This window comes from Oryctolagus cuniculus, chromosome X (genome assembly GCF_964237555.1).
Source record: "Oryctolagus cuniculus chromosome X, mOryCun1.1, whole genome shotgun sequence".
In the NCBI taxonomy this organism is placed as follows: domain Eukaryota; kingdom Metazoa; phylum Chordata; class Mammalia; order Lagomorpha; family Leporidae; genus Oryctolagus; species Oryctolagus cuniculus.
Window position 1 is genome coordinate 7,878,198 of NC_091453.1, and position 71,835 is coordinate 7,950,032.

Below are 71,835 nucleotides of genomic sequence, written 5' to 3' on the forward strand. Positions count from 1 at the left end.
GACATGCAAGTCTTGGGCAGAGGTAATGACTGTAAAAGCTTTCAAAGATCTGGATATTAGTATAGAGAATGCTGTGTGTTGATTAACTTTAGACTCTGCTTGCCTAAATAACAGTGATGTACTGAAATTTAGCTGAGGCCTTGGAATCTTAGATTTAGCTTTCCCATGAGTCTTGTCTTCAGCATTCCAAGTGGACAAATGCCTGCTTCAGCATCACTTCTGGCATCCCTGAAGTCATGTGACCAGTCACCATATGACTGAATATGTGGCTCCCAATTACAGCTTCCTGCTAATTCAGACCCTGGGAGGGTGCAGGTGATGGATCAAGGCATTTGCTTCCTACTACCCACTTGGGAGACCTAGACTGAGTTCCTAGTTCCTAGCTTTGGACTGGCACAGCCCTGGCCATTGCAGGCACTTGGGGGAGTGAACCAATGGATGGATTCTCATCCTCTCTTTCTCTCCCTGACTCTCAAACCATTTTTAGAAGCCATAAAAATATTTGATGTAAAAATGAACATAGGCCGGCGCCACAGCTCACTAGGCTAATCCTCTGCCTGCGGTGCCGGCACACCGGGTTCTAGTCCCAGTCGGGGCACCGGATTCTGTCCCGGTTGCCCCTCTTCCAGGCCAGCTCTCTGCTGTGGCCAGGGAGGGCAGTGGAGGATGGCCCAAGTGCTTGGGTCCTGCACCCATATGGGAGACCAGGAGAAGCACCTGGCTCCTGGCTTCGGATCAGCGCCGTGTGCTGGCCGCAGTGCACCGGCCTTAGCGGCCACTTCGGGGATGAACCAATGGAAAAGGAAGACCTTTCTCTCTGTCTCTGTCTCTCTCTCTCACTGCCCACTCTGTCAAAAAAAAAAAAAAAAGAGCATAAAAGATCAATTTATTTTGGTGCAAAGAAATATTGAAATTCATGTATAACTTTTTCATAATATGCATTTTCTAAGAACTTTTTGAAACTTCCCTCATGTAATTAGTAAGATATCAATAATATGAATAAGGTATATCATTTGAATGTATTGAACCTATTTTCATATTTACTTTCTCATAAACATTTTAAAAATAACTTGGAGTGAAAATTTTTAGTATGAGCTTTCAGAGTCTAAATTCATCATTGAATAACAAATGTGTAACTTAAGAGTCAAAGGCTGCACTATGATTTTTTTTAACTTTTCAAATTTAAGTATAAAATCAATTATTAAAAATATGCTTTGTTAAGCTGTTGCCAGGATATGCTGCAGTAATAAACTCTAAAATTAACAGCTGTATTTAAATTTTTGTTATTTCATTTCACTTAGGCTATAAGTCTTAGAAGAAAAAACATTTCTAAGGAATTCTTCACATCTTGCAAGGGTACATATAAAGCAGATTTTAGCCTGCTACCTCAAAATTTCACAAGCAGAAAAATTCCAAAATTCTGTTGAGCAACATCTTGGATAAATCATCTTTAATTTAGACATGATAAAGAATGTAAATATGAGAAGATTAAAGAAAATTGTTGGAGCAAAATGAGGTATCAAAAACATTTTATTCTCACCTATCAAACCTTAAAATAATGGACTTTGGGGTAGGTAGTTGGCATAGAGATTAAGACACTGCTTGGGATACGCACATCCCAAATCAGAACGCTTAGGTTCTAGGCCTGGCTCTGCTTTCAACTCCAGCTTCTTGCTAGTGTGCACCCTGGAATGTAGCAGGTAATGGCTCAAGTAGTGAAGTCCCTGCCACCTACTTGGGAGACCTGAATTGAGTTCCTGACTCCTGGCTTCAGCCTGACTCAGCACTCGCTGTTGTGGGCATTTGGGGAGTAAACCAACAACCAGTGAATGGGAGATTCTCGCTCTCTCTCTCTCCCCCTACCTTTCAAATAAATACATAAATAAAATTTTCTAAAATAAGTAATAGACGTTAGAAGAAGGCTTTGAGAATTCCTTATAGTTGTGATTCTAGGGAAGCTAAAAACAGAAAGGTTATTGCTAGTACTGCTATAGACCAGGGGTCAGCAAATTTTTTTCTGTTAAAGTCCAGATAGAAAATATCTTAGGTGTTGTGTATCTTATGGTGTCCATCAAAGCCACTCAATTCTGTTCTAGCACGAAGCTCCCATAGATAAAATGAAACTAATGAGCATTGCTGTGTTCCAACAAAACTCAGTAAAGACACAACACATGATGTTCAAATATTTTGGAACTTCTTTATTATACATTTAACAAGAAACTTAAGCAAGATAAATAGCAGCTACTACATGTTTAAAAAGTGATCTTGAGGGGCCGGTGCTGTGGCACAGCAGGTTAAAGCCCTGGCCTGAAGCACCAGCATCCCATATGGGCGCCAGTTCAAGTACCAGCTGCTCCACTTCCAATCCAGCTCTCTGCTATGGCCTGGGAAAGCAGTAGAAGATGGTTCAACTCCTTGGGCCCCTGTGCCCATGTGGGAGACCCAGAAGAAGCTCCTGGCTCCTGACTTCAGATGGGCGCAGCTCCGGCCATTGCGGCCATCTAGGGAGTGAACCAGCGGATGGAAGACCTCTCTCTCTCTCTGTCTCTACCTCTCTCTCTCTCTGTCTCTACCTCTCTCTGTAACTCTGTCTTTCAAATAAATAAAATAAATCTTTTAAAAAAAGTAATCTGGAGTGAGTCAAAAACCATATGCTTTTTACATGAAAATATATCCTAACTTAATAATACTGCATGCTTAGAAAGTAGTTGGCTTGCCACGACCTGAGAAAGAAATGAACAACTCAGTACTTCCTTACATGATAGTTGCTAAAGATGCCCCTATTCTACTCCTGGAAGATGCTAATAATGGTGTATGTGCAATGAAACATATGCATAAAGATCAAGAGGAGTAGTTTCTTAGAACTGAATTATATTGCTCCAATGCCACACTTGTGGAACCACGGTTTAAGGACACATTTCACTTAATTGACCATGTAGAGCACCAAGTGAAAAAAAAAAATGAGAAATTAGAAATGTAAGTGAAGGTCACACTTTCTGAGAAGATGCTGAAGGCATTTTCTTCAACTGGGAGACCGCTTTGGTCAAGCTACACTGTCACTGGCAATCACAGCAAGACTGCCATTTTAAATGGAGATGACTTCTTATCATATTCATCCCTAGTCAACAAAAGGAAAGCTTAATTTTGTGGCAGCATCAAGACTAACGGTATCCCAGAATGGCAGAGCTAACCAAACATTATCTATTACTCTACTTTCCTTAAATGAACCGAGCACCTACTTATGTGGTAGATAACACTAGTGTTTCTTTCCAGTAACACTAGTATACTTTCTTCTCTACTTCTGTGTATACAGGGGATTACATGCCACTTGATGTTTAACTTCAACACAGCTGCTTGACTAGTTTTAGCTACTGACGCCTAAGTAAAGTAACACATGCACATCTGGTCCATAGCATCTCACTTCTGGATGATAGACCTCCTGGTTCAGTCTTTCCCTCCCTTGTCGAATCTTAAGCCTCATCTTGAGCTGTGGCTATGATAAAAGGATGCAGTCAGTGCTGGCATTTGGCCCAGCCATTGCAGCACTGGGTAGGACAGCTATTTTCCCTATTGGAGTACCTGAGTCCAGTCTTCCCATTCTGGCTCCTGATGCCAGCTTCCTGCTAATGTGGAAGCTGGGAGGTAGTGGTGATAGCTAAAGTAGTTGGGTCGCTGCCACTCATGTGGGAGACCTGGATTGAGTTCATGGGTCCCAGTTTTGACCCTGCCCAGCCCTGGCCCCTGCAGGCATTTGGAAAGTGAACCAGCAGATGGGAGATTTCTGTCTATGTGTCTTTCTGCTTCTCAAATAAATAATTTTTTTGAAAAAAAAATGTAGTCTCCTTCTGTCTAGTCCCCTCTGCATGTACATCCTACCAACTCATGATGGATAATGTTCTTAGGGTTGTTTCCAAACACAACCTAGCTTATCTTGACCTGTACAATTTAGTGTTGTAAATATATATGCAGAATAACAACCACAGATGCAAACTATTAGTTCATATTGAGTAGAAATAATTATTCCTGAAAATAATGTCAAATCTATAATTTGATTTTTAATTGACCAATAAAAACACATAATATGTTGTTTTGAGTTATTGATACATTATGGAATAACTAATTTAACACAAATATTCTAATAATAAAATCATAATATTTAATATTTAATTTTCCTATGTAACATGTACTTTCACCTCAGAAGTACATTATATGATGGTTATAGTCTGTTTCAGTCAACTATTGATTTTTTGAAAATATTTTATTTATTTATTTGAGAGGTAGAGTTACAGACAGTGAGAGGGAGAGACAGAGAGAAAGATCTCTCATCTGCTGGTTCACTCCCCAGATGGCCATAGCCAGGAGCCAGGAGCTTCTTCAGGGTCTCTCATGTACATGCAGGGGCCCAAGGACTTCGGCCATCTTCTACTGCTTTCCCAGGCCATAGCAGAGAGCTGGATCAGAAGAGGAGCAGCCGGGACTCAAACCAGCACCCATATAGGATGCAGGCACTGCAGGGGGAGGATTAGCCTACTACACCACAGCTCCGACCCCCAATGATTGATTTTTAACATGCAGCTGTTATGCATTCAGCCAAAATATATATGGTGCCTTCTAAAATAATATACCAAAAATAAATGCTGTGAATAAAAGCTTGGTTATGTGTACTTTATTTAAAGTTACTTGATAGAAACATAAAATGATTTGTAACTTAAGTTCCAGATTTACCCAAAGAAAGAACGTCTGGATCTAGAATTCAGGCATTCTTTGTTGCCATCTTGCATCCTCTGTCTTGTTTCTTCTGCTGCCACCAGCTGGATTCCACTGCTGCTAAATTCCAGCAAGCAGCAGGATTCAATTCACCGCTTTGTTTTGACTGCTGGGTCCCTGATGAGAATATCAAGTCAGTTGAATTACTAAATTTTTAGGCTAGGAACAGAAAAGCACAATCAACTCATTTCCCACATATTTTGGTATTTGTATCAGCAAGGGGTCCAGGCAAGGCTTCAGGCTAACAAAAGTGAAGCCATTTAAATCCTGAAATTAATATTCTCCTCCCAGGGAAGAATACTGTTAAAAACTAGAGTAATTATAGAAAACAAAGGTCAGTTCAAACACAATAGTGTACCAAAAGTCTTAGTGTAGTCTTAAGTCAATGTAACTTCAGGGAGGGAGGCAGGGAAGAAGGAAGCAAGGAGGGGCCAGCGCTGTGGCGCAGTAAGTTAATCCTCCGCCTGCAGCGCCAACATCCCGTAGGGGTACCTGTTCTAGTCCCGGATGCCCCTCTTCCAATCCCACTCTCTGCTATGCCCTGGGAAAGCAGTGGAAGATGGCCCAAGTCCTTGGACCCCTGCACCCACGTGGAAGACCTGGAAGAAGCCCCTGGCTCCTGGCTTCAGATGGGCACAGCTCCAGCCATTGCAGCCATTTGGAGAGTGAACCAGCAGATGGAAGACCTTTCTCTCTGTCTCTCCCTCTCACTGTCTGTGACTCTCTCTCTCAAATAAATAAATAAAATCTTTAAAAAAAAAAAAAAGAAAGCATGGAAGGGGGGAGGAGAGAGAAGAGGAGAGGGAAGGAGAGGAGAGGAGAGGAGAGGAGAGGAGAGGAGAGGAGAGGAGAGGAGAGGAGAGGAGAGGAGAGGAGAGGAGAGGAGAGAAAAGAAGGGGGGGAGGGAGTGAAGTATCATTATATTAGAATTGTAACTATGGGCTACATTGAATCTGTTCTCTTTACATAATATCACATTAACATGAGAATTGTGTTGTAGTGATTATTCATTTGCTGTGACCCTGCGTATCTAATGTATTAATAAATTCCTTTAAAATTTTTTTAAAACTCAGACAATGGCAAAGGTTGTCAGTAGTATCAATATGGAAACCACCCATCCTTCTTAAATCTGTCTGGAATTTAAAAAACTTAAACTAGTATCCAAATCAAATTTTGCCACAAAACAACTGCTGTAGTTAAATGAACTAATTTATAAATTTTAGCACATATTTATGTTACTATTCAATGTTGACGCTGATATCATAATTCAGACTGCTTTTAATGAACAGACTAGTTTTGTAGTTCAAAAAACATAACTGCAGAAGTGTAAGTTCTATGAGCATACAAAACATCAATTGAAAGTGAAATTAGTTAAATTTCTTTTATGCTTAGTTTTATGGATTTTTGAACCATAACTGTATTTTCTTTTTTAAAAAATTATTTTATTTATTTGAAAGACAAGAGTTACAGAGGGAAGTAGAGCCTGAGAGAGACAGAGAGGTCTTCTATCCACTGGTTCACTCCCCAAATGATCCAAAGCCAGGAGCAGGTGTTTCTTCCTGGTCTCCCACGTGGGTGCAGGGGCCCAAGGGCTTGGGCCATCTTCTGCTGCTTTCCCAGGCCACAGCAGAGAGCTGGATAGGAAGAGGAGCAGACGGGACTAGAACCAGCAACCATATGGACTGCCAGCCATGAAGGCCAGGGCTTTAACCTGCTGTGCCACAGCGCCAGCCCCTATAAATGTATTTTCATTTTTTGTTTTGATGTTTGCCATTTTCTTTTAGAGGGACTAAAAATTTTTTAGTTATTCAACATTCACAAAATAAAATAAGCATAAAAGAAATTTAAATAGACTTTCAAGTGATGGTTTCTGCCATTTTATGCAGCTATATTTCAGAAATCAACCAAGCTTAAAACAGCCTAAGACTTATGGGATGCCTGCATATGGAAAATTGTGGTCACTGATGGAACAAGGACATAAGCCTCAGCCATTATAGGTTCTTGTTACCTCTGCCTTCTTTCAAGAGATCAGTGTCACCTGGCACCCTGTATTGTTCCCCACCCCACCTCCTGCATTCTTCCCCCGTTTGGAAGCCAGTGAGCCAAACTTGAAGAACCGGTATAGAGAAGCTCATATCTGCCTACTGCCCCCGCCACCTCCACTCCTAGTCCACCTGAGATATAAAAAGGCCCAGCCTGCAGGGCTCGGGGCCTTCTGCCATGTATTCGGCCTGTGTACATGCTGGCATTTGGTCAAACTCTGTGAATTTATTTTCTCTGAATACATCGTCTGGCTGCTATTTTGTATTGTCTCCTCTCTGTTCTGTACCCTTTGCCTTACATTTGGTGCCCTGTGTGAGGAGGCACCAATTTGTGTCCTTTTTCTTACAGTCATAGTGTTTGCGTATAAATTTTATACCAAAGAAAGCTGAAACCATTTACAACACATATACACACATATATACAAAAAGATGTAAAACTGAGCCCTAAGAGTGCTTGAAGCTGGAATAGCCATGCTACTACATGATTAAAATTTTATAAAAGGTATGGGAGAGTGAGGCAAACTAGTTACGATAGGTGTAACACAGGCTTCTGGTATTGTACTAACAGTGTATATATAAATTTCTTTGAAGGGGGTTGAGTGTGCATTTTTATTTGACATACTTGTTAAGATAGTATGCTCTTGACATTTTTCGTATTAGTATTATTATTGCCAATAATGTTTTTGAAGAAAAGTTGAAGGAAATAACTTTTAAAGATCCATGTTAAGTATATGCAGAAAAAATAATCTTAGTTTCACTTCCTGTTAAAGATTATGTAATTTAGTGGTTCTTAACCTTGACTCCGCACTGAAATGACCTGAGGACCTTAAAAAGTACAGATGCTTGTGTCTTAAGGTGTTTCTGATTTAATTGGCCTAGGCTAAAGAATGGGCATTGGGAATTTTAAAAGCCCCCTCCATGATGCAGCCAAGGTTGAGAACCACTGCTCTAGTTCAATACATAATCAGGTATAATAAGAACACATGCAGATGTTCAGAGCTGCAACTTTATCATCTTATACTTTATTATGTTAATGTGATATTAACAAATAGAACAGATTCAATGTGGTTCATAGATACAATTCTTTTTTTTCCTTTTTCGGTTTTGCTACATTTTAAGAGTAGGATTTTTTTAAAGATTTATTTACTTATTCGAAAGAGTTACAGAGAGAGGAAGAGACAAAGAGAGAGGTCTTCCATCCACTGGTTCACTCCCCAATTCGCCGCAACAGCTGGAGCTGTGCCAATCCGAAGCCAGGAGCCAGGAGCATCTTCCAGGTCTCCCATGTGGGTGCAGAGGCTCAAGGACTTGGGCCATCTTCCACTGTTTCCCAGGCCATAGCAGAGAGCTGGATCAGAAGTGGAGCAGCTGGGACTCGAACCGGCGCCCCTGTGGGATGTCGGTGCTGCAGGCTTTGGCTTTACCTCTTATGCCACAGCACCGGCCCCAAAAGTAGGATTTTTAAGGGATGATTATTTTAGGTCTCATTAGCAACATCAAACAGGTACTGAGTACTCCACAGGGTACAGAGTGCTGCCAAGCTCCTAGGGAAATGTGTGTGACATGGAGGAAACATGGTTCTTGCTCCTTGAAGTGCTTACAGTTTGGGGATTTGACAAAAGGCAAATTTTTCATCCTCTAGCTCTACTGTGGACTGAGTTACTTGAGAATCTGAAATTAATTCAATCAAGTTGAGAGACAAGATTAGATTTGGTTGAGAATTCTTTCAGGCTCATATGGTTTTTATTAATATCTAACTAATAAACAGAACTGACCTAAGAGACAACTGAAAGACTAGATCTCTTGAAGTGCAAGGGCTAAACAACTTAATTGTGACTACTTACTTCAAAAAGGGTTGTTACACTAGTTTAAAAATAGGCCAGAGGCCAACACTGTGGCGCAGTGGGTAAAGCCATCACCTGCAGTGCTGGCATCCGATATGGGCGCCAATTAGAGTACCAGCTGCTCCACTTCCAAACCAGCTCTGTGCTATGGCCTGGGAAAGCAGTAGAAGATGGCTTAAGTCCTTGGGCCCCTGCACCCACAGGGAAGACCCAGAAGAGGCTCCTGGCTCCTGGCTTTGGATTGGCGCAGCTCCAGCCATTGCGGGGAATTGGGGAGTGACCCAGTGGATGGAAGACCTCTCTCTCTCTCTCTCTGCTTCTCCTTCTCTCTCTGTGTAACTTTTTCAAATAAATAAATAAAGCTTTAAAAATAATAGGACAAGTACTGAAATTGCTTCCCCCTCATGCATTGTTCATTAAAATAGTGAATATTAAAATATGCGCGTTCTACATCTAACCCACAGGAGCCCATCACAAATTTTAATGTTCTGTGTATCAAATATCCACCTCATGTGTACTATGAAAATTTTATTTATGCCCCATTAGGTCAAAAGTAATAGAAATAGTCAAATTATAATAAGCTAATGACCTGCATATTCTCATATGGATGAATTCCAATATATCTAAATAGTAAATAAATGGCAATCCTATCTACCTAGATTTAAAAAAATAGAATATCTTTCCATATTTTGCACACTCATCACTATAAGAAGAGCTATGCAGGTTTTAAGGTTTCACAGTTGTCAGAAGAACAGCAGTTGTTCCTGCAACATCTTGGTAGCATCTGACTCAGCTATTTTTAGGTAACATGATTTGGAAGACATAGTGAACCCACCTAAACATTTGTTAATTCTGAGATGGTTCCAATGTTAACCCTAGAATCATCAGAAAGAATTACAACGTGATACAGAAGAAAAGCTAATCAACACGATTAAAAGCATGCTTACTTTCAGAAAAACAGTCTGGTCATCTGGAGAAATTCACAGCTACAGCCTGGGGAACACTCCCACACGGGATACTGATCTGGCCAAGGCACACTATTTCTAAGCAAGAAAATGATCAGATCAGGGTGAATGTAGGCAACCCCAAAGGAGCAGCCTATCGTTTCCAGACACACCTTCTTAGGCAGCATAACTGGTCCATTTTCTCTTAAAGTATCTGATACTATTCTACCCACCTCAACCCAAAGTTTGAAGTTAACTCAAACCAAAAGAGCATATTGGAGCAAAAGTGAACAGCTATGTATGTGAACTCTAGCACATTCTTATTGCTGTATTAAGTTTGAAGATGAGCAAACCTACTCACAGCAGTATTTTTCCAGGAAGCAGTGTAGGAGTAGTGGTAACTTAGAAAACAGACTATGAATTGCACAATAGAAAAGTAAAAATATGTTTTAAAATCTACAATAAACCTGTATCCAAAGGAGTCTTTTACATCAATGATGTGCTAGACTTTATATTATGTGGTACAGCTTTGCGATGGACTCCCTCTGGCCTACTGGCACGGGCCAGTATGCTTTCTGCCTTCTGAAGGGTGAATATGCTACACAGAGCTGTGATGGTTTCTAACAAGTGGCAAAATTCACAGAAGTTCCAGGTTATTCATGTCAGGATTGTTCCTTGTGCAAAGTTTGATGTGGATGAAGATAAAGTGGTTTCTTGGTCAATAATTGCAATTTCTTTCTTTTAAAGTCAGTGGGTTTCTTGAATAGCTCTATTACAATTGGCCCAGGCTTAATTTCATCCATATCCATGAAAGCAAAACACTTGGTGCTGGTAAACCATTTTTTAGGCTTGCATTGTTTGAATTCAAAGAAGACAGCTGCACCTTTGGTTAATTTTTCAACATGCTTCTGGAGCTCAACGTCCACATTAAAGTGAACATATGTATCTTTTTTTGTGAAGCCACGGGAGTATGCTGCACAGGAGTTAACTCCATGCCATTCGGATCTTTCACACTAACTGTAACACAGGGATTGATGCACTGCCCAGCATCTTTCAGACCACTCTTCTCAATTCTGAGTGTGGGTAATGTCATCCCTGGGTCTGAGGGCAACCTCGGTAATACGGTACCAGGAACTCTGGCAGGAGAAGAATCAGGAGACCCTGTTCCAGCACCACCCTCTTCTTCATCTTCTTCAAATTCCAAACTCGCCGGAGTGGCGGCTCAGTAGGCTAATCCTCCGCCTTGCGGCGCCGGCACACCGGGTTCTAGTCCTGGTCGGGGCGCCGGATTCTGTCCCGGTTGCCCCTCTTCCAGGCCAGCTCTCTGCTGTGGCCAGGGAGTGCAGTGGAGGATGGCCCAAGTGCTTGGGCCCTGCACCCCATGGGAGACCAGGAGAAGCACCTGGCTCCTGCCATCGGATCAGCGCGGTGCGCCGGCTGCAGCGCGCCGGCCATGGTGGCCATTGGAGGGTGAACCAACGGCAAAGGAAGACCTTTCTCTCTGTCTCTCTCACTGTCCACTCTGCCTGTCAAAAAAAAAAAAATCCAAACTCTCGTCTTTAGCAGGTGCTAAAATTCTTCTTAATGCCACAGGCTGAACATCAAACGGGAACTCTTTACTATATGTAAGAATATTCTTTAGGATCGATTCTAGCTTCTTCAGGGCCTCCAGTTTAAATTCTTCTTGGGACTGTGTGGACTGTAAAGCTGCACTTTGCAATTCCAAACATTATTGCAGTTTTGCCTATGGTTTTCTTTTGTTCTTCAGTGAATTCAGAATTATTGTGTAGAGCTTGAGCTGCTTTTTGCAGATGTCTTGCTAATATCTGATACTCCACCATCACTTCTACCAGCTGGCCCCAGGAGTCCAAGTCAGCGCCTCTCCTACAACTGGCGCCTCAGCGTCCCACCCCGTCCTCTCTTAGATACAATTCTAAGGATATATGATTTCCTTCCTCCCTCCCTCTCCCTCTCCCTTTTTTCTTAATCTTTCTGTTTCTCTTTCACTCTTTCTCTGTTTTAACGCAGCACCAATCTCAAATTTCACAAAGAGGCTGAGAAAGAACTTGATCATCAAAATGGGTGTTTCAAAACTATGTAGAGTAAGTGTGACACAAAGAGTACTCATTGTGTGCTTTTATTTGCATAAAGTTAAAAAATCAGGAAATTCCTGAAATGGAAATGTTCGCTATTTTGATTAGGGCACACAGATATATACATTATTAAAACTCACAGAAACGGACGATTGAGACCTGTAGGTAGGATGTCGCTATACTCGTAGAAATTACGTTTCACTACAAAGGAAAAAAGATAATTAACTTAAATCTGGATACCTAAGACGGGGTCGAGGACTTCATATAACCCCAAACCCTCGCTAGGTTAAAAGACAGCAAAGCCCAGACCAGAGTCCGCGAAAATGGAGAACTGACAGCAGGGAGGGCCAAAGTCTAAGAAATCGCTAGAGGGCTGAGAACGGAGATCCAGCTGCTGCTGGGACGGCGGCGCCTGAGCGTCACACGAAAACAAGTCCCCACGCTATCTTCCGGTTTTCGCAGTTCCCACCCGTGTCCCACCGGAAGAGTTCGGAGAGAAACGTCGCCACCGCGGAAAAGGAACCGGCAGCGGCTAGGTTCCTGCACGGATGCTGGGACTGTAAGGCGCCGTGCGTTCGGCTGCTTGCGGCTCGCAGGGAGGAGGACACCAGGGTTCGCCTTCCCTCCTCTGCTGCCGCCGCCGCCATGATTCCAGTGTCGCTGGTGGTGGTGGTGGTGGGTGGCTGGACTGCAGTGTACCTGACCGACTTGGTGCTGAAGGTGAGGGCCTCAGGCCTAAGGCCCAAGCCCCGGTGCCCAGGGCCAGAGTGCAAGGGCCTCCTTTTCTCTTGCTTTGCGCCGCCTGGCTGGGAGCCGCGCGGCCGGTGCCCACGTGCGGCCTTCCGCGGGGCGCCTCGGCCCGGTGGAGTAAATAAAGCACGGCTGGCTGCGGGAGGGGTGTGGCAGCCTGCGCGGCTGTCGCTTTGGCAGTGCGGGACAGTGCAGGCCTCGAATCCTACCTGGGAGGCGTCGGTGGTGGGCTCGGGAGGGTCAGACCCTGCGGCAGCAGTGCACCAGGAAGGAAATAAAACGTCTATTTAGGGAAGGCGTTGTTTCTGAGGTCCCTACTCTCTAGACATTCTGGTACTGGGATGAATCCAAATCAAGTCGTGATTTAGAGCCAGTGGTCGCATTGTTTAAAGGGCATACAACCATGCAGCCTTCCGGTTAAATTGCAAATTCTGATTCAGCAGTTCTGGGGCAAGGTTCTGCATAGCTAACCAGTTCTCCAGTGCTAACAACGCTGCTGGTCCACAGATCATCTTTCAAAGCAGCACGCTCCAGGAAGAGGTTTTTCAGTAACCTGTGCTGAAATACTGGTTTGCACGCTGTACCCTTTCTTTGCACCAACTATACACACCTTGGATTCAGGGTACATGTTTCAATTATCTGAGAAGGATAGCAAAAAATTAGCAACAGTTGTCTCACCACATGCTTAAGCCACAATTTGGATTGAATATTGAGGAGACTGGAAGTAGTCTTGTGAAATAAGATTATATAAATTCTCAAATGTAGAATATAAACTCCAGTCATGAATAGAATACCATAGTATTTTGTGTTTTGGATTTAACAATAAAAAGAAATGAGACGTGCTTTTTTGTTAGATTTAAACTTGCAAAGTGCAGCAGGTTGCACAGGTTGGGCTCTGCCACTTCCTAATTGGTGTGCCCATGGACAAATTACTATCTTTACCATGGTTTCTCGTCTTTAAATAGGGATAATAAGAGTAAGAAGCTCCTGAGATGATAGAAGGATTACATTAGTGCATCCACATAAAGGCTCACTACTCAGCCTTAGGCTCAAGGACCAGTAGCACCTGCAACATCCAGGAGCTTGATAGAAATGCAGAATCTTGGCTGCACCCAGACCTGCAGAATCAGAACAGGCGTGATAGCAGATGCATCTTGATGGCCCCAGGTGACTCCTGTGAACCTTTGTGTTTGAGAAGCACTGATGTCAAGTACTTGGCATAGTGCTTAGCGTGTCCTAAACAGTATAGGCCACAGTGATTTTGTTATTTGGAAAAGAAAAGCCACATGATTTCTTAATGTTGCACATGTGACTAAAAATCCAAAATAACAAGAACTTTTCAGATCTCTACAGTGCCTGGCCAAGTATGTGAGGTGATCAGGATGTCAGTTTAATGTCAGTCACAGGTCTCGGGTCCTTTAGAAAGTACTATCCCCCCAAGCAAAAGATAGAACGCTCACATTATCAGCCAGGGGAATTGAGAGACTCCAGTTTCTAGGAGCCTGCACCTTCAGATTCTCTGCTTCCAGTTCGGTCCACTAGTCCACCCATAGTTTTGTAATATTACCACAGTAGACCTCTGTGAAAGTATTGTGTCACTTTCTTTTTCCAAGTCCTGGGTAACAAGCTGGTTTGAAAAACCACCCAAAGACTGAGGGTAGAGAACTTTACAGATCTAAAGCAAAGAAATACCTGTATTCAGACTCTGGTCATTTTTTATGGTTGTGTTAGGGCTGGACTATGCTTCCAGGACAGAAAAGTTTCTCACATGGATGATTGTCAATATAACAGAATATTTACTCTGCTTACTGTAACTGTGTCAGGTACATAACAGCCTTATGTTACCCGAAATTCTTCATTAGTGAAACAAACTTCCCTACCCTAAAGGTAAAACTTTTTGGTTGTATATAAACACCTATCCCTCCAACCTCAGATAAGAGGACTTACTGAGACCACGATAGGTTTAAGATAGGGACACTTGTATCATGAAAATTGGCCTGATTTCTTAGGGCTCTTGCTCAGAAGATAGGAAGCCCTAATTTTGACTAACTTGTCCTTTCTGTTGGATTACTTGGGTAAGAGGGAATGTCTTTAAGTAAGAATGCAAGACCTATATTTTGTATGGTAAAAAGGCTTCTAGTCCTGTGCTGTCCAGTGTGATAGCTATGAGCTAAATTAGCGTTTGAAATAGAGCTAGTCCAAATTGAGAAGTGCTCTAAGTGTAAAGTTGACACAAGATTACAAAGAATACCCCCCTAAGGAAAATGTTTCCAAAATGTGCTCACTAGGCTAATCCTCCACCTGCGGTGCCAGTACTCCGAGTTCTAGTCCCGGTTGGGGCACCGGATTCTGTCCCCGTTGCTCCTCTTCCAGATCTCTGCTGTGGCCTGGGAAGGCAGTGGAGGATGGCCCAAGTGCTTGGGCTCTGCACCCACATGGGAGACCAGGAGGAAGCACTTGGCTCCTGGCTTCGGATCAGTGCGGCGTGCCAGCCGTAGCAGCCATTTGGGGGGTGAACCAACAGAAGGAAGACCTTTCTCTCTGTCTCTCTCCCTCTCTCACTGTCTAACTCTGCCTGTCAAAAAGAAAAAAAAAAGAAAAAAGTGTTCATATTAATTACATGTTGGAATGACACTCTGGATATTTTGAGTTAAAAGATGATGAAAATTAATATCCTATTTCTGCTTTTTAAAATTTGGCTACTCAACAATTTAGAATTAATTGTGGCTCACATGTTTCTGTTGGGTAATGCTGTTCTAAGCAAGGGTCAGCACACTTTTTTGTAAAGGAGAAGATACTATTTAAAGCTTTGTGGGTCACACAGGGTCTGGTTGTTTTGTTTTATAGTTCCTTAAAAATATAAGAACTATTCTTAGCTCACAGGCTGTAGGCCAGATTTAGATTTATCTTATAGGCTAAAGTTTGCCAGACCATATCCTCAGTGACCCCCTAGTCTGAGAGCTTTAATATTCTGAAGATAAAGCTTTAAGATTATAAACATGTAAACAGCAAGTTGATTTGCTGAATACTTTTTTCTTACACGTTATAAATTGTTCTTAAAAATTGAATAATGTGGAACTTTTCTTTCTCTCTTAGTCATCTGTCTATTTTAAGCATTCTTATGAAGACTGGCTGGAAAACAATGGATTGAGCATCTCCCCTTTTCACATAAGATGGCAAACTGCTGTTTTCAATCGTGCCTTTTACAGTTGGGGACGACGGAAAGCGCGAATGCTTTACCAATGGTATTCCTTATTTTCCCATTTTGGTTTAAATTAGCCATTTGTGATCATGAGACTTAGCTCGTTAAGTTAATGATTTCTGTCCTTTTCCAATCTACTGAATTGTGAAATATTGCTAGCATGAAAGCATTCTGCTATTACACAAACTTTTGGGGTGATGTCATTGTGCTTTTTGCATACATTCAAATCAAGGCACTTACAGTGTTTTATGCTTTGGGGGTTTACAGTGATCTATGAGACCCCCCCCCAAGATATTGACAGATTCTGTAGTTGAGAGAACGGGAGGTTAGGGGGTTGGTGTTGTCTAAGTTCCTCTTGATTAAAAATTTAACTCTAAACTGATTAGAGCTAAGCAATCGAATCATCAAAGAGTAGAAAATGAAACAGAAAACCAAAGTAATACAAAGTGGAAGGAAGGAAATGATAAAGAGTAGAAATCAGTGAAATAGAATGTGTACAGTGGAGAAAATCTGCTAGGTCAAAAGTTGGTTCTTTGAAAAATTACTAAAATTGGTAAGCCCATTCCATGACTGATCAAGAAAAAAAGAAAATTCTGGTAACTAAAAATCAGCATTGGGGATATTACTACAGAGTTTATAGATAATCCCAATAGTCATATAAATTTGAAAAATTAGATGAAATGGACAAATTCCTTGAAAAATATCTTATCAAAAAGTTAGAAAAAAATAAAAGGTTATTCCCAACTATATAAAGGTAATTTCTAACTCTTGTACTATAGAAGACAAAAAATTCCATTAAATTTTACCACATTATTATTTAAACTCATCACAAAATAAATCTAAAACACAGTGTAGACAATCAAATAGAAAGATATAAAAGGATAGCTGGTATCAAAAAAGCTTTCATAGCCATATGAGAACAAGATCAGTACAATGTTATGCAAGTGAGCAAATACATGAAAAGAAACACTTTTTTCAATCTCTTTAGCTGCCAGAGAATTGTAAATTATCAGAACTGCTTCAAGAAACTGGTACCCATGCTTTAGTCAAGTATTTGAAGTTTGGGTAGGAAAAGAGGCAGTTAGTGAAATTTTTTAGCCATTGCTTTGAAGCTGTGAAATGTGGCTTGACAATAAATGTCTTGGTGCATGAACTGTGAGGAATTGTACATTTATGTAATTTTGTTCTCTTTACAGGTTCAATTTTGGAATGGTATTTGGTGTAATTGCCATGTTTAGCTCTTTTTTTCTCCTTGGCAAAACACTGATGCAGACTTTAGCACAAATGATGGCTGACTCTCCCTCTTCTTATTCTTCCTCCTCTTCCTCTTCCTCCTCTTCCTCTTCTGCTTCCTCTTCTTCATCCTCTTCCTCTTCCTCCTCCTCATCTCTTCACAATGAACAGGTGTTACAAGTTGTGGTAAGTGCCTTCTTTTTGCTTTAATAACTGTTGAAATGCAGATACAAGATCTTACTTATGACTAGTATAACTCTTATCCATGCTATAAATTTCAAGCTAAATTTAAAACCTCAAAAGTTTTCAAATTGCCTACTTAAACAAAAACCCTTAGTAAGAACCTAGCTAGGAATTTTTGTAATGTTTGGTGGTGGAATTACTCATAGCAGGGAACACTTGCACCACCATTAAGACCATCAGCAATTAACAGATATTTAATTCATGTTGTCTGCTTAAGACATTAAGGGATTGTTACTTTCAAGGAATAAGCATGCTGATTTCTGATTTAATCCTATGCAAAGTGTTCCCCTTTCCTCCTTTATGGCTATCACAGTCTAACCAGTAATCTTTTAATTAAAGATATGAGAATTTTCTAAGTAGTAATTGTAATTTCTTGATGTGACAAATAAAAGCCATTAGGGTAATTCTCACTTGTTTCCTGTCTCCAGAGTTTGGAAGGTGCTTTACAATGGCTCACTGTTATTTCACATTTTTACACTTAGAGCTCATATTTCCGTGAGTCATAGGTGTTGTTTTTAATCGTGTTCTTATTAATGGAATAGACTGCTTAGTGGTTAGTAACAGATTTTGGGTTTTTTAAAGATTTAATTATTTATTTGAAAGGCAGAGTTACAGAGAGAGGGGGAAAGAAGGGGAGAGACAGAGAAATATCTTCCATCTCCTGGTTCACTCCCTGAATGGCCGCAACGGCCGGAGCTGAGCCATTCCGAAGCCAGGAGCCAGGAGCTTCTTCCAAGTCTCCCATGTGGGTGCAGTGGCTCAAGTACTTGGGCCATCTTCCACTGCTTTCCCAGGTGCATTAGCAGGGAGCTGGATTGGAAGTGGAGCAGCTGAGACTCAAACCAGTGCCCATATGGGATACCGGCATTGCAGGAGCAGCTTTACCCACTATGCCACAACACTTGCCCCAAATTTGGGTTTTTAAATCATCTCATTGTGGCCTCAGGCTGGGTCCCCGTGTGTAGAATTAGAATTCATTTGTAGAGAACAATAAAGAATCTCTCCTGTGGTCATAGTTCCTTCTTAGAGGTTAAATGATTTCATCAAGTGAGGCCTCAGAAGAGATGATTTATTTCTTCAGCAAACATTTACTGAGTGTATTATAACTCTCAGCCATGTGCTGGATCCTCCTTATATGAGGAACAAAACCCAATCCTAGTACTCGTGAAGCTTTTAGTTTAGAAAGAGAACAGTCGTGGCTGTACTCCAATGGGACATTGTACAAAGTGCCGGAGAAACAGAGGGAAGGATGTGAGGTGTGCCTGGCACTGGGAAGAGCATAAAGGAGAGCTCCAACGGAAGGATTGAAGAGTTCACATAGCTTGAGAATGGATGATGGAAATTGAGCATCCCAGTGATAGAGGGAACAATAGAACATGGGAAGGTGGAAGGAATAATCAGAGTAATAATAAAACCTAGTTAATACACAGCGCTTCTTACGTAAAGTCTTTCCTGCCCAGCCTGTTTTATTCTTGCAACAACCCCAAGGTAAATATTGATGTTATCCCTGACTTACAGATGAGAAAATCGGCACAGAGACATTAAGTTACTTGTGGTCAGCTAGTAAGTAGTGAATCCATATCACTGACCAGAGCCTGTATACACTGTGCTCTTCTCCTAAGAAAAGACAAATAATTCTTCAAGGAACTGTAAATATTGTTGAGCTGTGTCTCTGAGATACATGGTAGAAGGATGGATAGGAGTGGCAGCAAGAGAACAGGACAGTGGGAAATAGTAAGTAGGGTCTAATTTGTGAAAGGTCATTCTAAGCACTTGCAGTTGTGCTTATAGGTAACAGGTCTGTGCAAAATGAACCAGCTTGGTCAGATCAAAGATAGGGAGACCATTTAAGAGGGCAGTTGGGGCCAACGCCACGGCTCACTAGGCTAATCTTCCGCCTTGCGGCGCCGGCACACCAGGTTCTAGTCCCGGTCGGGGCGCCGGATTCTGTCCTGGTTGCCCCTCTTCCAGGCCAGCTCTCTGCTGTGGCCAGGGAGTGCAGTGGAGGATGGCCCAAGTGCTTGGGCCCTGCACCCCATGGGAGACCAGGAGAAGTACCTGGCTCCTGGCTTTGGATCAGCGCGGTGCGCCGGCCGCAGCGCGCCGGCCACGGCGGCCATTGAAGGGTGAACCAACAGCAAAGGAAGACCTTCCTCTCTTCCTCTCTGTCTCTGTCTCACTGTCCACTCTGCCTGTCAAAAAAAAAAAAAGAGGGCAGTTGGAGTAGTTTGTGTAAAAAGGGATAATGATTTAAACTAAATTAGTAGCAAGGAGAATGAAGCGGGATAGAGTCAAGTGGAGTTCTCAGACCTTGGTGAGTAATTAAATGTGAGGCTGAAGGAAGAGTTTAGGATGATGCTGAAGTTACATGGTTGCTTATTGTTCACCACAAAAGAGGGTAGGAGATAAAGAAGCTTGTTGGGAAAAAAAATACGATCATTTTCTTATCTACCTGCTCAAATTAGAATGGCAAGATACTGTTTAGAGAAGAACGTATTTCTTCTTTGCATCTCAGTTAATTCACAAGAATGACTCTATTAGGAGAGCTGTGCTTTGGAACTATTAAGAAGTCAACTGCCTTTTTCGGTGCACTATTTATGCATAAAGTTAAGAAGGTTGTATCTCCTGACTTCGATATGAACTCTTGTAGGTTACAGAACATACTTTCCGTTTACTCTGTAATTCCCTACAGCCTTGTTCAGTAGTAATTCCCCAAATCCTGGCACTCAGTGTTGTTAGAGTATTCTGTGTCTAGTTTTCCGGTACATCTAATACCCTGTGTCATCATGGCAAAGACAGGCAATCATGTACTGTTGCCAGCAAATAAAACCTGCCATCTGTTAATGTAGTCATACATTATCTCAGTTATTCTTACATCCAGAAAATAATAAGAAGGAACAATTATCCTATTTGATTAAGCTTACTGATTTTTTTAAGATTTATTTTATTTATTTGAAAGAGTTATAGAGAGAGGTAGAGCCAGAGAGAGAGAAAGTTCTCTCTGCTGGTTCACTCCCCAAATGACCCCAACGAACAGACTGAGCTGATCTGAAGCCAGGAAACAGGAGCTTCTTCCGAGTCTCCCATGCAGGTGCAGGGGCCCAAAGACTTGGACCATCTTCTACTGCTTTCCCAGGCCATAGTAGAGAGCAGGATCAGAAGTGGGGCAGCCAGGATTTGAACTAGCACCCATATGGGATGCTGATGCTGCAGGCTGGGGCTTTAACCCTCTGCGCCACAGCACCGCCCCTTACTGATTTTTTTATAAAGATTGTTTATTTGAAAGGCAGATTTACAGATAGGCAGAGAGAGAGAGAGGTCTTCCATCCACTGGTTCACTACCCAGATGGCTGCAACAGCCAGAGCTGGGCTGAATCAAAGCCAGGAGCCAGGAGCATCCTCCAGGTCTCCTACGTGGGTGCAGGGGCCCAAGGACTTGGGCCATCTTCCATTGCTTTCACAGGCCATAGTAGAGAGCTGCATCAGAAGTGGAGCAGCTGGAACCAGCGCCGTGGCTCACTTGGCTAATCCTCCCCCTGTGGGTTCTAGTCCCTGTTGGGGCACCGGATTCTGTTCCTGTTGCTCTTCTTCCAGTCCAGCTCTCTGCTGTGGCCGGGGAAGGCAGTGGAGGATGGCCCAAGGGCTTGGGCCCTGCACCCACATGGGAGACCAGGAGGAAGCACCTGGCTCCTGCCTTCGGATCGGCGCAGCGCACCGGCCATAGTGGCCATTTTGGGGGTGAACCAACGGAAGGAAGACCTTTCTCTCTGTTTCTCTCTCTCAATGTCTAAGTCTGCCTTTCAAAAAGAAAAAAAAAAAAATAAGTGGAGCAGCTGGCACTTGAACTGGTGCCCCTATGGGATGCTGGCACTGCAGGCGGTGGCTTTACCCGCTATGCCACAGTGCCAGCCCACCCTTAGTGCTTTTTTAAAAAGATTTATTTTATTTATTAGAAAGAGTTACAGAGAGAGAAAGAGAGGTATCTTTCATCTGCTAGTTCTTTTCCCCAAATGGCTGCAATGGCTAGGGCTGGGCAAGGCCAAAGCCAGGAGCCAGGAGCCTCTTCTGGATCTCTCATGTGGGTACAGGGGCCCAAGCATCTGCTAGGCCATCCTCTACTGATTTCCCAGGCGCATTAGCAGGAGCTGGATCGGAAGTAGAGCAGCCAGGACTCAAACCTGCATCCATATGGGATGGCAGCATTGCAGCCAGTGGCTTAACCTGTTAGGTCCCAATGCCAGCCCCTTGCTTACTGATTTTTTTTTTAATAGATGTAAGGTCAACAGGATATTTAGTAATCTAGTGAGTATATATGAGATTAATCTTAAGTATTTAAATTTAGAGTAGTCAGAGGAAAGAGAACTACTGTACTATGCAGGCAGATACCTGACAACATGAGAATGGAGCAGGTTTGTAGAAAAAGGGACACTGATACACATTAAAAAAAGTTACTCAGTAGGGTATGAAAAAAGAGAATTGCAGATAATTAATATTATAAAGATGTCCATATCTTTTTATACTCCTGCACTGGAACTCTAGCTTAAGGAAATATTTCTAAATATAGTGGCAAAATTTTGTTCATCAAGCTCTTTAGCCTAATATTATTTATTATTATGAAGAATTAGAAACAACCAAAATATCTAATTGTAGGATGATTAAATTATTGGTGTGTCATTTAATGACATATTATGCATCCATTTAAAAATGAAGATTATGTTAGGGCTGGTGTTGTGGCGCAGTGGGTTAAGCTAACTGCTACAGCACTGGGATCCCATATGGGTGCCCATTCAAGACCTAGCTGATTGGCTTCCTTTGCTACCTGGGAAAGCAGCAAAGGATGGCCCATGTCCTTGGGCCCCTTCCACCCACATGGGAGACATGGCTGGAGTTCTAGGCTCCTGGCTTTGGCCTGGCCCAGTCCTGGCCCAATCCTGGCTGTTGTGGTCATTTGGGGAGTGAACCGAGAGATGGAAAATCTCTGTATTTCTCCCTCTCTTGCTGTAACTCTGCCTTTCAGATAAATAAATAAATATATATATATATATATATATATATATATATATCTTTAAAAATAAATAAATAGAGGCCGGTGCTGTGGCATGGCAGGTGAAGCTGCCGCCTGCAGTGCTGGCATCCCATATGGGCGCCGGTGCTAGTTCCTGCTGCTCACTTCCGATCCAGCTCTCTGCTATGGCCTGGGAAAGCAGTAGAAGATGGCCCAAGTCCTTGGACCCCTGTACCCACGCGGGAAACTGGGAGGAAGCTCCTGGCTCCTGGCTTTGATCAGCACAGGTCCGGCCGTTGTGGCCAACTGGGGAGTGAAGCAGCGGATGGAAGACCTCCCCCCCTCTGCCTCTCCTTCTTTCTCTGTGTAACTCTGACTTTCAAATAAATTAATTAAAAATAAAAATAAATAAAGATGATTATTATGAAAACTAGTTTAAGGACACTTGGAATTAATAGAATTTAAAAAATGATTCAAGCAGCATATTTAAATCTCCTCTTTGGTTACTAAATGAGGCTTAAAAAGTGAAATTCGTTTTGTACAAAAATAAATTCCAAGTGAATTAGAATTAAAACTTTAAATCATAGATGATCTTGATAGAAGAAAAAAACTGGTTATTGTTTCTGTGAGCACAGAATGACAAAAACATAAATCTGTCAAACCATGAACTTATTATGACTGTAACAGTGGCACCTTTATTAAGATTTGATTCTTTAAAAATCTTATTTTTTTAGATCAGATTTAGTTTCACAGTAGAACTGAGAGAAAGGTACAGAGGTTTGCCATATATCTCATACCTCCACTCATGCATAGCCTCCTTCTTTATCAACATCCCCCCACCAGAGTGGTCTGTCTATTCTGTACAGCTGAGGAGCCTACACTAATGTGTCATCCAGAGTCCCTAGTTTATGTTAAGAGTTCATGCTTGGCATTGGAGGAATGGAATATTAGTAGATACTATTGCCTAAAAATTCTTATCTAGTAAAAATCATGAGCAAAATAAAATTAAAAGACAAACTGGGGAGTACATTTGTGACGTGTATTACAAAGGACCAATACTAATATTTGAAAGTGACCTTACAGATCAGTAAGAAAAAGATGGATACTTTAGAAGACAAACTAAGTCATGAATAGGCAACTCCCAAAAGACCAATGGTGAAAAATCAGGAGAAAGTTCAGCTTTACTAATGACCAAAATATGTAAACCAAATTTCAGATTTGAATAAAATAATCTTGCCCAATATTATGGAAGGACCTGCTTTTGAAGAGCAGCTTGGTTAAATATATCAAAATCTTTTAAATTATGTGTTGTAATAGCATCTGTTAAACTGTTTCAGATGCATAATGTTAAGCATTTAGCAAAGATCAGCTGAATTAAGGCTGAAAATTACCTTGTATGCAGATGTGGTTCTTTCTATTTTAACGATGAAGAACCTGAAGTGTTGGTGAAATAATGTCCGCTTCCTCAAGGTTATTTAGGTAGTTGGTGATGATGTCAGGACCTCAAACAAAATAATAAGTCCTCAGAACGTGAGCCCTTAACAACTTGCTCAGCTAAGAAATTATACCCCAAAATATTTGAGTATTTGTGTATAAGAGCAGAAATTTTTAGACTACTAAATGCCCAACAGTTCATCCAATAGAATATAATGTGGGTGTTGCAAATCATATGGAATCAGAAAATACTGGGGCAGGTGTTGAGTTACAGCAGGTTAAGCCCCCTCTTGGGACAACTGCATTCCCTATCAGAGTGCCTGGGGTTGAGTCCTGCTTCCACCTCTGATCCAGGTGCCTGCTACGCGCACCCTGGGGGACAGCAGATGATGACTTAAGTACTTGGGTCGCTTTCACCCATGTGGGAGACGTGGATGGAATTCCGGCTCCTGGCTTCAGCATGGCCAAGTCCTGATTGTTATGGACTTTAAGGGAGTGAACTCACAAATGTCTATCTCTCTATGTAGCTCTGCCTTTCAAATAAATAAAAATAAATAAACTTTAGAAAATGCTCATGGGAAAATATTTATGGTACTGTTAAGTGACAGCAAGTTTAAAAAAACATAGTGAAAGTATATTTTTAAGAAATGCATGTATGCAAAAAGACTTAGAAGGACATGTGTCAAAGCATTGAAAATAGATTTTTGCTGTTCTGTGTTTGGAGAATAGGGTTATAGGCTTCTATTTTTCTTTGAGTTTTCTAGTTTTACTGCTTTAAGCATATTTTATAATTAATATAACATATAATAAAGATGTAATTTTCTCCAGACCTTCTGGGTCCCAACTGTGGACTGAGAAGTAGATGCTCAGTATATAAGCTGTATTCATTGCCCTAGTGTGCCCCACCTAGCCTAATTTACAGAATTTCCCCTCAACAGGTGGCTTTACTTGGGAGTGATTGTTTATCTTAGTAGAAGACTCTTGGCTATCAGAAATTATTGTCTTGTGCAGCAATGCAATGATATATACGCGTGCAGTGTTTTAGGAGCACATGATTGCAGGACAAGTACTGCTTCTTATGTCTGTTAACATGTCTGTGTGTTCCGAGTGCCTTAATTTCCACACTAAACTTTAGTTTTAATATAGTATTTGTGTATCTCTGATACTATTTTTCTGACCATTGTAGTAGGATAGAATGAAGGGCATGGTGCTCTCAACTGATCAGGCTTTTGATCGCGCTAGCTTTCATCACCAACTCTCCATTATAACTTGAGAATATTAAAGGAAACTCTCTAATTTGGGAAGGGAGGGTCCCTAATAACGTAAGTAATTGGAACCTTGCAGTAACAGTTCAGAAGAAAGACGGAATTTGAACGAGAATTCCCAAACTGGGGATTCAGTCTGTAACTGCCACCTTTTATTCCTTGGCACTTTGCTGTGCTTCCTCATTGTTTCCCATGATGAAGATTTCAGGAAGTAGAGTTTGCAGTTTTTCATGTAGTGTTTCTTACTCTCTCTCCATTGGTGGTGTAGCTGATCCATAGAAACTACCTGGTTCAAAAAACTCATTGCTATTTTTGCTTTTTATTATGATAGAAGTAAAGAAGTTAACCTTGATGTTCATGTTACTTTTAGTTTATAAAACAATCTTTGGGATTTTAAGTTCTAACATTTAGTAAAAATCATGTCTCTTGGTGCCCAAGTGGGGTTCCCTTTCACCTCCACTGATAATTACTGCTATATTTTGTCTTTGAACAGGTTCCTGGTATAAATTTGCCAGTCAATCAGCTGACGTATTTCTTTGCTGCAGTCCTCATTAGTGGTGTTGTACATGAAATTGGACACGGGATAGCAGCTATTAGGTAACAATAGTTTTTTCTTTCAACTACATGCAAAGAAGCTTTTAATTTAGGAAGATTTATTAGTAAAATCTGCTTCATTTGATACTTCACTATTTTTTTTTTTTTTGACAGGCAGAGTGGATAGTGAGAGAGAGAGACAGAGAGAAAGGTCTTCCTTTGCCGTTGGTTCACCCTCCAATGGCCGCCGCAGCTGGCGCACCACGCTGATCCAATGGCAGGAGCCAGGTGCTTCTCCTGGTCTCCCATGGGGTGCAGGGCCCAAGCACTTGGGCCATCCTCCACTGCACTCCCTGGCCACAGCAGAGAGCTGGCCTGGAAGAGGGGCAACTGGGACAGAATCCGGCACCCCGACCAGGACTAGAACCCGGTGTGCCGGCGCTGCTAGGTGGAGGATTAGCCTATTGAGCCGCGGCGCCAGCCAGATACTTCACTATTTTCTTTGTGTGGATATTACCCAGTGTATATCCATCATTTGTTACTTGAAGCAGCTTCTCTTTTATAGTAAAAGTTACTATGTTCAAAAATCTGCTCAATTAACCATGTGCATATCTATAATGTGGACCTTTCTGTCCTTTGCCTTTTGCCAGCATGGTTATCTCAAGGTTTTTCATCTAATCCCGAAAGCTAATCTTTATCCTTGGGTCGGAATGATAACCACTGCTCTGAACCTACCTATCAGTCCTTTCTTTGGCTTATCAGTTGAAATAATTTCCTGCTTCTGCTCTTGTCCTGTGCTAGTTAGAGGAAGAAAATTGAAAGCTCTAGGATTAAGAAATATCAAAGCCTATCTAGAAATTCAAGTGGAAGAAAAGAGAGTAAGACCTGCGACGTCAGTGTGTCATCATAATTATACCTGAGCTTTTAAAGGCCTTCTACATTTAAAAATTGTGATGAGAAAAGTGCATGTCACAACTCCCCTCGCCACTGCCAGTGATAATTACTGCCATAATCAGCAGGTGTGCTGATGGAAATGTTTTAGCCTTTGTGTATATGGAACAGAGAAAAGTTTAAGAACCACTGTTTTAAAGAAAATGTAATCACTTCTTGTTACTTCCATTGCTTATGAACAAGAGTTTTTGGCCCTTAATAAACCTTTAACTTGACAGATGATCTACTGTTACACATATGTGGGCAATAGTAGCTTAAAAGGACAACAACATTTTTATCTTTTTCATCTTTTTTAAATTTTTTTTTAATTTTATTTATTTGAAAGGGTTACAGAGAGAGGTAGAGACAGAGAGAGAGATCTTCCATGTACTGGTTCACTCCCCAAATGGCTGCAATGGCCGGAGCTGAGCTGATCCCAAGTCAGGAGCTTCTTTTGAGTCTCCCAAGTGGGTGCAGGGGCTCAAGGACTTGGGCCATCCTCTACTGCTTTCCCAGGCCATAGCAGAGAGCTGGATCAGAAGTGGAGCAGCCGGGACTAGAACCAACAGCCATATGAGATGCCAGCACCACAGGCTGGGCTTTAACCCGCTGTGCCACAGCATTGGCCACCTTTTTCACCTTTGCTTTCAGATTTTTAGCTTTGCAGCCTTTAGGTTTTATATAGAGAAGCATCATTATTAAGTTTACTAATTCACAATATGTGAAATAATGGACAATTTTTTATAAAATCCTGATTACCAACAATGAATTATACAGTTATCATAAATTTTTAGTATTAAATGACAGCACAATATATTTAACTGATGCTTTTTCTAGAGTACCTGTTTCCTCTTATGAAAGTATTAAATATATCCATTTGTAGAAAATGAAATGATGAACATATTTCTCATAAGGACAATTTGAACATTGTCCTTTTAAGAATGTATTTATGGGGGCCAGCACTGTGGCGTACTGGGTAAAGATGCCACCTGCAAAACCCATATGGGTGCCGGTTTGAGTCCTGGCTGCTCCTCTTCTGATCCAGCTCTCTGCTGTGGCCTGGGAAAGCAGTAGAAGATGGCCCAAGTGCTTGGGCCCCTGCACCCACATGGGAGACCCGGAAAAAGCTCCTGGCTCCTGGCTTTGGATCAGCACATCTCTGGCCATTGTGGCCATCTGGGGAGTGAACCAGTGGTTGGAAGACTTCCCCACCCCTTCTCTGTAACTCTGCCTTTCAGATAAATAAATAAATCTTTAAAAAATATATTTATATTAATATTAGCTCAACAGGAATACACTGAGATAAATCACCACCTTTGTTTATAATAGCTAAGACAAATGTAAGAATTAAGATATTTACTCAGATTATATGTTCTCCTGTGACTCTGACAATAGTTAATAGTATACCATAAAAATGTTTTTCATTTACTTTCTCATAGAATTGTTAAGCATTTCTTTATATATGTGACTAATTTCAATTTGCTTGGCATATTGGTTTTAAAACTTTTGAAGTTGTAAATCTATTTCAGAATGCTCTATTTTATAAACTTCATTTTCACAGGCAACCAAATCTGTTCACTATTTTATAAAATTCTGAGTATGCATAATGTAGACACAATGTTTTTTATTTTGCTGTCCAGAGTGACTTTTTTCTTTTGTAAGTAAGAATTTGATTTATAATGAGAAGTTTTAAGATTGCATACATTAGTAATTTGACAGATATAATCATATTAGTGAATTCCTTTTTCTTATGTGATTTCTTAGGGAACAAGTTCGATTTAATGGCTTTGGAATTTTTCTCTTTATTATTTATCCTGGAGCATTTGTTGATCTGTTCACCACTCACTTGCAACTTATATCACCAGTCCAGCAGCTAAGGATATTTTGTGCAGGTAACAGATTTATTTTTTTAATGTGCATATGTGATTTTGTTTTTTTGTTTTGTTGTGTGTGGTTAGTGGTTTTAGAGGAAGTATATCACAAATGACAACATGTTATCTTTCGGTTAGTAAATTCAGTTTATAAGACTCCCTCAGAAGTAGTCCAGGAAAATAATTTGTTTCTTCTTTAAAATCAACTGAAATAACATACATTATTAAAAACTTATATAGAAAATAATAGAGGAAAACTTCATTTTTCTGAAGCCAAGAAATGGCCACAAGGCTGAAACCACAAAGTACAAAGGATATCAACTGAGCTAAAATACAGTGCATCAAATCAAGGAGAAACACAAAGAATCAATCAAGAGGTAAAAGAATTCAGGAATGGAAAAAGAATGATATGCCAGGATGGATGGTAAATTCTAGCTGTGTCAGAGTTCATTTGAAACCATCATTTGGAGATATATGGCTATATAGGAAAGAAATTTCTGATAAACAGAGTTCCATCTGAGCTAAATTGACACAAAGCACATCCAATCCACCACAACCATGCATCTCTTTAAAAAAAAGGAGTAACTGAAGCTAAGTAAGCATGGAGTTAGAATTCTTGGGAAAACCTGTGAAAATAAGAGAACTAACAAAAAAATAAAAATAAAAAAACAACTGGAGGTGGGAACTGTAAATCCAAGTACTAATTTCCTCAACTACACAGTGGAAAGCATCTGCCTAAAGTTTTAAATCAAGAAATAGAGACTTGAGTGTATCACTTAAGATTATAAACACACACTACAAGATCTAAAAACACATAAATTCTTTAAATTATCAGGGTGAAAGCATGAAATACAGACCAAAGAAAACAAATTTTTTTAAGGTTTATTTGAAAGGCAGAGTTAACAGAGAAGGAGAGAGGTCTTCCATCTGCTAGTTCACTCTCTAAATGGCTGCAACAGCTGGAGCTGGGCTGAGCTGAAGCCAGGAGTTTCTTCCAGGTCTCCCACATGGGTGCAGGGGCCCAAGCACCCCCTGCTTTCTCAGGCCACAGCAGAGAGTTGGATTGGAAGTGGGCAGCTGGAACTTGAACTAGTGCCCAGATGGGATGCCAGTACCACAGGCAGTGGCCTTACCCGCTGTGCCACAGTCCTGGCCCCAGAAAACAAATTACATCAAAAGATAAAATAAGGTAAAAAACTTAAGATCAAAACACATTTATTTTGTAAATAAATATAAATGAGATAAGCTCACCTATTAAAGAGAAATACCCTTAAGTTTGGATTTAAAACATCGCAAATTTGTGATGCACAAAAGAAATTCATCTAAGAAATTGCTTAAAAAGATTGAAATTAAAATTATGATGAGAACACACCATGCAAATGTGAATAGAACATAAAAGCTCTCGGTTACATATAGGGAACCACTTAATAATTAGGAGTACAAGCCACAGTTTAAATGTAATAGTTGTGAATCTTACTATATCAAGTAACCATCGAAGTACACAACAAAAACAGAAAAAGTACAAGGAAAAACAGAACTATAATATAGATACTCATCTCTTAACACATGGTAGATAAGTATAAAAAAATCTAATCAGTAAGGTAAAATTAGGTAAGTCAGATTCTTTATGAGGAATACAGAAGATAGTTTTCTTGTCAAGTGTCAATGAAACGTATAAAAATTGACCGTGTTATAAGTGCACAAAGAAAAGCTCAATAAATTCCCAAGTATAAGAGTAGGAACCTAGATAAAATTCACTTGAAATTTATATATTTAGGGGTCAGCGCTGTGGCATACCCGGTAAAGCCGCCACCTGCAGTGCCAGCATCACATATGGGCACCAGTTCGAGTCCTGGCTGCTCCACTTTCAATCCAGCTCTCTGCTATGGCCTGGGACAGCAGTAGAAGATGGCCCAAGTCCTTGGGCCCCTGTACCCACATGGGAGACCTGGAAGAAGCTCCTGATTCCTGGCTTTGGATTGGCATAGCTCCGGCCATTGCAGCCAATTGGGAAGTGAACCAGTGGCTGGAAGACCACTCTCTCTCTCTGCCTCCCCTTCTCTCTCTCTCTCTGTAACTCTTTCAGATAAAATAAAATATTTTAAAAAAATAAATTTATATATTTATCTTAATGATAACTTGGATCAATTTAATTCAAAACCACAACTGTAGTATAATGATAGCATTATATGATAAAATAAAAATTTAAAAACGATGATAACAAAATCATTTTTCTGGGATATGTAGTTTGGCTAAACGGAAAAGTCACTGCCTTAGGCAATTATTAGGCATTTAGAAATGAAAATCAATCAGTTAGGCACTCAATTAAAATATGAAAATTATAAAATAGTTAAATGATGAAATTAGTAAGGATCACACAGAAAATAATATTTTAGAGAAAAGCTACATTGAACTGTTAAATCTGAAAGTTCTGGGGCTGGTTTTGTGACACAGCAGATTCAGCTGCCACTCACGACACCAGCATCCCATGTGAGCAACCGTTGAAGTCCCAGCTGCTCCACTTCTGATCCGGTTCCCTGCTAATGCATCTGGGAAAGCATTAGAAGATGGCCCAAGTACTTGGCCCCTGCCACCCATACAGCAGACCAGGATAAAATGCTGGGCTCCTGGCTTCGATCTAGCCTAGCCCCTGCCACTGTGGACATTTGGGGAATGAACCGGTGGATGAAAGACCTCTCTGTCTCATTCTGTAATGCTGCCTTTCAAATAAATAAAATAAATCTTAAAGAAAATCTAAGAGTTCTTTGATTAATAAAAAGGTGAAACTGGGAAAAAGCATGTATAGACAGAAGCAACAGTTAGATTGAGGAATGACAACTGATACAGAAAAAATTAAATAATTATAAGTGTTCTTTGTTCATCTCTGTAAGAAAATTTTCAAAAAGCTGGATAAATGTAGGAAAATAAAAATAGCTGAAATTAACTCCACAGGAGATGAGGGGGAAAAAAATCTAAATAGGGCAAATAATTGCAATAGGAGAAATTAATCAATTAAAATATTTTTATTTTTAGTTCCAGTGTAGCATAAACTTTCCAGATCACATGGAAAAGAAAGTCAGGTTGTCTTTTTTTTTTTTTATTTTGAGGATGGCATGTTCTTTTATTTATTTTTTTTAAGATTTATTTATTTGAAAGTCGAAGTTAACAGAGAGGAGACGCAGAGGCAGATATATATAGAGAGAGAGGTCTTCCATCTGCTGGTTCACTCCCCAACTAGCCACAACGGCCGGAGCTGTGCTGATCCAAAGCCAGGAGCCAGGAGCTTCTTCCCGGTCTCCCACACGGGTGCAGGAGCCCAAGCACCTGGGCCATCTTCTACTGCTTTCCCAGCCCATAGCAGAGAGCTGGATAGGAAGAGGAGCAGCTGGGACCGGCACTGCAGGCGGCGGCTTTACCAGCTATGCCACAGCGCTGGCCCCACGTTGTCTTTTTTAATCTATTATGTCACTGATATATCTGATACTACCCGTAAAAAACATCCTACAGACACATGATATGCCAAAAAAATCCTCATCTCAGAAGTTGAGACAGTATTTAACAAAACTCAATATCCAATAATGGTTAAAAAAATCCTTAGTAAAAGTAGAAACCTTTGGATACTTAGGACAAATGGAGATTTCTTGCTATCAACTATTATTGGTATTATTAAATGTTGGTCTGTAAATGTGGGTCAGCGGGATTAAATACAAGGAAAAAAAAAACGCTGTATAAATATTAGGAGTAGGGCCCCCCTTATCCATACATACTGTTATATCCGTGGTCCCAGTGAGACAAGAAAATCGACTGAAATTAATTATAGAGAAATTCAGTAAGGAGCTTGTTTACTGCCTGGAGACTCGGCAACCAATAGGTGAGCGAGGCCGCTCGGGGCTGGCGCGAGCCTGAGCGTGTGCACTGAGTACCAAAAGGAGGGGCCGTGGCACGCGCGCGTTCGCTAACGGAATGGCCACAAGCGCATGCGTGGATTGCCCACGCACACGCGCTGGACACTCCCAGAAGCACCCGCTTCTTCCTCTTCAACCGTCAGCGGCGTTCTGGAGTTCCCGCTTCTCTCCAGAGTTCGCTCTCTCCGCTCAGCCTGTTTTAACTGCTTTTCAGCCGCTCACGAGCTGCCGAGGGCCAAAACTGCTTGGCTGAGCCATGGCCTCGTACAACGCTTTGTACAACCCTACGGAAAACTCGGGCGTTGCTACAGAGATGGTGGAATTACACCAGGCCGGGTCAGAGACTGTGCCGATGGCTACTATGCCAGTGCAGGCGGTCGATGTGTACGAAGATGTCAGCGGCAACTGGGTTCACGGTGGCCACTACCACCCACCCCTGATCGCTCTGCAGCCGCTTGTCACCAACAGCTTCTTCCATGGGGACCATGACCAGGAGTTGATCATGGTGCAGACCCGAGAGGAAGTGGTGGGCTGTTACGACTCAGACAACCTGCAGGGTACCAGTGACTACGGAGACGAGAGGGTCATCCCGGTGCAGGGGAGCGCCGAGGACGTTCAGCAGAGCCTGACCTGTGAGCCATCGTTGGCCTGCAACTACGGCAGGAAGGCAAGCAGAAAGCAGGGCAGCTTCCGAGCTCGCAGTAGCAGTGAGGCCGCGGCAGGGAGCAGCAAGAAGTGGGAGCAGAAGCAGGTGCCGATCAAAACGCTGGAGGGTGAGTTCTCTGTCACCATGTGGTCCTCTAGCAGTAAAAGGGAGTGTAATACGGTGGGTGGCAGCCAGAGTGATGGTTCAAGTTCTGATTATTCTGAGTACTTCACAGGGAAGAAACTTCCTCCTGGAGGAATACCTGTTGTTGACCTCTCAGACCCCAAACAGCTTGCCGAATTTGCCAAAATGAAGCCGAGAAAACCCCAGGACAGTAGTTCGAGGACAGTAGCTTGCCCTCATAAAGACTGTGAAAAGATGTTCAGGGATAACTGTGCCATGAGAAAACATCTGCACACCCACGGTCCCAGGGTCCACGTGTGCACAGAGTGCGGCAAAGCTTTTATTGAGAACTCGAAGCTAAAACGACATCAACTGGTTCACACTGGAGAGAAGCCCTTTCAGTGCATGTTCGAAGGCTGCGGAAAACGCTTTTCCCTGGATTTCAATCTGCGCACCCATGTGCGAATCCACACCGGAGATAAGCCGTTTGTTTGCCCTTATGATGCCTGTAATAAGAGGTTCGCTCAGTCAACTAACCTGAAGTCACACATCTTAACGCATGCTAAGAACAAAGCCAGCCAGTGAAAAGAAGCAAGATCATTCTCAAACTTGGGAAGTGTTTCCAGTAGTTGTGGTTAGGAACTAATAGTGTTGTTGTATTGTTTGTAAGAAAGAGTTTAAAAAATTAATTCTTTTTATCTAAAGGTTGTGTTTTGATATAGTAAGAATAAAACGTAAGCTTTTTTTTTCTTAAAGTAAACCTTTACATAAGATAATATTGCTAAGATGTTTTATCTCATTCTGTAATGGTGTTTTTGATGAAGTTTAGTCCCAATAAGAGAAGATTTCATGAACCTTGCATCAAAAGACAATTCTTTATACATCTGTATTAAAAATGGGACTTTTCTTATAAATGTGAGATTAACTTAAATTTTTCATATGTTCATGTTTCTTATAGATGTGAAGTTGACTTATTGCTTATTATCTTTTTCAGGTGTTCATGTTTATACTTTTAGGAATAGACTTAATAATTCTTTATATTTTTTCTGGAGGTTGATAACTTTATCTGCAATATATTTTCTTTAAAAAAATGAACAATATGTACATATGTATTTTTCTTCTTAAAAATGACATATAATTGATAATCTCAGAGAGGGAAGAAAGCCATGAAAGTTTTGTTTTCTGTTTTAGTTTTGGTTATATTCTGTGATGTTAACACATTTTTTCATAACTATCCTTTAGCTGCTTTGAATTTTGGAGTTTTGAATATTAGATAATTTAATAGTATTTGCCAATTTAAACATTTTAGTCATTTTATTTTCCCATAAATACTACCAGATGCTGTTGCTTAGAATAATGTCTTTGTTACATCAGAGTAATGCTCAGTAGATGATATTGTACATATATGGAGTTTTAACATCTGACATGTACATCCTTTGTAATCAAAAAAGGCAAAAATAAAATACTTGTTATAAAGAAGAAAACAACAGTAGTTCGCCTGTGTAAAATATAGCTGTTACAAAATAAAGAAAAGGAGGGTACTATTGGCAGTAGTGCCACTGTTAAGAAACCTTGCTCTAGAGAAAGTAAAAGCTGTAGCAGAGATTCCAGAGGTGTACTTAGAAACAAATCACTAATGGAAAAGAGGTTGTTTAGATGCAGGAAATATGTGTGCTGCACCACCCTCATTGCCACTTGGCCATTGTGGGCAGATCCAGAATCTGGACGGGGTGATCTGTTAGCAGCTGCATGCCTGAATGGCAATAGGAGAGCACTCCGGGAGTGCAGGAATCAGTGACACCACCTCTGCTCAACCGTTCATGCCTTGTTTTTGTGACGAGCAACTAGTAGTGGGTAGGGATGTGGCAAGTGGACACAGTATTCTAAATTAGTTTCTCCAGAATAAATTCTAGTGCCTCAAAGAATTATAGGGGTTTTAATTGTGTTAATGAAGCTATGAAAGCAGTTTAAGAAAATATAGATATCTTCTATCTGAAACACTTAACACAAAGGAGCCATTTAACCACCGCAAAATTTTAAATGTCTATATAGATGAAACTACAAACCTAGCAAAATAAACTGGGAATAGAAAATTATAATACCTGTTACAGAGGACCCAATTCCCCAAATATATATATTATAAGTAATAATATAAACAAACTAGTTTTTTTAAATAATAAAAAGCAACCCAGTCAAAAAATGAGCCAAGATGTCAATAGGCGATGTCTAGAAATACACAGCTGGCAGACAAAAGAAACACACATAGGGGCTGCTGCTGAGGCTCAGCAGTTTAAGCTGCTGCCTATGCTGCCGACATCCCATATGGGCACCTGTTTGTGTCCTGGCTGCTCCACTTCTGATGCAGCTCCCTGCTAATGTTCCTGGGAAAGCAGTGGAAGATGTCTCAAGTACTTGGGCCCTTGCACCCATCTGGGAGACCCAGATGAAACTCCTGCCTCCTGGCTTTGGCCTGGCCCAACACTGACTGTTTCGGCCATCTAAGGAGTAAATCAGGAGATGGAAGATTTCATTGGAGGTCAATTTCAGTGCCCAAGTCTTGACCCAACGATTCCATTTTTAGGTAATTTTCCATACCCTCCCAGAAGCAGACTTAATTAGGTACATAACCATATTAGCAAAGCTGTTTATTGCAGCATTGTAAGAAAATATTAAAATGACCTACATGATCAATGGTAGAGAACTTTATAAATAAATTTATGTTAATTAAAATGAATTTGTGACATATAAGAAATGGGATAGATATGTATAAATATGGGAAAATTCCAAAATAAATAAAAAGCAAAATCATATTATTGGTGATTTTGAAAATTTTTATTTGTTTGAGAGAGAGCTCCTGTCTGCTGATTGAGTCCCCTCATTCTCCCAGTGGCAGGGCTGGGCCAGGCACTAGGAAGTTGATCCAGGGCTCCCACATGGGGAGCCATCACCTGCTGCCTTTCAGTGCATTAGGAAGAATCTGGAATCAGAAGCAGAGCCTGGACTCAAACCCAGGCTTTCTGATAGGGGGTGCTGCTGTCCCAGCTGGTGGCTTAACAGCTGGGCCAAACACCCAGCTCCCCTGGGGTTTTTAAAAGATATATCTGGAGGCCGGCGCCGCGGCTCACTAGGCTAATCCTCCGCCTAGCGGCGCCGGCACACCGGGTTCTAGTCCCGGTTGGGGCGCCGGATTCTGTCCCGGTTGCCCCTCTTCCAGGCCAGCTCTCTGCTGTGGCCAGGGAGTGCAGTGGAGGATGGCCCAGGTGCTTGGGCCCTGCACCCCATGGGAGACCAGGAAAAGCACCTGGCTCCTGGCTCCTGCCAACGGATCAGCGCGGTGCGCTGGCCGCAGCGCGCCGGCCGCGGCGGCCATTGGAGGGTGAACCAACGGCAAAAGGAAGACCTTTCTCTCTGTCTCTCTCTCTTACTGTCCACTCTGCCTGTAAAAAAAAAAAAAAAAAAAAAAAAGATATATCTGTATGTGATAGACTGTTTACCCAACAAGTCCTGGACCAGAACTGCTTTAGTTATGTCTGGAATTTAGTGACTTTAAAAAGAAGGAACCTTTACATTGTAAATATGGTGCATGGAACATGTGTTAGCTAGGTATCTGACTGCTCTGACAGCTAAACTGTCATAAAGCATCCCAAATGCAAATAGTTCGGTGTGGATTATAATATCCTGTGATTTGGGGAAAACTCAGGCTGTGTCTTGTGAGCTTTGCTTGTTAGCTGTTCTCAACATGCAGCTTCTGTGTCCAACTGCATCATAGCTACATTCCAGCCAGTAAGACAGGGTTATCTCCATTACTTCCATTCCCTGAGAAAAACTGAAATAGAAAAAGGGAAGACTAGGTGTGCAAGGAGTAGTTATCTAATGGTGTGCTAGTGAAGCTTTAACACTGGGTCTAGAGGGTAGGGATGCTAGCAATTGGCTAGTTTCTGTGGTGTAAACACTCCCACCATGGCCAATTTCAAGCTGCCAACCTACAGTTCTTAAAGTGAACCCCTGGGTTCATGTAACTATCTTTACCATAGGACAGGACGTAAGATATTAAGGGGAGAATGAGTTTTAAAACGATATCTTGAAAAGCCTTTTATTGTGTTTGTGTGTACATGTTTCAAGACATGCATGAAACATAACCTGTAACTACACACCACACTCATTTTTCAGTTATTGAGATGATTTGTTTAATGGATAATCATCTTTAAAATCCTTTAAAGCTACTCTTAAGTATTACTATTAAGTTTTATTTAAAAGTTATTTAAAAAAACTTGTTGTTTTCATACCTTGCATAAATTATCACTTACATATATATCATCCTATATATGTTGGTGTGGGCAGAGAAAATATCTGGTGGGATAAAATAGAAAATAATAGTAGGTTGACTGTGATTCATGGGACCAGTGGTCAAGAAATGACACTTAGGAAAATGACTTTTTTACTAGTTCCTCCAATACTGTTTGGATTTTTAAATTCAAAATGTATTTTTCAGTCATTTTTAAAGCCAATTAAACATTTTAATTCATTTAATGTTAGGGTGAAAGCAAGATTTTTTTTGTTTTACCTTTATAATTGCTAAATAATGTCCAAATGGAAGACCAAGGAAGTATATCACCACCAATAATTGTGCCCACACATCTCCTTAATAATTGGCATAGAATTATCTAGTTGTGCTGTCCGAACATCACCCAGCCCATCACCTTCTCTTTCACGGCTGTGAATTGCCAGCCATGTAGAGAATTGAGCGGTTTTGCCCTGCCCTGTTTCCTAGGCAAGGGGTTCAAGGGAAGGAGATGCTTGTCTTGCCCTGAAAGAGAGAGGGCAAATGCGAAGATTTGGAATTGTCTAAGAAGAGAGTAGTGTCTGGTGTCTCATTTCTTGCTTAATATTTGCTGAGCTGTGAGCTCACTCTGGTGCTGCCACCAAATTGGAAAATAGCATGGGAAATTTTTTTGTGTTCCCCACGAATTTGGGGATATACATAAATTATGTATTTATAGAGCCACATTTCCAAATATATCCACTGCCTAATTTACTGGTTTTAAACTTACGAAGATATCATTTCATTTCTTCAAATGTCGTCTCACTTCCAGGGTGTCATTTATATTAGTCTCATGAAGAATACTTAAATCTAGTTGTATAATGCAACTTTAAAGTGTTGTATATGTAATAGCTAGTTATTCAAACAGTGAACTATATGCTGATTTTGAAAAGAAAAAGTTGGTAGTGATTTGTCTGAAATTCGATAGGGAAGGAAGAGAGAAAATGACATGGGATATTTCCTGAGTACATTATAAGTGAAGGTCTTTAAATTTTTAATTGATGTATAAAGAATTTTTGGGAGGAGGATTAAACAATATCTGTTATCCAATCCTAAGTGAAGAGTAAATTGCCTTAAGAAATTCTTTAGATTTTCTTGATAAATTAACCTTTAACTCATGAAGATAAAATTTGTCCTTTCTGGCTCCATATTAAATTTTCAAAAAATCTTTCTTAAATATTGAGAACCATGTTGTTATTATCAGTCAGTTTCGAATTTATTGGAGGTAAAGTAAAAACATTTAGTAACCATAGAAATGATGCTTTGATTAGTTAGCTGTAGCTTTGCCTAGGTGATGATTTTTAATTTTTCAGATGTAACTACTATAAATGATCAGTCATCTAGTAACCTGAAAATCACTCTTGTGTCTTTATAGGATTAAGGTGGTCGTGTTTTCTTTTTTTGTTTCCAAGCTATGCTAAGCACAAGTCAGTCTTGTTGTAAACCATAGCCCTTCTAATAATTACTAGAAATAGCTTCAAGCCTATTAGTACTTACTGCCTCAATCGTAGCCATAGATTTTCTTCTTGGTTGACCCGTGATATCATTCTTAAACCCTTGTTCACCTGTGGTCATATTTTTGTACTCTTGTACCAGTTTCACTAGTTAGTATATAGACCACAATAAAATTGACCCTCAATTCCATCCATGCCCTGCTGTTGCTTAACTACTCTCATATTAAAATCATGAAGAAAGCAAGACAAGACATGCCATCACAACTACTTAACATTGTTTTAGAAATTCTAGCCACTGCTGAAAGACCAAAAGAGGGGAGAAACTGAGGTATGAATGTTAGAAGAAATAAATGATCATAATTAAAAATCCAAGAGGTGAGGTTAAAAACTAAGCAATCCTAAATGGAAAGTTCAATTTGGCGGTTGATTACAAAATAAATATTCAAAAATTAGTGTATTGTTCCCGTGTGTTTGAAACAGCCAGATAATGTAAGGAGAAGAAATGATTACTTTCCGCAAGTAATGTGACATGGTAAAAAAAAAATCAAAAATTAACATTTTGTAAGCAGTATATAGGACCTCAATAGAGAAAGCTAACAAATCTTTAGTGAGAAATGTAAAAGAATGGTAAAATGGAAAGATGCCATGTTCCCGTGTCAGAAATGTGAAATTGTGTAGAAATCCTAACTTGAATATTTAGTGGTTGTAAAAATGATTCTCTGGAGCTGGCGCTGTAGCATAGTGGACTAAGCTGCCGCCTATGGTGCTGGCATTCCATATGGACACTGGTTCGAGTCCCAGCTGCTCCACTTTCTATCTAGCTTTCTGCTATGGCCTGGGAAAGCAATAGAAGATGGCCCATATGCTTGGGCCCCTGCACCCGTGTGGGAACCCCAGAAGAAGCTCCTGGTTCCTGGCTTCAGATCAGCACAGCTCCAGCCATCTGGATAGTGAACCAGCAATGGAAGACCTCTCTCTCTGGCTCTACCTCTCTGTAACTCTGACTTTCAAATAAATACATATTTTTTAAAAAATGATTCTCAAGAGCCGGCGCCGCAGCTCACTAGGCTAATCCTCCGCCTTGCGGCGCCGGCACACCGGGTTCTAGTCCCGGTCGGGGCGCCGGATTCTGTCCCGGTTGCCCCTCTTCCAGGCCAGCTCTCTGCTGTGGCCAGGGAGTGCAGTGGAGGATGGCCCAGGTGCTTGGGCCCTGCACCCCATGGGAGACCAGGAAAAGCACCTGGCTCCTGGCTCCTGCCATCGGATCAGCGCGGTGCGCCAGCCGCAGCGCACCGGCCGCGGCGGCCATTGGAGGGTGAACCAACGGCAAAGGAAGACCTTTCTCTCTGTCTCTCTCTCTCACTGTCCACTCTGCCTGTCAAAAAAATAAAAATAAAAAAAAAAAAAGATTCTCAAATATATCCAAAAGAATAAAAAGTAAATAATCAAAAAAATAAAATAAAGTCAAAGTATTTAACTAGCAAATACTTTACTGTTGTCACTACCAGTAATTACAGTTGTTTTACTTTAACTAAAATAATCTGGAAAAGAATGGAAAACCCAGAAATAGGCTAATGAATAGATGGAAATGTAGTGTATGTTAAAAGTAAATTTTGGGGCTGGTGGTGTGGCATAGCAGGTGAAGCCGCTGCCTGCAATGCCTGTACCCCATATGGATGCCGGTTCAAGTCCCGACCACTCCACTTCTGATCTAGCTCTCTGGTATGGCCTGGGAAAGCAGTAGAGGATGGCCCAAGTCCTTGGGCCCCTGCACCCGTGTGGGAGACCCAGAAGAAGCTCCTGGCTCCTGGCTTTGGATCGGCACAGCTCCAGCCATTGTGGCCAATTGGGGAGTGAACCAGCAGATAGAAGACCTCTTTCTCTCTCTGCCTCTCCTCTCTCTGTATAACTCTGACTTTCAAATAAATAAATATATCTTTTTTTAAAGAAGTAAAATTAATTTGGTAGACAAAAGGATGCATTACTCAGTAATAATTGGCTAAACATTTGAATATTTGTAAATCACATGATACATAAAATGAGTTGCAATTATAAAAGACTGAAATGTAAAAATCAAGCTATTTAAGACCACCTCACCTACAGAAGAGTGATCACTTATATATTATTACAGGTGGGAAAGTTTTCCTTTGCATGGCTGCAAAGGTTGAATATATGTTGGATGAGATTGGTGGATTTGATCAGATGGATTTTAGGGTTTTTTTCTTTATGGTTTGTTGCTTTATGATCTATGACGTGATGTAAATGAATATATATCCCACCAATACTACTCTCCATAGCAGGTTAATGCTTAACATATAAACATTCTCTTTGTCTGAGTGCTATTTAGGTTTCCATGTCACAGTTCAGCAAGAATTTTTTTTTTATTTCACCTTAACTTTTATTTGAATGTATTTGAAGTTTCTTTCAAAGATCACAAGTATGCTTTAATGATATATACATTTTCTGAAAAGAGGATATATTTAGAAGATACTATTTTTGTGACTATTAAATGCTCATTTTAGACTTCAGTATGTGAAATGAAGTTCACCTCTAACTGAATGTCTTTGTGCTGTGCTGATAAGTGGATCTCTCTGCCTCACAGCTTCTTCTGGCGTCTTTACTGAGTTATCAGACTGCTCGAGAGCTATGGATTTCAGCTACCTATGTCATTCCTTCCCCTTATTGAGCTTATTGCACTTTTCTTGTATTTTCAGGTATCTGGCATAATTTCGTCCTGGCACTCCTGGGTATTTTAGCCCTTGTTCTCCTCCCTGTGATTCTTTTGCCATTTTACTATACTGGAGTTGGAGTGCTCATCACTGAAGTCGCTGAGGTAAATGATGGATGTTGGGATGTGATACTTACTATTGAATGTCAGGAGATTTAATTTAATTTCTCCTCATAGAGAATGCTCTGCTTTTGAAGAAATTACTGTGATCCTTTAACATCTAATAAAATGGTGTGAAACAGATTATCTTTTTAAGAATACCATGAAAAATTGTTTTTGTTCTGAGTTACATAGTATTGTTCTACGTGTAGTTTATTGATAAAATGCATTGTTACCTTTGCTGTTTATTTTTTTTTAATATTTATTTATTTATTTGAAAGAGTTACACAAAGAGAGAAGGAGAGGCAAAGAGAGAGGTCTTCCATACACTGGTTCACTCCCCAGTTGGTCGCAATAGCCGGAACTGTGCCAATCTAAAACCAGGAGATTCCTCCAGATCTCCCATGTGAGTGCAGGGGCCCAAGGACTTGGGCCATCTTCTACTGCTTTCCCAGGCCATAGCAGAGAGCTGGATCGGAAGTGGAGCAGCCAGGACCCAAACCCGTGCCCACATGGGATGCCGGCACCGCAGGTGGTAGCCACAGCACCGGCCCCCGCTGTTTATTTTTATATCTCTGCTTTTGAGTCAAATGTCCCTGCTCCTGGGCTGGCGCTGTGGTGTAGCAGGTTAAGCCTCTGCCTACAGCACCAGCATCCCATATAGGAGCCAGTTCAAGTCCTGGCTGCTTCACTTCCCATCTGGCTCCCTGCTAATGCACCTGGGAAAGCAGCAGAAGATGGCCCAAGTGCTTGTGCCCCTGCACCCACATGGGAGACCCAGGAGCTCCTGGCTCCTGGCTTTTGTGTGGCCCAGCTCCAACTGTTGTGACCATTTGGGGAATGAACCAGCAGTTGGAAGATCCCTCCCCCTCTCTCTGTAACTCTACTCGTAAGATGTATAAGAGAAAACGTAGTCTACAGCTATGCCACCCTGAACATGTCTGACCGGTAGTTAAGGAGAGCCAAGCTTGATTAGTACGTGAATGAGAAAGATGAAACCCAGACTGCCCAGCAGAGCATTTTTGTAGAAGTTTAAGTTGATATATTCAACTCTGTGTTATACTCCCTTGTCGCTCCCCCTCTTCACGGAGGAGCAACACTAAACCCTGCCTAGGCTTCATATCCGAGTCACGGCACCATTATGTCGCTCCCCCTCTTCATGGAGGAACGACACAGGACCCTGCGCTGTTCTTTTGTCTGCTCGGCCCTCCCCGGGTTTGCTGCTGGTTCTTCCCGGGTTGGCTACCATCCCTTCCACCTCCGTGGAAGGGCGGTTCCCCCTGCCACCTTCCCCACTTCCGCGGGGGAGCGGCACACCGCCGGCCGGCTCTCTCGGGGGCTGCACAGGTGTTCCTTGTGGGGAGCAAACCGGACTAGACTGTTACTGGAATTAAGACTTATTCTATGCATCTGCTCTCCCACAATATGGCGCTGGGAGAGAAGTAAACAGCTTCCGCACAGCTGCCTCCAGTTCAACCAATAAACTGTAGGACTTGCTCCTGATTGGAGGAGAGCAGCGTACTCGGCGTGTGGGCAGCCGAGTTGGGATTGGCGGAGGAGGACTATAAAGGAGGAGAGAGACGGCATGCACCAGGAACATCTATGGGGAACATCTAAGGGAACCCGTGCAGCCCCCGAGAGAGCCGGCCGGCGGTGTGCCACTCCCCTGCGGAAGTGGGGAATGTGGCCAGGGGGAACTGCCCTTCCACGGAGGTGGAAGGGATAGTAGCCAACCCGGGAAGAACCAGCAGCAAACCCGGGGAGGGCCGAGCAGACGAAAGCACAGCGCAGGGTCCTGTGTTGCTCCTCCACGAAGAGGGGGAGCGACATAATGGTGCCGTGACTCGGATAGGAAACCTGACTCGGATAGGAAACTTAGGAGGGAAGAAATGACTCGGATAGGAAACCTAGGACGGATATGAAACTTAGGAGGGAAGAAACGGGAAGAATTGGGAAAATATCGGAGAGAGAGACTAGCAAACAGCCTAGGGAAAAGCCGGACGAAAAAGGAGCCGGAAGAAGCTATTGAAAGCCTAGGCATAGACTCAGATACGGACTACGGGGGGAAGCTGGGAGAAATCTCTAAGGTCGAAAGTGAAAGTGAACGCTAGAACAAACAGACTCGGACGCGGACTGTGGGGAGAGGCCAGGAGAAATGAGGGAGGAATATTGTTGGAAGAAAACTTAGGGAAACATACCGGGTAGAGAAAAATGTTAGGGAAATTGAAGCCGCGGGGGGCAGGCCAAGGCGGACACGAAAGCCACTTTGGGATTCTCAAGTTAGCCCGGGAATAGGGGGCGAAAAGTTGAAACTAGAAGCTGAAACGTGAGCCTGGTTGGGATCCGTCTGATTAGCCCGGGGAGCAAAGGACGGGAAGCCAAACCGTGGGGCGGAGACGTACGCTGGGTTGAATTCGCCAGGCTAGCCCGGGGAACTTAGATTGAATGCTAGTGGCGGACACGTAAGCTACGCTGTGTTACTCGCGGAAGCCGCCGCGTGCAGAGAGAGCACGGGGCGTGAATAGATAGGGAACGGGGCTGGCGTAGGCCGTGGTTCAGACGCGAAAGGGTTAAGCGTGGAGACCGCGGAGCGCGCGAAGCCGAGCCGCGCAAAGCCGGGAAGCTGCGCAGATGAGAGAGGCGCGCGGGCTGAAGCGGCGCAGAGCCGGGAACCCGCCGGCGGGGCGAGGTGCCGGAAAGCTGCGGGGATAAGAGAAACAGAAGTTTAGAAGTAAAAGAGAAATAGGAATGTTGGCAGACAGAAGTAAAATGGGAGAAATAGAAATGCCCGGAGATAGAGAAATAGAGAAAAATAAGGCCTCCCCTCAACATGGCAACGAGAAAGCTTGGATTCGGTCTGCCTGATTAAGTGAGGCGATGAGCACCTGGGCGGCTAGCAGCTTATGCGCCGCAGGTCACCGAAAACAGGCACGAATTAACATCAGTAAGGCTTCCCCACAATACCGCAATTAGAAGGCTTGGATTCAGTCTGCCTGATTAAGGCGGTAAGCGCCAGCAAGCAGCTCGACCAGAGTATGAGCTGCAGGTCACCGAAGATAGGCACGAACCAACACTAATAAGTCTCCCCCACAATAAGGCAATGAGAAGGCTTGGATTCGGTTTGCCTGATAGGACTTGTAAGAGCCTGTGGCAACTCTAGCAAGTAGAGCAGAGTGTGTGCCGCGGGACACCAAAGACAGGCGCGTATCAACGCCAAAAATAAAAAGAAAGGGGGATCTGTGGGGAGCAAACCGGACTAGACTGTTACTGGAATTAAGACTTATTCTATGCATCTGCTCTCCCACAATATGGCGCTGGGAGAGAAGTAAACAGCTTCCGCACAGCTGCCTCCAGTTCAACCAATAAACTGTAGGACTTGCTCCTGATTGGAGGAGAGCAGCGTACTCGGCGTGTGGGCAGCCGAGTTGGGATTGGCGGAGGAGGACTATAAAGGAGGAGAGAGACGGCATGCACCAGGAACATCTATGGGGAACATCTAAGGGAACCCGTGCAGCCCCCGAGAGAGCCGGCCGGCGGTGTGCCACTCCCCTGCGGAAGTGGGGAATGTGGCCAGGGGGAACTGCCCTTCCACGGAGGTGGAAGGGATAGTAGCCAACCCGGGAAGAACCAGCAGCAAACCCGGGGAGGGCCGAGCAGACGAAAGCACAGCGCAGGGTCCTGTGTTGCTCCTCCACGAAGAGGGGGAGCGACAGTTCCTCAGGTGGATGTTCCCGTTAGATGTTCCTGGTGCATGTTGTCTCTCTCCTCCTTTATAGTCCTCTTCCACCAATCCCAACTCTGCTACCCACACGCCGAGTACGCTGCTCTCCTCCAATCAGGAGCAGGTCCCACAGTTTATTGGTTGAACTGGAGGCAGCTGTGTAGAAGCTGTTTCCCTTCTCAGCGCCATATTTTGGGAGAGCAGATGCATAGAATAAGTCTTAATTCCAGTAACTTAGTCCAGTCCGGGTTGCTCCCCACAGATCCCCCTTTCTTTTTATTTTTTTGGCGTTGATACGCGCCTGTCTTCGGTGCCCCGCGGCACACACTCTGCTCTGCTTGCTGGAGTTGTCCACAGGTGCTTACAAGCCCTACCAATCAGGCAAACCGAGTCCGGGTCCTCTCTTCACCATGTTGTGAGGAGGTTTTTAGGCGCTGATGTGTGCCTGAGTTCGGTGCCCTGCAGCGCATGCTCTGCTCTGCTAGAACTGCCTGCAGGTGCTTACAAGCCCTATCAATCAGGCAAACCGAATCCAAGCCTTCTCATTGCCGTATTGTGGGGAGACTTATTGGTGTTGATAACATGCCTGTCTTCGGTGACCTGCAGCCGCCCACAGGTGCTTATCGTCTTACTAATAAGGCAGACCGAATCCAAGCTCTCTCATTGCCGTGCGTGTTGTGGGGAGGCCTTATTTTTCTCTATTTCTCTATCTCCGGGCATTCCTATTTCTCCTATTTTACTTCTATCTACCAGCATTCCTATTTCTCTCATTTTACTTCTAAACTTCTGTTTCTCTTATCTTCGCGGCTTCCCGGCGCCCGCCCCGAGGCTGCTTCTCGGCGACTTCCCGGCTCTGAGCCGCTTCAGCCCGCGCTTCTCTCATCTGCGCGGCTTCCCGGCGCCCGCCCTGCGGCGGGCTCCCGGCTCTGCGCGGCTCGGCTTCGCGCGCACACTCCGCGGTCTCCATGCCCTTCGCGCCCGCACCACGGCCTTGTGCCAGCCCCGCGTTCCCTATCTATTCACGCCCCGCGCGCTCTCTGCACGTGGCGGCTTCCGCGAGTCACACAGCATAGCTTACGTTTCCGCCACCACCGGCATTCAGTCCAAGTTCCCCGGACTAACCTGGCGAATTCCAACCTGGCGGCCCACGTCTCTGCCTCTGGTTCCAGATTTTCGCCTTTTGCTCCCCGGGCTGACTTGAAGAATCCCAAGCTGGCTTACGTTTCCGCCTCGGCCTGCCCCCGCAGCTTCAATTTCCCTAACACTTTTCTCTACCCGGTATGTTTCCCTAAGTTTTCTTCCAACAATATTCCTCCCTCATTTCTCCTGGCTTCTCCCCACAGTCCGTATCCGAGTCTGTTTGTTCTAGCTTTCACTTTCGCTTTCGGCCTTAACTTCTTTCTCACAGTCCATATCCGAGTCTATGCCTAGGCTTTCAATAGCTTCTTCTGGCACCTTTTTCGTGCGGCTTTCCCCTAGGCTCTTTGCTAGTCTCTCTCTCCGGTATTTTCCACTTCTTCCCGTTTCTTCCCTCCTAAGCTTCCTATCCGAGTCACGGCACCATTATGTCGCTCCCCGTCTTCGTGGAGGAGCGACACTAAACCCTGCCTAGGCTTCATATCCGAGTCACGGCACCATTATGTCGCTCCCCCTCTTCGTGGAGGAACGACACAGGACCCTGCGCTGTTCTTTTGTCTGCTCGGCCCTCCCCGGGTTTACTGCTGGTCCTTCCCGGGTTGGCTACCATCCCTTCCACCTCCGTGGAAGGGCGGTTCCCCCTGCCACCTTCCCCACTTCCGCGGGGGAGCGGCACACCACCGGCCGGCTCTCTCGGGGGCTGCACAGGTGTTCCTCAGGTGGATGTTCCCGTTAGATGTTCCTGGTGCATGTTGTCTCTCTCCTCCTTTATAGTCCTCTTCCACCAATCCCAACTCTGCTACCCACACGCCGAGTACGCTGCTCTCCTCCAATCAGGAGCAGGTCCTACAGTTTATTGGTTGAACTGGAGGCAGCTGTGTAGAAGCTGTTTCTCCCTTCTCAGCGCCATATTGTGGGAGAGCAGATGCATAGAATAAGTCTTAATTCCAGTAACTTAGTCCAGTCCGGGTTGCTCCCCACACTCCCTCAGACAAAAATTACTATGATGGCATCAAATCTTCTATTCAGACATTGGAAAGAGGAAAATAACTTTTGTGAGCAATTGGCTTATGTATTTATTGTGCTGATGCTATTGTCTGCATATTTGGAATGGTGTTTATATAAGGATTTGTCTTACAGTTTCATTCACTGAGGATATAAGAAAGTGAAGGTAGTCTGATGATTACTTCATCAAAAAAATTAACTAGCAATTTGGGAAAAACTTGATCATTTTAAAAGGCTTTTTAAAAGATTATTTATTTAGGCCGGCGCCGCAGCTCATTAGGCTAATCCTCCGCCTTGTGGCGCCGGTACACCGGGTTCTAGTCCCAGTCGGGGTGCCGGATTCTGTCCCGGTTGCCCCTCTTCCAGGCCAGCTCTCTGCTGTGGCCAGGGAGTGCAGTGGAGGATGGCCCAGGTGCTTGGGCCCTGCACCCACATAGGGAGACCAGGAGAAGCTCCTGGCTCCTGGCTCCTGCCATCGGATCAGCGCGGTGCGCTGGCCGCGGCGGCCATTGGAGGGTGAACCAACGGCAAAGGAAGACCTTTCTGTCTGTTTCTCTCTCTCTCTCACTGCCCACTCTGCCTGTCAAAAAATAAAAAAATTAAAATTAAAAAAAAGATTATTTATTTATTTATTTGACAGAGTTAGGGAGAGAGAGAGGGAGAGAGAGAGAGAGAGCTTCCATCTGCTGATGGCCACAATAGCCAGGGCTGGGCCACACCAAATTCAGGAATCAAGAGCTTCTTCTGGGTCTCCCACGAGGGCCATCTTCTGCTGTTTTTCCCAGGCCATTAGCAGAGAGCTGGATTGGAAGTGGAGCATGAACCAATGCCCATATGGGATGCTGGTGTCACCAGCCCCAAAACTTGATCATTTTAATGTTGACATTTGGCAGGTGGATTTGTTTTTCAATTGTGCAAAACTCAAAATCTTTGAGAATTGGGGAAACAACTGTAATTAAATTTATTTTGTTAATTTTCTAGACTATATGTCTTAGATTCAGAGCTGGATTATTTTATGCACTATTCAAGATACTCCGTTTAATTCTCTCATTCCTTTTAACTTTTATTTGTTCAGGTTAATCATAGCTTATTTTCATGCATTATCTGATCTGGTTTTGCCCTCTTCCCAAGGACTCACCTGCTATTGGACCCAGAGGCCTTTTTGTGGGAGATCTTGTTACCCATCTACAGGATTGCCCTGTTACTAATGTGCAAGATTGGAATGAATGTCTAGATACCATTGCCTATGAGCCCCAGATTGGCTATTGTATAAGTGCATCAACTTTACAACAGTTAAGCTTCCCTGTTAGAGGTGTGTATGTTTCTTCAATATAATGTAATGCTTCAAACACCAAAACCTGCCTTTTGCTAATGCTTAGACTATGCCTACACTTATTTTGTTCTAACCTTTTTAAAGTAAATTAGGAAAACAATATGCCAGAACTAATAGACACTCTTCTTGGTGAAATACTAATATATAAATTTCATTTATTATACATTGTTGTTGATCTTCTAATTATGTTTGTAATATCATATGTGACTTTCAGGCTTCATGTATCTAATTCTTTCTGCTTTCAAAAAACTGTTAAATCAGCATTTAAGTTCAACCTTAACCAATTAACTGAACTCCAGTAATTGGATCCCACCTAATATAATATTATCTTTATGCGTGTATATAGATAAATAGTACTGTTTTAATTTATACTTGTAAAATGTAAAACAAAAGGTGATATGTGTATCGAGATGTAATTGTCCTTTGTCTAAGCTTATGTCAGAACAGATTAACAGTTGATGGTTAACAACCACATAGACAAAAGTCAAAGCATAAGTATTCTATATTAATATATTGTGCTTCCAACACAGGCTTGCAATAAGGAAAGGTTAAAATAAATAAAAGGAACTTGGCAAACACAAACCCCTCCTGAGAATTAGAAAAGATTCCCTTACATCTTTGTGTTGAAATATAACTTAAGCAATTCTAGTGGTTGCCATTTGGACAGTGCCATGTCCAACACTATCTGGGGTAGATATTTTATATATTTCATGTGGCAGACTTCCAGTGGAAATTATCTTGACTTCCAAAGTTATCCTTTGAAGTCAGATATGTTGCTTTGTGCAGCAAGTGACAAGGCTGAAGCAAGTTTATTCTCAGAACCTGCTGAACTTACTTTGAGTTTGTTCAGCTTTGAAACATCAACTTCCCAACTCTTTATACAAAATTTCAGGGAAAGTGTTAGAAAATATAGATTATATTCAGAGACTGTGTCTTAGGCAAAAAATACCCTGGACATTTGTCTAAGTCTATTGGTGTAAGCAAATGTGACTAATACTGGTAATTTTTCTAAAGTACTGTTTGCAGCAAAGGGAAAATAGTTAGAACTATGTTTTTAAATTCTTTCAAATTTAATCTTCCGTGTATAATCCATTTTAGGAACTTTTTTATTATAAAAATATTTCAGACAATATCAAAACAGTGTAAACAAGCTCTCATGTGTCATTCCCCCAGATTGAACAATTATTAACAATTTGCCAGTTGTTTCATCTAAGCAAGTCAGTTTTGGGGGGATTATTTTAAAGCACTTCCCAGGCATCCTATCATATCATGTATAAACTTCAGCCTGTCCTCAATAGATGATGACTCCTTAAGCATGATTTACAGTACCATCACTATCCCTTACAAAATTAATATCTCGTTAGCATTTAATCTTCCTTAATTTTTTAAAATAATTGGCTTGTTTAAGTTGGATGGTATGTCTTTGAAGTCTTTTGTCATAAGTCCCCCATTTTCTTGAACTGGATTTGTTTAATGAATACACTGAGTTTTTTATTTTCTCAAATCTCCTATATTCTCAAATTTTTTGGTTATCTCATCTTCATGACGTCACTAACATGTTCAAATGTCTCCCAATTTACTATAAACCAGTGATTAGGTCTAGATTAGATTCAGGATCCTTTTGAATCTTTAAAAAATACTTCAAGGGTAGTAAGTGGTACCGCCTATTGCATCGTATCAGAAGGCACCCAGTTTCTGGTGTTTTCCCTTTTAGTAATGTGAATATTGTTCACTGAGACAACCTGGTTATTTAAGGTTTAAATATGTACAAATGTTCTCTATTCTCAAGAGCCACTTAACATCTTCCAAACTTTTCAGAAGTAGATAGGCGCTTCTTCACTATCTACTTCAGAAAGGGCCCTGGAGTTACTATTGCAAAACGTACTCAGACCCTAGAACTCTAGCTTTATGGGTCGGTAAGTTTATATGAGGAAAACTCTCCTAGGATAAGTGCTGCTTCTTGATTTCAAATTAGGTGGATCTTTTTTTGTAATGTAAAATCAAATTGTAATGAGTAGCTGTCAGTTCTGAATTACACAGTTGCTTCCAAATTTATGTGCCATTTTACTTACTCTCTTTGTCTTAAAAGCAAAATTTTTATTGCCATTGTACTTCCGAGTAACAGATTCTAATAAACACTGTGTTTCTCTTTAGCATACAAACGGCTAGATGGTTCTACCGAATGCTGTAACAATCACAGCCTCACAGATGTGTGTTTTTCCTACAGAAATAATTTTAATAAGCGTTTGGTAAGTTGTTTCTGAGGCAGTCTGGCTTGTCTTGTAAACTCATTACAAAGTAAGCATGAGCAGCTAAAATGGAATCTGTGAAAACTCCCTTTTGCTCTATCTACTTTATATTATTTTATTAAAAATCTACATTTCAGGTGCCATATTTCATCTGTGAATCTTTAAAAATTTTTAATGGTAATACCTTATCTGGTCAAAGTGAGGTCATTGACTCTAACTTATAGTAGGTATACATAAATTGTATTTCTTTTATACGAACTTCATTCCTAGTGTACTGGGTGCTATGAAAAATATTGAATGACTGTAACTTGGATTTTTGTTTTTAATAAATCATGTTTAATATTGACTAAGTAATATTTTATTTATAGCATACATGTCTACCTGCCCGGAAAGCAATTGAAGCCACCCAAGTTTGTAGAACCAATAAAGACTGTAAGAAAAGCTCAAGTTCCAGTTTCTGTATAATACCATCTTTGGAAACTCACACTCGCTTAATAAAAGTGAAACATCCACCTCAGATAGATATGTTATATGTAGGACATCCACTGCATCTCCACTACACAGGTGTGTATTATTGTAGTAAACCCTTAGAAAATCATTAAAATTACATATATTCTTATTTGTAGAAACTCACTAAAAATCATTGCGTTAGTTTTACTTATTTTTTGCTTGATCTCTTATATAAGTATTGCTGACTTGTTCTTAAGCTTAAATGAAATTTAAGCAGTAAGAATATAATCTGAATTTATAAAGCAAGATGGAGCTGAATCCCGTGCCTGCCTATAAAGAGTGGTACATTCTTCCTACCCCACGGTTGATGCTCAAGTCAAATATATGATCCCTCATGTCTTCACTGAGAGCTTATTAAACTTATCTGAGCTCCTCAAAACAGTGACAAAAGTGGCATACCCTAGAGAATACCTGGATGCAAGGGGATGTGATTATAAAATAATTTATGTAAAACATGTGAATTTTAAATGAATATGATTTCAGAAACTCAACAAATGAAGGCTGTCCCAAATTAAAGTAATTCAGAAATGTGTACCATGGGTTCTAATTACAGAATAGTTTTTAAATGTTTTAAATGTTTTCAACAAAAACAGGATTATGGAATCCACAAATAGTAGAAAACTTTTTTTAGAAGAGACTTTAAAAATCCTCTTGTCTCCATCCTTGTTTTAACAATGAAGAAAAATACTGAGACAGAAAGAGGTTAGGTATCATAGTAGTTGGAGTAAATGTGATTTGATATTATGACACTTTAAAATAGTGAGGACTCATGATAAAAATTATAGTATTTCGTTAAGTCAGACTCTGTGTTTGGTAGTCATACTTGGTGTTATAGACAGCTTTATCTTACTCTCATCTTAAAATGTAAGTACAGACTAGTATATGAATTTTTTCATTCTACTACTTTTATTAGATGTTACAGAATAATTGAATGCTTTTATATGTGATGCAGATAACCTGCCTACATATATTTATGAAAGGCTTTCTTACTCATTTTAGAACTAGTCCGGTTTTTGACCATATGGTAAAGTTCATAATGCTGTTACTTACCTGTATGAATAACATTCCTTATTCCTTATTTTTCTTTTTTAGTGAGCATCACCAGTTTTATCCCACGTTTCAACTTTCTAAGCATAGATCTTCCAGTGGTTTTGGAAACATTTGTCAAGTATCCTTTTTTGTGTGTAAAAATGTTTTTTTTTGTGTTTGTTTTGTTTTTAAAGATTTATTTATTTGAAAGAGTTAAAGACAGAGAGGTAGAGAGAGAGGTCCTCCATTCGCTGGTTCACTCCCCAAACAGCTACAATGGCCAGATTTGGGCCAGGCCGAAGCCAGGAGCCAGGAGCTCCATCAGGGTCCCCTACATGGGTGCAAGGGCTCAGGTACCTGGGCCATCCTCTGCTGCTTTCCCAGGCACATTAGCAGGGAGCTGGATCAGAAGTGAGCAGCCAGTATACCAAAAAAAAAAAATGCTTTGAAAAGTGTATTGCTTAGAACTTGATCAGTTTAATTTGAATAGAACATTACAAGTAAGGACCTTATAAGTATCACTTAATCACTGACAACTAAAAAAGATACTTTAAAGTTGAAAGAGATCAGATTGTACACAGGAGGGACAAAGTCAGAAGAGAAAGATTGATCAGGGAGGGAGAAAAGTTAGGATATGAAAGGGAAGGAAACCTGAATATAAATTGAGAATTTAATTTACAGATTTAAAACCTTTTAGTAAGTTTATAAAGAATAAAAGCTTTGGTTACTAGGGAGGTGATGAATTCTGTCTTATCTGAGCCTTTTAATTCTAACCAAGTGGATCATGAATCATACGCGTAACCATGAATTATATTGGTCTCAAAGAGGAACGTGTAAGGAAGATAAGTTTCCGCTACTTAAAAGCATTTCACGGGACAAAATCTCATGTTGTCTATATCATATTATGTTTGCATATAAAAGATGAAAATTTTTAAAAATTCATCTGTGGAACTTTAATTAATGGAAAGTTTTGCAAGAATTCTTTATTTTTGTCACTTTGAAATATTTAAAAATTTTTTCTTCAGTGATATGTAGCAAAATGAAATGGAAAACAAATAAGCAGTTATCCCAAATAATACAATCAAGATTTTACCTTGTAGAGTTTGTAGTCCTGTCACAGAGTTGATAGTCTTACAGATAATAAACTAAAGTAGGGCTCAAAGGATAGAATCTTTGTGTTTCCTGATTGTATTTGTCAGGTTTTTGTTACTTTAACTCAAATATTTGAGCTATTTCTGAAGGAGAGTTTATTTCATCTCATGGTTTGGAGGTTCACAGTCCAAGATCGAGTGGTCTCATTAATCTGGCCTCTGAAAGAGGCTGGCAATGGTGGAGAGTATACAGAAGGATTACTGACAAGCCAGGAAGTAGAGAGAACAGCTAGGCCAAACTTGAAATACAAAACCAGCCCTCTCACAAGAACCACCTTCCAAGAGCGTACCCCCAGAGATCTAAAGACTTCGCACTAGACCCACTTCCCAGGTACCATAATTACATCAAGTCTTACCATTAATTCATCTACCATTAGCATTATCCTGTTATCCATTAACATAATAATTAAGAGTTTAAATGTCTTCATGAGTTGGGGAGCCAAATCATCTCCAAACTGTAGTGCTAATACAAAATAATACTCCGTGAGAATCAAAAAGTAATTTTCCTTTATTTCTTAATCCTTCCACCTTCCTTTCCCATGTATCATTAAAGGATTAGAAAGGCTTAGTCCCCCTGAGAGTTCATTATAGATTGGCTTAGTTTATAAGTGGTTGGCCTTTATTTTTGTAGTCTAGGTTTTTGAACTTTGAAATAATGTAAACTCGTTTATTTTAAATAGCAGAGACCAAATAAGGAATGACAAAGATTTAAAGCAGGTAAGTCAACTGTGATCTCAATTTTAGTCAGTAAAATATCTCCTGACTCAGAAATGTGGTTTCCACTCAGACCTCACGGTCAGCTCCTTAACCGATTATAATCCAGGTACCTGATTTCTCTCTCAGGAGCTCTGGCTATTGTTAATGCAGTGCCCTGCTTTGCTTTGGATGGACAGTGGATTTTAAACTCTTTCCTGGATGCCACCCTTACCTCAGTGATTGGAGACAACGATGTCAAAGATCTGATAGGATTTTTCATCTTGCTTGGTGGCAGTGTCCTTTTGGCTGCCAACGTCACTCTGGGACTCTGGATGGTTACAGCACGGTAATATGTACACTCCTTTGGCAAAATCTCTCAGTTACAGTATACACCTCTGTGGTAAGACCCACTGCCCCTCAAAATCATACTTTGTATGAAATATGAAGTATGTCCTTAAAATTCCACGTTAGCCAACAACTTTGAACTCCTCCTGCATCCAAAGTATACACACACTGCAGTAAGGGGAGGGGGGTGAGCAGAAGAACTGAAAGACACAGTCCATGACTACATTCTAGTTTTAAAGACTGAAAATACACACTTCAGATATGTGTGGGACATTTTCTAAACAAGTACAGACTCATTCATGTAATACCATTTTGTGTGACTACATATCGTTGTATAGTATAAAGGAGAACAGAATTAGGTGGAATTAATTGGATAAAATTATTGAAAAAGCCTAATTAGTCACAATTCTAAGGAGTCCAGACTTTGGCCAAGTCAAAGAGTGAGCATTTTCTTGGCCTGTATGTCTTGTTCTTTGTCTTGTTTCAAAAGTATTTTAATAGTTCATGGTGTATCATTTTATACTCTGAAAACTGAGGCCTGATTATAATTAATAAAATTCTGTAAAAGAATCTACTGACATGAAAGGGAAAATCTTTGTCAAGTGATGCCAAATAAATGAACCCTAAGTAATAGGGCCTTTGATATTATGAGACATAATGTATGTAGTGCATCTCCGCACCCTTATAAAGCAGCACCAGCCTTGACATTGGAGTGAGCTGCAGGAAGTGTCTCCTAGCAGTCATGGTTAAACCTCAGCACTAAGCCAGGTCCTCTGACAGATCTAAAGCCAGACCACAAGATCTTTAGCAGTCCTGCTTTCTATTTCCTATAGAACTTTGAAACTTGGAACCCTTCCAGGGTAGACATTTTCTTTTGTGCTACTGAGGCCATCTGGGGCCCAACTGCAGGGTTCCTGTCTTCAAGAAGCAACAAACTTAAGCCCTGAGCCATACTCTCATCACCAGCGGCTCCCATGTTACTCTGTGTCAGGTAATTAAGCACCTGGTCCTTGCTTTCCATCTCTTTCCTAAAGCTACCTCTGTGGGTCCATGAAGACATGGTAGTAGTGTAAGAAAGGCTACATATGAGCAAAAACACAGATTTTCCAGAGCTTGGGAATGAACTCTTGAGCCTGAAAGAGCCACATGTGGTTCGAGGTCTTATGTTGTGGAGATGCAGCCCTCAGAAACTGGGGAAGTCAACTGGTCAGTGTGAAGCTGTTGGTCTTAGAAGGACACGAGCATGCTGTTTCCTTGGTGAAAAATACATGTTTCTCTCACACACTCAAGAAGTAATAAAAGGCAATAATTCATTAATAATCACATATCCAATTTCTTCAGTAAGTAAGATATTCCATGTGTCACTTTTCTTGGGCCATTGAGTTGCTCTTTAAGCACTAAAATGTTTTCATCATTTTTAAGAAACTTTTTAGATTGTATTAAAAATTTTGCCGCCTTAAAGTGAAATTATATTAAGTATAATTTCGACATTTTATTAATGACTGTAGTCATCAATTAATCTTACTCACTAAAACCATGCAAATTACTGTTTTATCCAAGAAAATATGGCATTTGTTCTGTTATTAGGTAGACAGCCATTTGGGATCAAAATATATTAGCATAGTAATGCTAAGACCTGTTCAGATAGTAGAGCTTGGGAAATGCCATGAAATACCTATATAATTAATTCAATTACATGAACTAAGAAGTTTACTAAGAAAATGTTGTATATGTACAAGTCATTTTTTTAAAAAAACTGAGAAAAGATTTTAATAAAATAAATGCTATCCATTAGCTTCTTTTTATGGGTACAAAAACAAAATCAAAATGTGTTAAACACTTTGGTCTGTTGATCCATAGGGTCAGGGTTTGGGAACCACTCTACTCGCAAACTGAGCAATTAGTACCAATTGTGAAGTAGCCTCATTGTCTAAGAAAGCAAATGTTATGTGTTGTCTCTTCAGCTTGATGGTGGGCACTTCTAGAGCAAGGACCATGTATTTGTATTTGCATCCCTGGCACAGTGCATGAGACGTCATAAGTACTTAATAAATAAATGTGGTTGAATGGATGATGATTAATGTTATTTATGGATTAGAAAAGCATGTCTCTATTTAAGTAAGCTGTAAAAAGTATTATTGAATAGTTACTGTAAATATATGTTAACATAAAAAAAAACTTGGAAGATCTTTGTGTCCTTGGTGTATTATCATCTTTATAGAAAGAATCCATACGGTTTTCTATACAATAATTAGAAAAACTAATTATTTCAAGAATTTGAAGGAAGTGTTCTGTGTTGTTACTTTGTTCAACAGTAAAAGTTTATTCTCAGTGTTCCGACTCTGCATTGTTTACATTTTTTAGCAGTTTTTTAAAGTCACCTACAATCTGTAAAGAATGTATACTTTTCAGCATCTCAGCTTGAAAAGACATGCAGTTAAACTCAACCTTTTGATAATCACTCATATAGGTCTATGTGTCTTCTAACAGCAGATTGTAAACATGTGTTTCATAGATATATGGCTCTCAGTCACGTTGTCCTATGATATTTATTGAATGTCTACATACTAATGGTGCACAGGTATTTTTTTTTCTATCAATCTTTTGACTGTGTTGTAATTCATCCTTAAGCTTTAACTTGAAGATATCATAATTCCCAGCATTTGATGTTTAGCAATAAAAGAATAAATGTGTACCAGCATTTTCTGTTTATCAGCATCTAAGTGTTGTCATTTTTTGGAAAAAAAAAAAAACTTTGTGTTCCTTTTCTATAAGAATTGTTCCCATTACATATGGTAAGATCTGAGTTGGTTTTAAAAACAGCCTATAGTTTTATTCATGTAATCTGTATATGAAAGTTGTTGCAGCCTTTGGAAGTAAGACTTCTAAATAAGCTTCCTGTACTCTTGCTGCAGTTTTGGAAATGGCTGGTTTGTGGATGAAAGAAGAGGACTATCAGGTTTCATTCTGTTAATGTCTGGCAGAAGTCTTCTGTAAGATAGTTCATGTTTTTAAGAATTCTTTAAAGTGTTTTAGCGGTGACATTTGGTTCCTCTTGACCTTTTGCCCCAGGACTTCCCTTTTCTCTAGCACCAACCTCTCTCCTTCCCTCCCATTCTGTTTCTTTCTCTTTCTATCTCTGGTGCATTACTAAGGGCCAAATAATAGACTGGGAATTTAGCTCAATTCCTGATTTTGCTGTCGCATTCCTCTCCTCCTCTTTCATCCCACTACAAGGCTGAATGACTGATTATATAAACTATTTTAATAGCTTTACTGAGATATAATTGAATACCATAAAGTTCATCCCTTTAAAGTATGCAGTCTTTTTCTTTTCATGTCTAATCAAACAATAGTTTACATATGCTTAGTATGTAACCTTTTTTTCCTTTTCTGTAAACAATTAGAAATACTCATATTATTACTTTTTTTAAGATTTATTTATTTATTTGAAAAGCAGAGTTACAGAGAGAGAGGAGAGACAGAGAGTGAGATCTTCCACCTGCTGGTTCACTCTCCAAATGGCCGCAACTACTGGGGCTAGGCCAAGCTGAAGCCAGGAGCCTAGAGCTTCTTCTGGGCCTCCCATGTGGGTACAGGGGTCCAAGCACTTGGGCCATCCCCTGCTGCTTTTCCAGGCACATTAGCAAGCTGAGACTTGTGCTGCAGATGGTAGCTCAGCATGCTACACCACAACGCCCCCCACCCCCAGTGTTTTCTTCATTTTTAAAACACATTGATACAAAGTAGTTTGTAACAACTGTTCTGTAGACTAGTGACAGTCTGTTATGATGTTTTTGTCCAAACATAGTGAAATGAGAAAATAAAAATGGTGTATTGTCTTTTTTTATTATTTAAGTTATTAAGTGTATTGTTTTTAAATACAAAATATATAAGACTGCCTGCTGCCCTTTATCAAAGAGCTCCCCTGTATTTGGTATGTAGAAACACTCTTGAATTTTCCTTAGTAGTGCCTCTGGAATGGCTTCTTGTAACTGATACAAGGCTGTCGTGGGTATTTGGAGAGTAAGCCAGTGGGTGGGAACTCTTTATGTGTCTCTTCTCTCTGTCTCTCAAATAAATAAATTATTTTTTCAAAAAGTGTAAGCATTAACCAGTCCTTTAAAAAGGACCAAAAATTATAATATTTTAGCTGTTGGCTAAAGATTTTGTTTAGCGACTCCACTCAGAATAACTTGTGTTCATGAGCGTCCTCATTGATGATGACATAAGCCAACACTCAAATCTGATCTTACGGTAATGGTATCTTAGAGACACTGTAACAAACCAGTGTAAGAAAGAATTTGGGCTAGGATTGCCTTTGCAAACACCAAATTAGACAGTAGAAAGCTAGTTTGGAATATTGTATTTCAGAAAAGGCTCTTTTACATATGCATGTTAATGTATATTTTTTAATTGGAAAAGAGGTTGGATTTCCTTTTTTTTTTTAAAGTTATGTAGGGGTGGGCATTTGGTGCATCAGTTAAGATGCACTTGGGACACCTGCATCCCACATCAGCGTCTCTGTTCAAGTCCCAGTTCCAATTCTAATTTCAGTTTTCTGCTAATGTGCACCATGGGAGGCAACAGTTGATGGCCAAGTTGCTGGGTATCTGCCACCCATGTGGGAGATTGAGTTCCAGACTTTGATCTGGCCCAACCCCAGCAGTTGTGTGCATTTAGCAAGTAAAACAGGGAATGAAAGATCTCTCTGTTTTCCCCTCTCCTTCACCTCCCTTCATCTCTTTCAAATAATTTTTTAAAACATATATAATTTTTTTAAATGTGTGTTATTTTGTAAATTGCTTATCTACATTTTTGTCCATACTTCCCTGTAGTGATCATTACCTTCTTGTTTTCATTATTCAGGAATTACATTTTTACAAATAATTTACAAACATATTTGACTATACCTTAGTTTCTTTTACATGTCCCTTTCAGACTTTATTACTAGAATTCTTTTCCTTCCTTTCAATCACTTTGTCCCATCTTTTAATGGCTTCTATTTTTCTTTCTAGGTTTTATATATCAGCAAAAATCTACAATGGCAGGTAGCATTTTACCATTTGCAGAACATTCACTTCTCTTCAGGGTGCCCCATTTCTGTCATGGAAAGACTTAGGAAGAATAGGTTGGTAATGAGAAGGGTATAGAACTGTGATAGAATGAGGTAAATAATGTAATTTGTTTGGGCCTATATAGAGAAATAATTTGGGGCCAGCACTGTAGTACAGTGGGTTAGCCAGCATCCCATATCAGAATGCCAGTTCAAGTCCTGGCTGCTCCACTTCCAATCTGTCTCCCAGCTAATGCACCTGGGAAGGCAGAAGATGATGGCCCACATGCTTTGGTCCCTGCCACCCATGTGGAAGACCTGGATGGAGTTTCTGGCTCTTGGCCAGCCCCAGCTGTTGCAGCCATTTGAGGAATGAAGCAGCAGATGGAAGATTTTGTCTCTGTCTCCCTCTCTTCCTCTCTCTCTGATGCTCTGTATCTCATATAAATGCACAAATATATCTTTAAAAATTTTTAGATTTATTTATTTATTTGAAAGGCAGAGTTACAGAGAGACAGAGAGAGAGAGGTTTTCATCTGCTGGTTCACTCCCCAACTGGCCACAATGGCTGGAGATGGGCCAGGCCGAAGCGAGGAGCATGGGGCTTCTTCCAGATCTCCCGCGCAGGTGCAGGAGCCCAAAGACTTGGGCCAGCTTCTGCTGCTTTCCCCAGCACATTAGCAGAGAGCTAGATCAGAAGTGGAGCAACCAGGACTGGAACTGGTGCCCATATGGGATGCCAGCACTGCAGGTGTCGGCTTTACCCGCTATACCACAGTGCCGGCCCCTAAGAAAATTTCAAATAAGTTCTTATTAGAAAGAAATATATGCTCATAGAAAACATGTTAATAAAAATTGTGACATATTCAAAAATGGGATTTGTTATACATAAACTAATAAGCTGCTATTTAAAGTTCACAATGTATTACAAGCATTTTCTATATTGTTAATATTCTAGTGTTATTTCAATAATATCACATCACCATGATAAAAATGCCATAATTTAATCTACCCCAATTTCCAATATTGCAATCTTAAAATAACACTGTTTGAAGTATCCTTATAACTAAGCTCTTTTACATATCTATGATTCTCTTTGGATAATTCTAGAAACAGGAAAATCCTAGAGGAAATATTGCTGTCTTGAAGTGTGAACAAAGTTTTATTCAGGTTCAGCATCCTTAATCTGAAAATACAAAATCTGGAACTTTTTGAGTACCGCACCTAACCTCATGTGATAGGTGGTAGTCAAAAGCAGGCACACTGAAAAAACTGTAAAATTATCTTCAGGCTGTATGTATTAGGTGTACTCCTGTATGAGATATGAGTGAGTTTCATGTTTAAACTTGGGTCTCATTCCCAAGATAGCTTATTATGTTTATACAAGCATTCAGAAATTTGAAACATTTGAAATCAAAAACATTACTGGTCCTGAGCATTTCAGATAAGGAATGCTCATGCTGTATATACACATTGCCTTGTTGCATTTAAATTTTTTTCTGTTAATTGAGTATATACAAAATGTGTCTTATTTCAATTTGCATTTCTTTGATTAGAAAGAAAGTTGAGTATTTTAAAATGTATTGGCTAATGTGTTCTTATTGTTTGTCCATCCTTTAGCGTTTAAAAAAATCTTTAAGATATATTTATTTATTTAAAAAGCAGAGAGAGAGAGAGAGAGAGAGAGAGAGAGATCCATCTTGCATTTGCTCGTTCCTTCCCCAAATGGCTGCAACAGCCACGTCTGGGCAAGGCTGGATCCAGGAGCCAAGAACTTTATCTAGGTCTCGGACACAGGTGGCAGTGACCCAAGCACTTGGGCCATCTTCTGCAACCTTCCCAGGTGTATTAGCAGGAAGCTGGATTGGAAGCAGAGGAGCCAGAGCACAGTAACTGGCACTCCCATACAGGATGCCAGTGTTGCAAGCAGCGGCTTAACCTGCACCACGGTGCCAAGTCCCCTTTGTTGGTTTTTCATGGAGTAATCTTCTTACCGGATCCAGGAACTCCATCTGAATCTGGGTGGCAGAGCCCCAAGGACTTGACCCATCATCTGCTGCTTCCCAGGTGCATTAACAGGAAGCTGGATGAGAAGCAGAGCAGATGTGGGTATGGCTAGTGGTAGCACCACAATACCTGCCCCTGGTGATATATTTTTAAACTATTCCTGACCACAAGGTTTTATAAATATTCACATTCATTTTCTTTAAAATTTTTATTGTTTGATTTTTTTCCAACGTTAACTTTTTAGCCCACATGTAATATATTTTGAGGTTACTCTAAAGTAGGGACATAACCTTATGGTTTTTTTTTTTTCTGCAAATGATTAACCAGTTGTCACAAAGAAGCTGGTTAGTCTTAAGAGTTATTTCGTACCAGCCAAGGAGAGGCATAAGTTTACATCCTCTGGGAAGAACAAATGTAATGAGTGTGTGGAGGTAACTAGGTAGACATGAGCCTTTGTGTCTGTGAGGGGGCTGAAGAAAAATGGGAATTTCTGTGTGATGGAACCAGGAAGCAAGCCTTGGAAGCAAACCAGTATTTCCCTATCCAGAGCCTTGCCATTGTTCACTAATATGGTTGGGTGGGTCCCCTGGGTGGCGTAGGGGATTCTCCTCTGTCCTTCACCAAGGAGGCTATTATGAACTTCTGCGAGGGATTCCACACCCAGGAAGCTGTACCTGCAGTATTCCACAGAGGCTGTAGGGGAGGGGAAGAGGGCCCAAGCTCTGGAGTTTTTTTTCCAGACAAACTCCAGTCTGAATGCAGACGGGGCTTTCAGCACCTTACTGAGACGCCTGCCTGGTCTGCCAGGTGTACGTTCTTCGTTATTGCTCTTCATTAAACTTTGCTAGCATGCTCACCGCTACTCTCCATCTCTCTTCTGAGTTCTTTCTTCCTCCAAGACAACAGCCCCAAGCAACCAATTCTGGCTGCCACCTGTGGCGCCTAAGCAGGGCACTGAAGAGAACCTGTGGCGGTGAGTTCTGAGCAGCCTCATCCGGAGGATTGCTACTCTGCCTGCCTTTGGGGCACCCAAGTCTCTGCTAGTGTTGCATGGAGGCAGATGCTTGAGCACTTTCTTTGACGCTGGCCATCTTGGCTTTGCCCCGCTCTGTCTCTTTCAGCCAAAGTCTCTGTCGCACGCATGCAGGGGGAGTACCTACAGGAGGCCACAGCAATTTCCTCTTTCAACCCCTCTGCCTAGGCCCTCTTGCCTGACCAGCCTAGGGCCTGCTCACTGTCCCCTCCTGTCTCACATGTCGGGAAGTAGGGGACATCTCAAGTCTCCTTGGCCACCGTTTTAACCCAGGGTTCATTTTCACCACCACCAGACCCTACAGGGCCATGGGTTCCAACTCCCTGCTGAGTTTTTCCAGGCTAGCAAGAGCAAGCTTCCTGGCGCTTCTGACCAAAGGGTTCCCTCTTTCTTGCTTGCTAAATTATGGAAGCTTCTCCGCTTGCCTGTGTAAGATCCTTCTGCTGTGCAGTCAGGGCCAACATATTCCTTCCTAAACTGGTTAAAGCCAGAGCTCTCTGACCACTTCTTCACTCCAGGGTAGGTCCTGAGGCCTGAAAGGATAAGAGTGTGAAACTCTGCTGTACTTTCTAAAATGGTGTAAATTGTTGAGTGTTTGTGGACATCTATTTTAAGTATTTGTGTTCTCCATTTGAAATTCTCTGAAAATATTTGTGAATACATTTACGGAGCTCTGTCTTAAAATGTGGTTGGCTCGGCCGGCGCCGCAGCTCACTAGGCTAATCCTCCGCCTGCGGCACCGGCACACCGGGTTCTAGTCCTGGTCGGGGCGCCGGATTCTGTCCCGGTTGCCCCTCTTCCAGGCCAGCTCTCTGCTGTGGCCAGGGAGTGCAGTGGAGGATGGCCCAAGTGCTTGGGCCCTGCACCCCATGGGAGACCAGGAGAAGCACCTGGCTCCTGGCTTTGGATCAGCGCGGTGCGCCAGCCGCGGCGGCCATTGGAGGGTGAACCAACGGCAAAAGGAAGACCTTTCTCTCTGTCTCTCTCACTGTCCACTCTGCCTGTCAAAAAAAAAAAAAAATGTGGTTGGCTCTAGGCTCGACGATGCTGATGTCATGTGCTAATCGTTTTAATCAAGATTTTTCTGTACTATTGTAACTGACCAAAATAATGAGAATTTCATGTGTCGTGGGGAAGGTTTCAGGTGTTTTTCTGTTTCTGTTATTGCGCCTTGATTATTTGGAAGAACCGAGTCTTAAAGGAGTTAACATTATGTGTATTTTTGATGGTTAAGTGATTACCTTAATTCTTACTAGCCCTGGCCCACAGCTTTGGTTACAAGTGCTCAGGTTAAATGTATATTATCAGCCTATTTTTATTTTGACCAAATGTTTTGAAACTCTGACAAGCCTTTAGATTTAGCATTATAAACTGAGTCTTCTGACTTTGACGCTTTCAGTTGGATCCCTGGAACCCTCAAAGAGACACTCAAGTTGCTGAGGTAGTAGTTGTTTGAGTTAAATTGTGTAAAATGCATTGTAAGGTTATCAAATGATGGCAAAGTTATGTTGTGCTTATATAAAATCTAGTGTTTTATGCACCAGGGTTAGTCACTGTTATAGGACACAGTCTCAGAATTGATCCCCTGTCCCACAGCTTTTTGTATCAGATATAGTTTGGCAGGTGCTGGTCACGTGCTGCTGAGGGTAATGGGATGCATACTATCACATTCCCATTGTCTGACCAGGGCCTGGCTGACGCTGAGATAGGGAGGGAGCTACCCGCTCTTCCCCATAGCACTCCCATCCTTGCTCGAAACCCTCCTGGTCCCTTCCAGGCACCTAGGTGTCCCGGCACTAAGGGTTAACACCCCACCTCTGTGTCTGGGGCCATGCACCCATGGGGACCCTCCACCCCCGGGCAGGACAGCCATATTTCAGATGGGGAGTTACCTGGCAGCTAGGCGTTAGTTGCATGAGCAGGTGTCATTCCGGCCACAGGACCACAGACTGGCTGAAAGAAGGAAAAAATATCAAAAGGGGACTTTGGTTGCTCCCGAGCCAGCAGGCTTGCAGGTCAGAGGGGACTGACAGGCTCAATCAAGCAGCATTGAATAGCCAGGCATGGGCAGGTCCAAATACGGAGCAAGGGGAGGTCCAGCCAAAAGGGAGAAGCAGGTGAGAGCAGAGACGGTTCCCGCTGGGGCCACAGACGCCCAGCTCTGGGAGCTTTTCTCGCAAATAAACTTGCTTTCGCTCCCGCAATCTCTCGGAGTTTTCTCTTTTCATTTCTTTACTAAGCAACAAGTCCATGGACCAGGGGTTGCCACTCCCCAACCGGGACACCCGAACTGAAATTGCCTCCAGTTTGAAAAAACACTTGGGGCTGGCGTTGTGGCGTTGTGGGTTAAAGCCCTGGCCTGAAGCGCCGGCATCCCATATGGGCACCGGTTCTAGTCCAGCTGCTCCTCTTCCGACCCAGCTCTCTGCTATGGCCTGGGAAAGCAGTAGAAGATGGCCCAAGTCCTTGGGCCCCTGCACCTGTGTGGGAGACCCAGAAGAAGCTCCTGGCTCCTGGCTTCGGATCGGCGCAGCTCCCGCCATTGCGGCCAATTGGGGAGTGGACCAGCACATAAAAGACCTCTCTCTCTGCCTCTCTTCTCTCTGTAACTGTCTTTCAAATAAATAAAATAAATTTAAAAAATAGTTTAAAAAAAAAACACTTGTTATTTACAAAGGAGGCTGTTATTATTTTACTTTTTCAATTCGGTAACAGTGAAGTGAGTGTACATCTCATGGACTAGAGTGCTTCAATAATTGACTGAATTCGAGTGCTTAAATCATTTCTGCCCATAAGATAGTTTTTTTCCGTGGAAATGGTGTTTTTCTGCATGAACATACACCATTATCTCAGGGAACTGTTCTTGTCAACTTCCTGATTGAATTTCTTTTCTTTTTTGACTCATAGATTTTTCAAGCACTGATTTCGTACATTTCTTAAGATTTCTCTTTAAAAGCTAAAAACATTCCGCCTTCGGGACAAACACCCTGATTTTCGAGAGAACCTGTCTTCCGCTCCCTTCTCACCCCGTGAGGCCCCAGGTCCTCCCCTCAGAGGCCACCGATGCTGCTCCCTCCCAGAGCGCCAGCAGCCGTGCATGTTGTGGGTGAGCCAGTCCGTGAGTGAGGGAAATAAACATGGAGCACCAAAAAAAAAAAAAAAAAAAAAAAAAAAAAAAAAAAAAAAAAAACCAAACACACACACACACACAAAAACAAAAAAGACCAGCAAAACTGCAAAACTTCATCTGTTACCTGACCACTAACTGTGGAACACTGTGTTCCATGGGAACTTCTTCTGAAACAGTCATTTTTATTGTCATAATTTAAACCATGGGCGTAAAGGGGTACTAAAGATATTGTGAATTTGTATTTTATTAGAAAACCTTAGCAGATTTTTCTATTCATAGTAAATGATCAGTGAAAAAGAAATTGGCTAACTGTGTTCCCCACCCCATTTCAAATGGGTTCTTTTGAAAAAAAAATGTTTAAGGGCTGGCTCTGTGGTGTAGGGGGTAAAGCCGCCACCTGTGGTGCAGGCATCCCATATGGGCACCGGTTTGAGTCCCGGCTGCCCCACTTCCGATCCAGCTCTCTGCTATGGCCTGGGAAAGCAGTGAAGGATGGCCCAAGTCTTTGGGCCCCTGTACCCGTGCGGGAAACCCAGAAAAAACTCCTGGCTCCTGGCTTTGAATCGGTACAGCTCTGGCCAACTGGGGAGTGAACCAGTGGATGGAAGACCTCTCTCTCTCTCTCTCTCTCTGCCTCTCCTTCTCTCTTTGTGTAATTCTGATTTTCAAGTAAATAAATCTTAAAAAAAAAAAAAAAAGTGGAGCAACCAGGACTTAAACCCGCACCCATATGGGGTGCCGGCACTGCAGGTGGTGGTTTTACCAGCTGTGCCAGAGTACTGGCCCTTTAAGTGGGTTCTTCTGAGCTCACTGTAGTTGGATTTGAAAGTTGCCACATTTGAGAGCATGACTCTTGTAAATATGTTACATTATGATTAAGAAAAAAGGCTTCTTTTGTCTTGCTCATCCGCAATCTTCAAGTCACTGGAACTGATAGAGTTTTTAATTCATTTAGCAGATACCTAATAAACATCATTGTATGCTGGGCACTGATCTAGGCTCTGGGAATGTGGCAGTAAAAAAAAAGATGATTTTTCTCTTTTGTATTTTGTAAGAAAAAATAGATTTATTTTTAAACTAACAAATGTATCTTGGGCACTACTAAGTATTGCAAACATGGAGTGGCAAAAGGTTAAGCCAAAAAAGTTAGCATAAGTCAAGTCTTAGATTCGTGAGAATGTGAACTTAAGCCTCTTCCCAAATGGAAAGTTATTGAAAATTTCAACCAAGAGAATACCATGATAAGACTTGCATTTCAGATGCACCACTTTGGATAAGGGTAAAGCATGAGATGGGAGTGAAGTGTGTTTAACAGCAAAGAATTTGGTTAGGAAACCATTTCTACTGAAACCACTTCTCCAGCAAGATGTTGGTGCTATAGAATAGCAGGAGAAATCAAAAGAGAAGAGGACAAGCTCAAATGTAGAGTCTGCTATATTTGGTTGTTAAGTATAGATTAGGTTCAAGAAAGAATCAAGAGGGCAAATGATGGCAATGTCATTAACAGTGCTAGGGAATGCCAGAAAGGGAGCAGTTCAATCTGGAACTCTCGAGTTTGAATGCCTGAAAGACTTCCAAGTGGAGATGGTGAGGAGCCAGTGGATGTACAGATCTGGAACTCAGTTGCAGATACGATCTATGAGCTAATGCATTCCAGGTATGCAGCTGAATCCATGGAAGCAGATACAGTTTGGAGAGAATATAGAAGAATAAGGGAGGGGAGGAGAGGAGGAGAGGGGAGGGGAGGAGGGAGGGGAGGGGAGGGGAGGGGAGGGGAGGGGAGGAGAGGAGAGGAGAGGAGAGGAGAGGAGAGGAGAGGAGAGGAGAGGAGGTGTCTTGAGATAAAGATCTCAAGGACATCAGCTTTTAGGAAAAGGAAGAGGAAACTGAGGAGCACTAGCAAATTAAAAAAAGAACCACGAGAGGCAGTGCGGTATTAAAGAAGGGAGAAAGGAATATCAATAACGTGAGATGTTGCTGAGAGAGAAGTGGTGGAGGATGCGGACTGGGGACTGTCCCTGGGATTCAGCAGGAGAGGTCATAGAGCCTCCTGGGAGAGCAGTCCTGGTGCAGCTGGGGAAGCTGATCCAGCTTAGAGCAGATGGAAGAGCAGGTGGGTTGTGTGCAGGTGGAAACTCCAAATACAGACGTGCCATCAAAGTAGATTTGGAAGGAGAGGAAAGAGTTCATGGGAAATACCTATTATGAGAAAACTGCACGTGGATTTCAAAAAAGCTTTTGCCCCAAAATAAGCATATCTTTTTAAAAATATTTATTTATTTGAGAGGTAGAGTTATAGACAGTGAGAGGGAGAGACAGAGAGAAAGGTCTTCCATCCGCTGGTTCACCCCCCAAATGGCCGCAACAACCGGAGCTGGGAGGGTCAGGTGCATGCTTTTGGTGCTAATGGAAAGGACTGGAGATAAAATGATCAACAAAGGAGATGGGGTCCAGAGCACGAGTAGCAACCTTGAGTACGAGGGACTCCCTCACTGGGTGCATTTGCAGTTGTCTGTAAAGGTGATGGAGACCCTCACATGGGTCTCCATCAAACAAGCATCATTTGAGTCCTAAGTGCCTAGCACAGTGCTCGGCAAAGAGGAAGCTTGTCGGAAATCTGCTGAGGGGGAGGGAGATCTCACAGGGCTGCGGGCAGAAGGTTGTCCGGCACCACTTCCAGATGAGAACCGCCAGCCAAGAGGCACAGGAGGAGCAAGCACAGGGTGCTTAGCTCTGGTTTAATCCCTCCAAATCCTGACTTTGAGAATGTTTTGTGATTGCCTTGGTTCTCAGGAAATAATCATCTCCAGAATAAGCCATTGTGACGTAAAACATACTTTGAGCTGGAAGCATTAGAGCTCCCTTCCCCATCCCCTCTAAGAAGTCATTTCTTCTCTCAGAAGCGTCCTCTGCCCCTCGCCATTACATCCTAAGATGATATACGAGGGCCTTTAGGAAGTTGATGGAAAATACATGAGAAAATTGCACATGGATTTCAAAAAGCTTTTGTACCAAAATGTATCTTTTTTAAAAATATTTATTATTTATTTGAGAGGTAGAGTTACAGAGAGGGAGAGACAGAGGGAAAGGTTCAATCCTCTGGTTCACTCCCCAAATGGCCGCAACGGCTGGACCTGGGCCAATCTGAAGCCAAGAGCCAGGAGCTTCTTCCAGGTCTCCCACACAGGTGCAGGGGCCCAAGGACTTGGGCCATCTTCCGCTGCTTTCCCAGGCCATAGCAGAGAGCTGGATTGGAAAAGGAGCAGCTGGGACTCGAACCGCCACCCATATGGGATTCCAGAACTGCAGGCTCTAACCCCAATAATCGTATCTTTAAATTTCTTCTTCTACAGAATATCTAAAGTCCTGTTACACTCAATTCTAACTATCTCCTAGTTACCCAATTCTAACTGTCTTCTAGGTGACATTTAAATGACCTCTCAGACCTACCTGTGTAATTAAATTTGTTTCTTGCTGATTTTTTAGAAGATTTCTTTATTTGAAAGTCAGAGTTACACAGAGAGACAGAGACAGAGAGAGAGGTCTTCCATCCACTGATTCACTCCCCAATTGGCTGCAACAGCTGGAGTTGTGCCGATCAGAAGCCAGGAGCCAGGAGCCTCCTCCAGGTCTCCCACGCACCTGCAGTGCCGGCACCCCATATGGTTTAAACCAGGTTTAAGTCCTGGTTGCTCCACTTTTTTTTTTTTTTTAAGATTTATTTACTTGAAAATCAGAATTACACAGAGAGAGAGAAGGAGAGGCAGGGAGAGAGAGAGAGAGAGAGAGAGAGAGGTCTTCCATCCACTGGTTCACTCCCCAGTTGGCTGCAATGGTCGGAGCTGCACCGATTCAAAGCCAGGAGCCAGGAGCTTTTTCCGGGTCTCCCACGTGGGTGCAGGGGCCCAAGGACTTGGGCCATCTTCTACTGCTTTCCCAGGCCATAGCAGAGAGCTGGATTGGAAGTAGAGCAGCCGGAACTCGAAGTGGCGCCCATATGGGATGCTGGCACTGCAGGCAGCAGCTTTACCCGCTACGCCACAGCGCCGGCTCCCGTTTTATTTTTCATTTTGTTCTGTTTCCAAAGTCAGCACCTTTTTTGTTTCACAACTTCCTATGAGTGGAGAAGATGAGGAATTTGAAAGAGCTGCTTCTTGGGTTTGGGCAAATTATCTCTCTTAATTCTTCCTGTGTGAAGTGAGCATACATCTGCAAACTTTTGCTATGTAAACTGAGATGATTGTACAGTAGGCACTCAATCAATCTTCCTCCCTACCCTTCCAGGAGCAGTTCAAGCCCCACGTCTCTTAAGACAGTTTCCCTCATCACCCCCGTGACGACAACGTATTTTCTGTCACACCACACCTTTAGCTCAAGGCCTTGCTCGTACTTTACCTGCTTTAGTTCCCCACAGTAACCTTCCCAGTGATTGTTTTCTTTATGCTGCAGGTGTGGACATTTAATGAAGTTGAATGACTTGACAACTGTTACACATTCAGTCCATAGAAATACCAGGATGTGAACTCGGGCTCTGTTAGCCAAATTCTGTTCTTTGTGTTACACCATGATTTGACGTTTCTTCTCAGGTAATTGTGCTAACATATACAAACATCAGAGTGACCATGTTAATCAACGTCAGTGGACAGTTCAGTGGCCTCAAGTGCATTCACAGTGTTGCGCACCCATCACCATCATTCCTCAGCAGAACTTTTCATGTTGCAAACCTGAAACTCTGTATGCAGTAAAGGACAAGTCCCCACACCTCCTTGCCCCAGCCCCTGGCACCTGCCCTTCTACTCCCTGTCTCTGTGACTGTTCTACTTGGCTCATATAAGTGGGCTCATACAGTATCATGACCACTTTGTAGGTCTTCAAGAGTCATCCATGTGGCAGCATGTATCTGAAGTCTTATAAACATGTGCTTATGATACTCACATGTACCCTCAAGTGGCCTACTTCTTTTCCTGGTTTTTAAGCTGCTTGAGGGCAGAGATGCTTTGCCGTTTTTGGTATCACCTCCCTCATAGTGCCTAATTCACAAGGTGCCAATTAAGGCTCCTCAACGAATGGGCCCAGGCCACTCACTCTGAAGCACGAAGCGATCTCCCTCGTGTGCTGTTCTCTGCAGTCGCATCCCTGCTGTCAGCTATTGCGGACAAGAAGGTGGACAAGCATCATCATTCTCTCTACTGTGTCAAAGAGAGCCTGACAAGAGGAATCCCAGGTTGGAAGCCTGGGAAGCCCATGGATTTTAGACATGTAGAACGAGCTCTCTGCCTGGTGTAGAAAAGTGTCTGCGATATTCAAAGTGGGGAAGGGTCTCATCTTTTATTAATGTGAGCTGGATGAGAGTTCGATCATGTTTCTTAGCATCCCCTGAGAAAAAGAAGAGAGATGTGTCACATTATGGTAAGAATGACCTTTGGATTACCAGTCATCAATCCTTGATGGCATCTGAAAGATCTGAAGATCTATTTATCTTGTCATTCTATTTGATGGGTATGTAACTCCTGTAAACATTACGTATAAAGGGCAGAAGAAATATTTGCAGTACAGGTTTTAGCTCTGCCACCCACTTGTGACTTTGAGAAGGTGAGAACTTTTTGCATCCCTTCTCACTGGCAAAGCCATGCTTCCACCCCTGTGAGGCAGCAGAGCTTCAAGGGCAAATCTAAGCTCAGCCTAGAAAGAAATATGACCAGATCGGGGCAGCCCCAAAGGAACTCAAAATTCACTTCTCTGACTGGCAGGAGCAGCTGTTAGACCGCGGGAAAAGATTTTCAAAGAGCGTGTCCAAGTGCAGAAGCCACTTGTTCACAGGAAGAAAGGCCACGCTGCATTCAGTCAAAGTCAATTTCAAGCAAGCAATAGATGCTACTGAAGGGATTCAACCCAGCTGTTTCTGAGCGAGGACCTCTAGCACATGTTGGAGAACGGTGATGGGAATTGCTTTCCAAATGGAATAACTGGACGCAGCCTAAAAAGTGAGGTTGCTTAATG

General features: G+C 41.9%; 2 protein-coding genes and 1 pseudogene across 3 annotated transcripts; 2 read left to right on the forward strand and 1 right to left on the reverse strand.

The window, feature by feature from the left end:
• Positions 1-10,152: 10,152 nt before the first annotated feature.
• On the reverse strand, positions 10,153-12,337 carry LOC100339769 (axin interactor, dorsalization-associated protein-like; annotated as a pseudogene).
• On the forward strand, positions 12,087-57,319 carry MBTPS2 (membrane bound transcription factor peptidase, site 2). The gene is made up of 11 exons (XM_002719970.5): positions 12,087-12,410; positions 15,537-15,685; positions 16,839-17,061; positions 25,316-25,419; positions 28,051-28,178; positions 41,321-41,439; positions 48,428-48,608; positions 50,784-50,878; positions 51,247-51,442; positions 52,481-52,556; positions 54,392-57,319. The coding sequence occupies exons 1-11, from the start codon at positions 12,336-12,338 to the stop codon at positions 54,612-54,614; spliced, it is 1,569 nt and encodes a 522-aa protein (XP_002720016.1). The 5' UTR covers positions 12,087-12,335; the 3' UTR covers positions 54,615-57,319.
• On the forward strand, positions 32,178-34,315 carry YY2 (YY2 transcription factor). 2 transcript variants are annotated; one of them, XM_017349933.3, is made up of 2 exons: positions 32,178-32,835; positions 32,944-34,315. In XM_017349933.3, the coding sequence occupies exons 1-2, from the start codon at positions 32,319-32,321 to the stop codon at positions 33,414-33,416; spliced, it is 990 nt and encodes a 329-aa protein (XP_017205422.2). In that variant the 5' UTR covers positions 32,178-32,318; the 3' UTR covers positions 33,417-34,315. The 2 variants fall into 2 exon arrangements, with proteins under 2 accessions (XP_017205422.2, XP_069923291.1); XM_070067190.1 differs by having other exon boundaries at positions 32,178-34,315.
• Positions 57,320-71,835: the final 14,516 nt, after the last annotated feature.

Coding starts and splice junctions, on each gene's coding strand:
- YY2 (XM_070067190.1), top strand. CDS start 32,319: ATGGCCTCGTACAACGCTTTGTACAACCCTACGGAAAACTCGGGCGTT.
- MBTPS2 (XM_002719970.5), top strand. CDS start 12,336: ATGATTCCAGTGTCGCTGGTGGTGGTGGTGGTGGGTGGCTGGACTGCA. Junction 28,179..41,320: donor GCTAAGGATATTTTGTGCAG/GTAACAGATTTA, acceptor TTGTATTTTCAG/GTATCTGGCATAATTTCGTC. Junction 41,440..48,427: donor TCATCACTGAAGTCGCTGAG/GTAAATGATGGA, acceptor CCTCTTCCCAAG/GACTCACCTGCTATTGGACC.